The 56,718-nt window shown below is 33.1% G+C and overlaps 3 protein-coding genes across 5 annotated transcripts; 2 read left to right on the top strand and 1 right to left on the bottom strand.

The window, feature by feature from the left end:
• The first annotated feature begins 4,046 nt into the window (after positions 1–4,046).
• Positions 4,047–5,355, top strand: LOC137822766 (myotubularin-like protein). Its single transcript, XM_068627759.2, has one exon. It carries the CDS (start codon positions 4,605–4,607, stop codon positions 5,229–5,231), a length of 627 nt encoding a protein of 208 aa, XP_068483860.2. The 5' UTR covers positions 4,047–4,604; the 3' UTR covers positions 5,232–5,355.
• Positions 5,356–12,324: 6,969 nt separating this feature from the next.
• Positions 12,325–26,278, bottom strand: LOC137820084 (PHD finger family protein). 2 transcript variants are annotated; one of them, XM_068623876.2, is made up of 19 exons: positions 24,635–26,278; positions 20,824–20,909; positions 20,283–20,648; positions 20,084–20,167; positions 19,603–19,986; positions 18,538–18,577; positions 18,222–18,258; positions 17,885–17,967; positions 17,367–17,612; positions 16,975–17,216; positions 16,668–16,898; positions 16,369–16,587; positions 16,217–16,270; positions 16,021–16,086; positions 15,773–15,913; positions 15,635–15,688; positions 13,792–13,851; positions 13,194–13,595; positions 12,325–13,077 (listed from the first exon to the last, which is right to left on the bottom strand). In XM_068623876.2, exons 1-19 carry the CDS (start codon positions 25,923–25,925, stop codon positions 12,910–12,912), a joined length of 4,254 nt encoding a protein of 1,417 aa, XP_068479977.1. In that variant the 5' UTR covers positions 25,926–26,278; the 3' UTR covers positions 12,325–12,909. The 2 variants fall into 2 exon arrangements, with proteins under 2 accessions (XP_068479977.1, XP_068479976.1); XM_068623875.2 differs by having other exon boundaries at positions 17,367–17,615; positions 24,635–26,265.
• Positions 26,279–33,377: 7,099 nt separating this feature from the next.
• LOC137820390 (mitogen-activated protein kinase kinase kinase 1) lies at positions 33,378–41,185 on the top strand. Of its 2 annotated transcripts, none has more exons than XM_068624462.2 (9): positions 33,378–34,697; positions 37,130–37,214; positions 37,421–37,483; positions 37,888–38,045; positions 38,679–38,751; positions 38,891–38,950; positions 39,569–39,679; positions 40,222–40,468; positions 40,710–41,185. In XM_068624462.2, the coding sequence occupies exons 1-8, from the start codon at positions 33,721–33,723 to the stop codon at positions 40,432–40,434; spliced, it is 1,740 nt and encodes a 579-aa protein (XP_068480563.1). In that variant the 5' UTR covers positions 33,378–33,720; the 3' UTR covers positions 40,435–40,468; positions 40,710–41,185. The 2 variants fall into 2 exon arrangements, with proteins under 2 accessions (XP_068480563.1, XP_068480562.1); XM_068624461.2 differs by having other exon boundaries at positions 40,672–41,185.
• The last annotated feature ends 15,533 nt before the right edge of the window (positions 41,186–56,718 follow it).

The following is a 56,718-nucleotide window of genomic DNA, read 5'->3' as shown; positions in this document are numbered from 1 at the left end:
TTTGACTAAATAAATGGATAAATTAGTGAAAACTATAACATCATTTTTTCTCTGTATTTACAATTTTTGCGTCTTTCATTTTCGGTCTTCACTTGTGTATTCTGGGTCTACAGCACTTGTTATTTCTGTGTCAACCGTCACTATTTTTTCACATGCATAAAAAAAACTGATATTTTTATTTTATATTGTTCCGACCCAAATCTGTTTTGAATTAAATTTGTTAAGATAATATTATAAGACTCAATCATTATTATCAGTTTTTGAGATTTTATTTTTAAATTTTTTTAAAAATTAAAGAAAAAAATGTGTACTGAACTTCACTCTTAAACAATATTAAACGTACCAGAACAATGATAAATAAATATGTAAATTTTATTTTTTTTAAACGTAAACATAAGATTATTTATATAAGTTAAATTCTCTATCTACTATTTACACTTTTATTTCCACATCTAACACCTTTTTGTTTTTATTTTTCTATCTAACACCCTTTTATTTTTATTTCCCTATCTAACACCCTTTTATTTTTTATTTCCCTATCTAGCACCATTTCAAAAATAAATAAATAAATAATAAATTGTTTTTTTTTATAATTTTAATTTTGAATGCATTAAAAAATAAATATTTTTAATGTTTAAAATAGTTAAAAATATAATTAATGAATAAAGAAATAAGTTTTTACAAAATAAAAATAAAAAAGTAATAAATTTAAAATGTTTAACTTAAAATTTTTCTTTTTTAAAAATGAAGAAAATAAAAAATTAAACTCTAAAATCATAAATTCATATTTATTTTTATTATTGATGATCTAATCACGTTAATTTCAAGTAAAAAATACATAACATAATTATAAAAAAAACAAGTTGAATAAAGACTGATATGGACATAAGAGAACAACATGACGGAACAAAAAGATGTTCATATTGTCAAACACCAAGACGCACATAAAGAACTTATCCCAACATTACTGGATTATGCACTTTTCGTCATTAATTATGTTTCATTTCGCACAAACTATTTAATGTACCATTGAAGAAAGTATTAAATGAATGATCATCTTTAATTTATTTTCATTTTTATGACCAACATATAAATCACCTTATATCTCTTATATTTATCTTATTTGGATTTTTTTATATCTTTTATCTTTATCTTATTTTGTTTTGTCTTTATTTTATATCTTTTATGTTTTTAGTTATTATTTTTTTTCTGCCATTCTTTATTTATTTTTGTTTTTATTTTATTGTTGTTGTTTTTATTTTCTAAACTTATTTATTTTTTCATTTTTTTCTTCTAATTTTTAAGCATTAAGTGTAGCATTTGCATTAATTTTTTTTTAGGATTTTGTATTTAGGATAGACACTTCAATATTATTTGTGTGTCCACTATTAATTAATACTAATTGACTTTGATTTTTTTATAATTATGTCCTGTAACTTTTTACTTGTAACTTTTTACTTCAAATTAACATGATTACATCATCAATAATAATAAAAATAAATAAATATTGATTTATGTTTATAGATTCAACTTTTATGTTGTTGTAGAGTTTAAGTTTTTATTTTCTTCATTCTTAAAAAAATAATTTTAAACTAAACATTTTAAATTTTTTATTTTTATTTTGTAAAAACTCATTTCTTTATTTATTAATTATATTTCTAACTATTTTAAAAGTTAAAAACATTTTTTAATGCATTTAAAATTAAAATTATAAAAAAAAAATTATTATTTATTTATTTATTTATTTTTGAAATTGTGCTAGATAGGGAAATAAAAACTAAAAGGGTGCTAGATAGATAAATAAAAACAAAATAGTATTAGATAGGGAAAAAAAAACAAAATGATGCTAGTTAGAGAAATAAAAGTATAAATGGTGTTAGATAGGGAAATAAAAATAAAATGATGATAGTTAAGAAAATAAAAGTATAAATGATAATAGATAAAGAATTTACGCGTAAAGTCGTTACGGATTTTGATTCTTCGAGGATGCATGGGAGTTTTAGATTGGTTATAGCAAAAGAGTTGGATTTGTACTGAGACAATAACATACCTGTATGTTTATTTACTGCAAAACAAAAATATTTTCAAACTGGAGAAATAAATAAATTATTAATAAAAAACTAAAGACTAAAAAAAATAATATAGTTTATTATTTTTTTAGAAAAAATAACCATATTTTATGTATATAAAAAACAACGATATGTAAATCATCTTAAAAGTTAACTATATTTTTTTTCTTCTCTAAAATTAATTTCTAATTAATAATATTTTAGTATTGTAAAATAATTCAGATTTATCTTAATTTTAGTTAAAGTAATTTTTTTATATCTCAATTTTTTTTCTAGTTTAGTTCCATAAATACGGCTTTGTAATTATGTGTTATATGAGTTAAATAGATATTTTGTTCGTCTAAAATTGTAATTATATGCTTGATTTGCTAATTAAGTTCATTTGGAAGTTAAGACTTTCTTAACTTTGTCTTATTTTTCATTAATTTTAAAAATAAGCATAGGAACAAAGGTAAGAGGGGTTAATTATTTTTTATATAATAATTTGAATCGATTTAGATATGTTGTTATGTTTTGAGGTTGATCATTAAAACTTTGATGAATTTACTAGATTTTAGTGTTATTGTGATTAATTGGAATTCAAATGTAATTATACTACTCTATCTAAAATGAGCTGAAGTTGTATTAATATCTCACACTCATTAGAACTTCAAGTTCTAATATAAAATCTTCATTTTAACAGTATTACTTTGTCATGACACTACTCCAATACAAGACTGTAAACAAAAATATAAATAACTCAAACTATTTAACTTTAATTAATTAATTAATTGATTAATTGCTGGTTCAATTTCATTTGTTCAGTTAAAAAATACAAATTCAAACTTAAAATTACATTTTTAATTGTTTAAATCGGTTTAATTTAAATTTATAGAAAATTCAATTACATTTTCTTTAGTTTTCCTTTTTAAATTTTTTAATTAAATTTTTTCAAAGAGATCCCACTACTAAAAAATTATTAAATACCAACAAAAAATAATTAATTATTATATTGACTAAATTAAATATTATTTTAGATACTATTAATATTTAAATTAATTTTATTATTAATAAATAGTTTTTAAATTGGTATCTAATTTATTATTAATATTATTTATTCTAAAGTTATTCAGTAAAATCTTATAATTAATTAAATATAAATTTAAAAATTAATTTAAATATTTGTATATTTAAAATAATATTTAATTTAATTAATATAAAAGTTAATTATTTTTAATCTTTAAAATTGATTTCTGTTTTGTGTTTTAGTTCTTACTAGTTAGATAAGACAAATTTCTGAATTATTTTATTTAATCCACTATACATCTGAACTTACATACTAATATATTATTAGAAATGTAAATTTATAAATTGATTATTATTTAATATTTAAATTTTAAATAATAAAAAACTAGTTTTTTTTTAACACCCAAATTAAGTATTCTAGTATTAATTTTTTAGTTGCATGATTTATGATCTCATTTAAGATTTTTCTTACATTAAATTAGTATATTTGAATGATTTTTTTGTTACACAATCTAAATATGGGAAAAGGTAGAAATAAGTAAGAGTGTGATAAGGTGGGACCACCGCGAAAACACGCCAACAAGATTACCACACTTTGACTGCGCCACACAAAGTCAAACCTACACATCTCAAAATTTGAATTCATCTATCACCATATTTAATTTTTTATTCTATTCACTGTTTTCAATTTTTACTACAATTAATTTCCCTTGTATTTTAATGCAAAACACACCAGCTTTTAATTTCTTTAATTTTAAAAAGTTTGAAAATCAATTAAAAAATGTTTTAGTTGTAACTAATAACTATCATATTATATTTAATATTGCTTTGTAAATTTTGATTGTGTTGATTATACATACAAAGTGAAGACTACCATTGAATCAAAATATCAAATTAAGTAGTGAGAAAAATAATAAGATATACTATGCATGCATGTCTTATAAGTAGTGTTTCCTCAGAAAGTAAAAAAAAAAGAAAAAAGGAAGCATTGAGTAATAATAAGTAATTGGGTAGAGTGGAGCATAAAGGAGACAAGGGTTGGTTCCACCTATGAGTAGCTTCTCTACCTCACTCACTCATTCACTCACTCCTATCCCATTTGGTTAGGATTCAGATCTCACAACCACACCAATTACCAATTGCAAGCTGGAATCATTACCTCTTCAACACATAAATCTATGTATTCAAGAGTTTAATCAGAGAGACAAAACCTTATCTTCTGCTAAATTCCAGAAAAAAACCAATATACAATTCCAGAGACTCCTCTTCTTTTGCAATCATCCCTTTCATTCTTTTTTGTCTTCTTCTCCATTCTGCATTTCTTTACTCCCAGTAAAAGCCTCACACAAAACACACAAACTTGTACATATTATTTGACAAGCTCAAACTCTCACACCTCACTGTCTCTTCTCTGATTGCAACGCCCAAAGACCTGGCCAAAACCATTTGCTTTGACATTTTCCAAATTTCCTATTCTATTCTCGCACTCACTTTCATCTCCTCTCTATTTTGTTGTATAAAATTGAAGAAATGAAGATGGGGAACGAAAACCATCAGCAGCATCAGTTTCAGTATCAGAAGAGCACATTCCTTCCAATGCTTTGTTCAAGGCCTGCCATCAAAGAGGTGACCATGCCACGGTTCAGAGACCCTTCTGCTTCCTCTGCCAACGACCCTTTATCCCCAAGAATCAGTTGCATGGGTCAGGTCAAGAGAAACAACAAAATAGCTGGCATCCCTCCCTCCCAAAGACTCACTTTCCCAAACAAAACTAACACTTCCTCCCCAGGACCCAAATACTCCAAACTCAAAAAACTCTTCTCCGGGAAAAACTTCATCATTAGCACCCCCAGAACCACCACTGCCACCGCCACCGCCACCTCAACCTGCAGATCAAGGCAACAAGTTTCAGATGTGCCCAAAAACCAAAAGTGTCTGAAGAGTGAGAATAACCACAATGTTGTTTGCATGATGAGCATTGAAGACATGGATCCTCCTTTGCCTGTGGTGAAAAGAAGAGTTCCCCAGTTGGAGGAAGGAAAAGAATTTGATAGTCTCTGGAAAAGGAGATCGGGTACGGGTAGACCTGCACTCAAAACTTTACAGCTTCAACAGATTCACCATCCAAGGATTTGTCATCAACCTCCAACTGTTTGATACCTCTGGAACACAATCAAATCAACAGATCCAATCCAGATTATATTTTTTTATTTTATTTTATTTTTATTTTCTCAGATTGCTACGTACATCATCATATACAATGTAAAGGGTTTTCTTCTCTCTTTTAATTTTCCCCCCGCTTCCAATTTCCAGTGTTGCTTGCTTTTTTTCTTGAAGCATCTCACATGGCGGCGATGCAGAGTATCATGGCCATGTTTTCGGATACACTAGTAAATTGGTCAAAGTCAAATGGTCAAAAATTTAATGCGTTTTAATTATTTTTCTTGTGTTTGAAATGGGTTAGGGTTTTAAATTAATTAGTATTCATGACAGTTTTTTTTACAATACTTATGGCCGGTTTTACAAAGTTATTATTTTTTATCAATATTTTGGAAAGTTAATCAAAATTCAGGCATATGCTTGTGAATTTACCTGAATAAAATTAATTATTCTTTTTCAATCAATTTGTTTGATTTGAATTTTATATTATAAATAAAAAATAAAACCACTTATAATATTTAAATTTAACGTTGTATTCATAAAGTGAAGAGTGGGTATACTGAATCTCTGAGTTTGCTCCATTTAGTTTGTGAGTTTTACGAATTTTATCCATAGATTAATTGGCTAATCCTTTACCCGTTTAACATAATTTTATTTATTTTTAATATTAAAAAAATAAATAAAAAATTATCCACACACTTTATGAATTTTATTTTTAACATTATTTTCTTTAGGGTTTACTTTCAATTTTTCTTTTTTTATTTGATGACCGTGTTTTAAACTATCTGAAGCTTTTTTATACGTAGGCAAATCTCATTTAGACACGTATTTGAAGAAACATAATGAAACACTAAATCGTGTTATAAAAAACCCTTAACAAAGTTTCTTTTACACTTTAAAATAAAAACAAAAATTTATATTTAATGAGAAAGGAGACATATTTGCAACGCAAATTGATGAATTAAATTTATGAATTTATCAACGATATGTGTTTGCTTCTTCTTATGAATTAACTTTTCATGACAAAAAAAAAGTTATATATACACACACTAAAGTGAAATTAGACATTTCACAATTAAGTCCAATAAATTAAATCAATCATATTAAAATTATTTTTGCTGAATTTCAAAATAAAACACCTCAATGTTTCTTGAAGGAATAGACCTTATTTTTTAAATTTTTAATTAACTTTTAAAGGGGGAACACTTTTATCATGTCTCATTAGAACTTATCCTAAAAAATTACTCAAAAACTTTTAAAAAAAAGTAACATATTGTCTCATATTTGTATATTTTGTTAACAATAATATTTCAATATTAGAATTAATTTTATACGAAAACCATTCTTACATCATTGTTTCTAATTGGACCTGAATCCGTTATCCGATACAAGTTATAGTTGGAAACGGTCCAAGATCAATCTTGTACCTAGAAAAAAAAATATAATAATGAACTTGCATTGTGTACATAAAAATATCAACTCCTTGTAATGCTCAACAAACATTGATAAACCAGGTGTTGTTGGGGTCACTGTTTCCAAACACTGAAATATTTGTGAAAACCCTTTAGGTTTTATTTGGTAAGATAAAAGCATAAAGAAAAAAAAAGAATATAATTGAGAAAAAGTTAAAGAGTTATGATTTAACCTTTTTGTTATTCCATCTTAATAGTAAGAAAAAAGGGAATGGGAAATTGTAAGAGTGATATATACCATTATCCACTCTACCTTTTATGTGAAAGAAAAGAGCATTTTTTTTGTTTGTCCTTGTGAGTAAAAAATTCCACACCAAACGCAATATTTGAATTAAAGGCTTGTGATTGAGAAGTGTGGTTAGGAATAGGAATAGGAATAGGAAGTCAGCATTGTACACTGTGAAAGCGAAATGGGGATAAGTAAATCCTCTAACAAAGGTGGAAATGGTATAATTAACAAATGATTTGTGAAAGGTGAAGAATAGTTGAAGTCAACAACATCACCCTCATCACTATTGTTTAATTAGTCACAAATACCACCAATTTTCAGTTGGTATATTCAATGTATTTCTCTTTAGGAAAAATGTGATGTGCAAATGATGAAATCACTTCTAATCACAAAAATACAAAAGTCAAAACGGCTATAAATAAATTTTTGTTGAAGACTATTATTTCTCAATATGATTGAATAATGTTGAAATTGAAACAACTCAAAACAAGTGTTATTTTAATGTTAGACAAAAAAATAATAATTTTTATTTTTATTTTATGAAATTAAATTAGACTTAATCTTTATATGACATAATTTTGAAATAAATATAAATAATTTTATAATTTAAAAACAATAATATATGAAAGACTTAAAACTTATTAAGTTGTATCAAATATTATAACTTTGAAATACATACACGACTTATTAAGATTAGTTTAAAATGAGGCATGGTTCGAAAAGAGTGTTAAATAAAAATCATGCAAATACCAAAAGATTCATAAAGTGAATTATTAATCGAGTTAAAATCTTTATTTAACTGAATATTTATCTTAATTACTATAGAAAAATCAGGTTTAGGGTTACTCATATTTTTCGAGAAGGAAACGCGTGTGCTGATAAGTTGGTTAATTTAGGATTTATTCATAGAAATTTATTCATTGGTATAATAAGCTTTCATATAGTCTGTTCTTATAATTCTTTATTAATATGTATAGTCTACTTATATATCGTTTTTGTTAACATATGAGTTTTGATTTAGTTTCTCAATATTTTTATTTTTTTTAATATCTTTTTTTTCATGTGATGATAAATGATTATTGTTATTTGAGACGTCAGCTAGCTAAAATTTCAAACAATAATCATGTATAACATGAAATATTTTTATAAAGAAAAACTTTATTTAACTTGAGTGGAGTAAAATTATAGCCATATCAAATCATGGAGTTTTATAATGGATTAAATAAAAAAGGCCGACATAGCTATTAAGTCTAGTAAGGAAATTGCTTGTGCACCTTCACTCTAATCCTTTAAGTGTGAAATGATAAAAATTTCTTTTTTTAATTTTTAAATAGAAGTATTATTTTTTTAAGTTTTTAAATAGAAGTAGAGGACTCACAATATTTATTTCGCTTTTGGATTTCTATAATATATCTCTGGATTTAAAATTTTAAAATATATTTCCATAATATATTTTAGATTTGAGTTTTTAAAATATATTTCCAAAATATATTTTAGATTTGAATTTTTAAAGTATATTTCCGAACTTTTCGAATTTGAAATTCTGGAGTATATTTTTAGATCTGAATTTCTGGAACACTTTTCATATTTTTTTTTTCTAAAATTTATTTTCAAAAATATATTTTTAGAATTTTATTTTCAGAATGCCAAAATTCTATTCCAGATTTCCTTTAAAAAGACACTAAAATTACATGCTTTTAATTGTTGATCCAGGTGTAATTCATAGTTTTGGGTGATTTGAATTGTTCCTGAATTTAAAGTTTTGGGAGATTTTGATTAGTTCCTGAACTTTAAAGAATATTTTTGTTTTTTTTATTAAGGGAGGATGAAGTTTTAAAAAGCTATTTTTTTAATGGGAACTCTATTTAGAGTATGGTTCAATTATGGGTTAAGTTTAAATCATTATCAACATTCACATATATGTAATGATGCAATATTTTGTTTGGTATATGTTAAGCTTTGTGATGCCAAAACTTTATAAAAAAGTTTATAGGTGTTTAAAAAATGCACTAAAAAAATTAAATTCTAAATTTAAGTTCCCCTTTGAAACCAGGTCAAGGTTGAAGGTTAAAATGATGTTATTATGTCACTTTGCTTGTTTTATGTGTTTGACACATTGAGAATCTATATAAAATTGAACACGAATTTGAACCTTGTTGGATACAATTTTCGATGTTTCATAAAAGATGTTTTTACACTGTTATTTAAAAAATAATAATTTTGGTCCTACAAGGTATCAAAATCAATGTCTATTTATTTAATGTTAAGTATAATTTTGATAAATTAGAAAGTACATAACTTTTTAAATTTATTTAAACTATCTCTTAGGCTTAATATTTTCTTAATTTTATCGAGGACGAATAGTATGGTAGTAGTAAATTGACACAAATTAATATATCCTATAAATAAGAGAATGACTTACATAGAGATATTTAGTCACTTCACTTAAATTTCAAATCATAGATGAATAACTAAATCAACTTGAATATCAGAAAGACAAAAAAAAAAAAAATTATACGGATGATTCTATATTTAAAAAAGTACAAATATATTTTAATCTTTAAATTTATGGCAAGTTTGTTTAAGTTTCTGAAATCTAAATTACTTTCCAGTATTCGTAATTTAAAAATAAATTATTTTAATATATTTATCTAAAATATTCTCAAAGGTAGATAATGAACTATAAGTGATTTACTTAAAAAAAACACATATTGATTTTATACTTTTATTATCAAACACTTGTTTTTTAAGTATTAATGTTAAGAAGTGGATTTTAAGCCTAACTCAACCTCACGCCGAGGCTACTAACTCGTGCGTGGAGATATATGTTATGGGTGGTCCGATAACGGCCCAATGACGGATGGCCTGATAAACCCAACAAATACTCGTTAGGATAGGTTCGAAATGGCTCTGATACCATGTTAAGAAGTGGACTTTAAGTCTAACTCAACCTCATAAAACCGACTCAATGAGGTGAGGTTTGCACTCACTTATATACTATGAAAGGTTTTAATCTCTAGTCGATGTGGAATTTCCAACAATTCATTCTAACATTTATGAACAGTTATTCGATTGACAGAAAAGTGTTTTTATTTATTTATTTTACCTTTCTCTCCTGCTTAATTTATGAATAATGTATATAAAAAGTAAAAAATGATTTTCGAATATAAAATGAATCCTAGTTCCTTAAGGTATATGAAATTGTTAAATCCATCAAACTTGGGGCGTCTCAGAGTCAAAAGTCAAATTAATCCATCAGTATTTAGATTTATTTAAAGGATTACTTCTCCCAACAAATGCTTATAGATAAGGATCAAATCCTTAACAATAAAATTATTTGTAAATTATACCATATCAACATGGTAAACTATTACTTATTGTGTGCTTTTGGTCTTATGAGACTCAAAATAGAATATTTTTTTTTATCAAATTACAATTAAACTAAAAAAAATCTAATCATAGAATGTCTGAAAGAAATAATATTTTTTAAGGAATAAAACTATAATACTACTACCTTGAATTTAGCTTGAAGTATACTTACATGGAGGGGATTGCTGCGAGAAATAAAGAAAAAGAAGTGTACAATGGAAACACTAGAGATAATGTATCATGTGTTAGGTTCAAAACATACTTGTTTTTTAAAAAAAAAATTGTTTCTGTTCTTCAAAAAAAAAATTCAGTTAAAGTTTTTGAATTTTAACTAACTATTAACTCGAAAACTCATCCGTAAAGTAAATATACACAAACTGTTTCTGTGGAGCACGAGTATGTGCCCCTTCTCTTATAGCCTAAGGACAGAGAAACGTCCAAAGGTTGATTTAAACAATATACAAATAATTAAAATATACACATAAATTAATAAATCACAAATCACAAATCAATAATATAAAAGCAGATAGTTGGTCTATTGCATTCTCCAGCCCTGTATTTTAAAACTTCACCCCATAAAAATTAAAATTTCAATTTTACCGTTATGAAATTTGTATTATTGTATCCATAAATATGTATTTCAAAATATACAATTTAATTAAGACATTTTGAATTATATAATCTGAAATGTAATTTTAGATTTGAAAATAGATTTAAGAATTCACAATCCAAAATGTATTAATACATTTCGAAATATACATTTCAAAATATATTTTCAAATCGAATCTAAGATATACACAAAACTTCAAAATAATAAGCAGTGAAGAATTAGAAGCAAGTAAATATCTGATTCATTTGCTTCAAATTTGTGATTAATTTTGACATCACATCTCTGCAAATAGCAGCTACCAACATTTTTTTAAGGTTGTTTGTTGATAAATGAGGCACACACATTGTTTATAGTCTGGATTCTGACTTGGAGACAATGTTCAAACATAATCCAACACAAGGTAACTTCGCGTTACTGACTTTACAACTAAGCGCGATGACCAATTGTGCGAATCAACAATTCCTCTCGTACTAGGTTGAATTACTATTGTGACACTGTCATCAATAGGTAAAACTAACCTATTTCATGACGGTTTAAACTCAAACCACGTTCTAAAGTGGTGGGTAAACAATCCAACTGTTGGTGAACTCTGGGCTAATATAGGATCTACTCAAGGACCTACAGGTTAAGGTAAATATCTAATGCATTCCCCGACTGGCGAAGTTATTTTTGGCAAAAAAACTATGTTTTTTTGGGATTTGTGTGTTCCTTGGTTAGAACCTCTAAGGGGTCCTAATAGTTTAGACTTAAAAGAATCAAAAGGTTCGTATTCATATTGAAAATTAAAATCAAAGGAGCTTTTACTCTTTTGTTCTACAAAAGATTTTTGTTCTCGTTGAACTCATCTTAGGACACTTGTGTTATCTTTCAACAAATGTGCCACCCCAGCCAAACTCACCAGTTGATAATGTCTTCCACCTAGATGGACCGGCCAAAACCAGCCTTGGGTCCAAAAAGAGGGACAACACCATGCCTCCAATTCACGGAATAAGTAAAAATAACGTTAAAAGTAGTGGTATTTCACTTATGGTTTTGTTGGATGGTAGACAAGGATAGTGGAAATCTCGTTAATCCATCCATGCGCGATGATGGATTTGAAAAACATAACCCTACGTATGGTTTTCATTTTGTTGAGGAAGGCTACTGAATTAAAGGGGTGCACTGCGGAGAAAGAAATGTGTGGGAGATAGTTTTGACATTTCACTACCCGATGGGGATTCAGCTAATTGTGTGAGCAATAGATCACACAATTCTGAAAATCATGGGTAATGATGAAGCCCAGTTGCCAAACTTTTGTTAAATCACTACGATTGTCATGCAACGTACGAAATGTAATGAAGCACTTTGTTTTTTATTTAGCTAATGCAAGCTGAGGTTCATCGAAGAGATCTAGCAGTTAAAAAAAAATGGTTTATCGACAATAAAAATAGGATAGGATCAATTATCATTAGCTACATTATAATTTATGATATCAGGGATTTCAGTAGTCACAAGAATCATCATGATAGAAATGCAGCTAAAAGGGGGAAGTACAAATTTAGGTGGAAGTTTAATATAATTTATATGCTCGTGGATCTAATGCCGAGCACTACCCCTTTCAGATTACTACGACTGTCATAAAATATGTACATCAACTTTACAGAAAAACAGGTGATTCCCTGATCCTCGCTTGTATGATTACAAGGAATGCTTCCGTTTGATCGTTCCCACGAGTGTCAATAAAACGGAATGCATGCCCCCTTCTAATACAAGTAAATGCAAGAAATGCTCATCCACTGTACAGTTTACTCTCATGAGGAATGTACAACAATGCTAACAAAACTTGCCCCCGCAGAGCAGAAAGCAACATTTTGCAACAATTCAGTGTGATCAAACCTATCTCTACATTTTGCCATTTTCAAATAAAACTCCCCCAGGCTCAAAATCGCATGGCATCAATTATTATGGATGTCAGCCACGAGGGCATAATAAAGAACCAGGCTGGGATCCAACACTCTACCTTTCATGCTCCACAGGCCCACTAGCATATATATCCTCGTTAGAGTTCTTGTCATTTGACAGACAATCAGCAGGAACATATGCATATCCTTTTGGTAGCATCGAATTCTTCATAGATGCTTCATCTGACGTCATAACAAGCTCTTTTCCAAATGTTTCAGCATGCTGCAATTGCAAAGAAGCAAGGCGTAAGAAGTTCTCCCAGTAAATCTACAAGGCACAAACTACATATCTCACTGAAAAAAAATGATAATTGGACATTGAAGTCTGTCATTACTCACCTTTCTAGATTTGGATCTCCATCCACCTTCATCCAAAATATTTCGTGATGCACCAGCTCTATGAGGAATCTTCTTGCCAGAAAATTGTGTTCTTTCTGGAATCTTGTGGTTATATTTGCTTTGGGAGGTTGAGCAGTCATCATCCAATTTTGGGTCTGCATCCATAGATATGGCGACTCTGACACGGTGCTTAGCAGAAACAGAACTGTCAACAGTAACATCATCTGATCTTTGGAGTGGTTCACTGCATGATCTATATCCATCTGTGTTCCCTTTCAGGGACGTTGTAGCTGATTCTGAACTACCATCAGGAAGGATGAAAGGGCTATGAACTAGCACAGACCTCGCAACATTATCTCTTTTAAAGGCCAGTATGTCATGTGAACATAGTACTAATTCCCGCTGTAAATGCCCACAATAGCAGAAGTTAATCAAAATGGCTATGCACGACAGCAAAATAAAGAAAATCCAAACATGAGTTGAAAATGCTACATTATATATCACTCAAAATGGCAATTAAATGTCCTCAGTAATAAGTGCCGAATGAAGGAAACTAAGAACAATTGAGATTCTTACGACAAATTTGACAAATCATTACCTTTATTTTTTCACGTTTGACAATTCTTTCACAAAGGAGACGTAATCTCTCAAGTTCAACCTGTTTCAGAAACATACAGGGACAATAAGTTATTTGATAAACTTCAAATTATGCCTAAAATCACTTGCACTAACAGAGACTTCAAAACAGAAGTGAAATTATGCACAAATAACTATAATGATGATCCCTAAACATACACACACAACCACTATATAAAATACAAGCAAGGATTTTCTTTTTCACATATCATTTTATGGTTTGGTAATGATTGCTAGCAATTTGAAGTTTCTAACAGCTATTGAATTTATTTTGTTAAAATTAAAAAAGTACAAATCAGCATCTCATGCACTCAAGTGAGGATAAAGGCACTACTAATTTTCATAGAATCTGGGGCTTAGAAGTTAGGACCTAACTCATCTCTGCAAAATTAGCCTGGAAGGTGAGGACTACCCAGCACTGTACTCTGGTCAAATCTCTAGTTGATATGGGATCTAAACCCTCTAAGAGTTAATGTCTTCATGGTTCAACGCTATGACCCTTCACTCATACTTTCTGGTTATCCCCCCTTTCGGAGACACTGACCTAGGGATGCTCAACTCAATCAGCTTTCCAAAAAAAATTTCAACCCTGTCAAAAAACAATAACCCTACAGCAACTGCTACAGAATTCAGTGTGCAACAAACACTAGCCACTTCCTCCTGCTATCATTAGCCAGTTAGTTAATCAGATCATTGTCACCCACACCAATTCACAAATCGTTTTAATGGATTTATAGCATAAACTTTGGGAAATTAAGAGACCCAGCATTTATGAGGATATCCAAGATGGAGTTTCTGGTTAGACAAAATTGGCAGAATATTTAAGTATAACAACAAAATTGGAAGAGACAATCGCCATCTTGATTATCTACATAGTCCACAAAGCACTCGTAAATACACGAGTGAGTAATGTTCTCCACATTTTTAATTCCCTTCACTGAGGAGAAACTCAGCAATGTTGGTTTAACTCAGATAAAAAAGATACAGTAAATGACACCACCATCACATCATCACATGACATGTTAACTGACCTGCCAGACCAAAATTAGGACCAAGCCAGAACCTTTATCCAATAGAATTTAGATGGCCAAATATTTTAAGGAGGCTTAGATGTCTACAAATAAAACATCCAAAGTTCAAAGGACCAATGTTGTTAAAATCGCGATCTAGATTGTAAGATCGTACAATCTTGCGATTTTGGAGAAGAAACTGTGTCAGATCGCATGGTGGATCGCAACCTAAATGGATCAGAGCGATCTGGCGAGTCGGTGACCGGATAGGAGGATTGCTGAGTCTCTCCGATCCATGACTAAGCCCATTTAAGAAAACAAACTGAAAACGAGGCCCAAGAGTGTTGCACAGAAATAAACCCTAAAAAACCCTAATATCGCGCTTCCTGCTGTTGTCGCAGCTTCAGCTGCCGTCGCAACTCTTCCCGCCTCTGTCGCAGCTCCCCACAATCTCTTCTCTCTTTTATTTCATTTGCTGTTGTTTGTCTTTGCGGGTGGTGAGGTTGAGATTTTATATGTGCTGCTGCACACTACTATTTCATGAATTTATTGGTTGTTTTATTTTATGCATGACCATTTTATGAATTATGAATCTATTTTTAATTATGTTATGTATAATAGTAACACGAGTAGTAACTCTTTCGAGTCAAATTACGATCCTCGAGTTACGATTTTTCATTCCATTTCCGATCCTCTTCCGATTTTCACAACATTGCAAAGGACAATGCATCCTACTTTCAAGTCCTGTAAATAATAATGAGGAAGCTGGTTAAGAAAAGGGAAAGGAAGTCTCACCCTAATTTGCCTGATACTTTTTAACTCTTCAATTCCATGTTTTTGATTTTCAGCCTGAACAAAATTAGGAGCAGAAACTTAAGATACCTTTACAGCAGACCAAGAAAGGACATTTTATTTCTAAAGGCAAAATCTAACCTTTGCTTTTTGCTCCAAACTATGCTTTTCACAGTAAGCTTTGTGTTGAACCTTGCCACCTGCAGTCCTCGCATTCATGTACAAACCAGCACTTCTAGCACAGGATGGATGGAATGTGGTCTGACAATGCCCATAGCAACACTGCATTCAACATTTAAAACTTTACTTGTCAAATAAAAACATTAATTTCAAAAGCTTAATGATCAAATCAAAGGATAAAGAAAATTCATTTTTTATGTTATCATTACCTTCATGCATACACCATTCTTGCAATGGCAGATACAACAAATGTCAACTCCTTTCGGCACACTTTCCTGGCATTTAACAATGCACACAGATAGATGTTAGAAAAGGTACGTCAATTTTTTTTCCAAGTTAAACAAGCAAGAGCATGGAGGGTGGAATTCAAAACTAAGGAATTAGAAGTTTAGCCAATGCACATACCATTCCTTCAACAGCATCTATTTGTCCTCTTCTGAACGTAGACTCAAAAACCCACTAGTACATATTCCAAATACAAGTTACCACTTAGTCAAACTTAGGAATTAAAGAAAGAAAGAACAATCTCCAAAAGAAATCAAATGGAAATAGTTAACCTCAGCACAGAAAGCATGAATCCATTGACCATCAGAAGACTTCCTAAAAGCCCCAGTAGTACCACCACAGAGAGCACATTCTACACCAATATAAGGTTTCTCCCAAAAGTTGATAGCAGATGCCCCAGAGCTTCTAGATGACATTTCTTCACATAATTCACAGTACCACGGACCTGTTGTTTCTTTCACACTACGATAGCAATCCAAGTGAACTGAAACCTGTAACAGAAAAACAATTACAATGGGACACAGATACGTGAAATAAATAAATGAAAAAGACCAGGGATGAGTCCTAAAACCTTGCAACCAGAGCAGACTAGGATAGGGTTTAAAATAGTCTCTGACCGTCTACAAATATCACATGATTTACATTGCTCCTTAGAAAAATCTGAGGTTGGCATGCAAAAATCTGAATATTTCTCTGATGAAGTTCTAGTCACAGCTACTCTTGAGAGTGTCTCTTTGGCTCGAGGCATTGGTTGAGAACAAGCACCAGTCCTTCCGTTTAAATTGTCCGATTTTAACAAATTCTGAAAAATGATCATATTCTGTTGTCAATACAACTAGCTGATTATTGAGAGAGGGAGAGAATAAAGTATCTACGACCTCCTGTTGCATAGATTCATCTAAGGTGTCTTTCCGGAATGACCTAGAAGATGCTGCCGCAGCAGCAGTTGCAGCAGCCAATACTGCCTGTGCTTCCTTGTGCTTTCTTTCTTTTCTGCCTTGCTTTTTTGCCTCTCTAAGATCACGTAGATATTGATTAACAATAACATCATCCCATCTTTGTTGATGTGCCTTATCAATCTCATGAGGTAAACTCTTGGCAACACTGTAGATTAAATTATCTGCAATTACAAAATCAAGAATGAATTACTATCGCTCTATGTTGAACAAAGAGACAAAACAAATACCTAGTTCCAAACAATATTACCAACTTCAAATTAATTTTAAAAAAAACAAGGAATTGATAAGAATTGGGAAGAAAGAAGACACACCAATATGCCTCCTTTTTGCAACCACATTCTGCAATAACCTATACTGAAAATAAACAAGTTCCCCTTCCAATTCATCTTGTGGAGAAAGTTCCGAAAGTTCCATTTCTTTACTTCTAACCAATTGCTCTTTCTTTACTGCGTCAGACTTTGATATTTCACTGCAAGTTAAATTCTGATTTTGGCTATTTGAGCAGCCACTAGCCCCGAAGGATTCAACCAAACCCGAATTTTTCTTGTCACTTGAACCTGCTGAGAGGAATTTGTTAGACCATTTCAACGGGATATTAAAGAAAACAACCAAGGAGCCCTTTGGAATGAGGACATTCTAATTTTCTAAACACATAGAAACCTATTTATTTTATATTTAGGTATAAATAATACCACATTCCAACATTCGTTTTGACATGCTTTTGAGAATTGAAAATTTTCAACTATCATATTCCCAAATATTATACAAAACAGGAAATTAGAACAGCCATACAAAACACCTATTAAAAGAATATTTAAATTTATCTCACATATAACATCCTCCAAAGGCACCCCAATCTGCAGCAATTTCTTGTTGGTGAATGGATGAATGTAACTAGAGACTGCACCCTTTCTGCATTTCAAATAAATTAAAATTGGCTTTAAAGAAGAATACCAACCTATGTAAGTCATCACATCGAAGGACTTCTACAAACACATAATAAGAGACAAAAAGTAGTACAGGCTGCATAAAACCAAAATATCCACTTTGAAAAGCTCACACGAAACCAGAATCAGATGGTTCTGAAGCAGAATGAACAAGACAGTGTTGATAAGAAAGAATAGAAGGATTTCGCAAACAAATACTACACTTCCTCTAAAACGTACCCAGATAAGCAGGATTTGTTAGGTTTATCAGCATTCCCTGCAAAAATGAATATACATACTTTAAAAAACACAGTACAGCAAGAGCAAAAACATATTCACAGTAACTCAATATAAGAATACTCAGAAGAGACTAAGACACATACAGTTAAAAGCAAACCAAAATCTTTAAAAACAATGTTTTCATCATACAAAATCATCATCTTTCTCTTGAAGAAATAGAATGGAAGGGGGAAGGGATTTTAGAAAGAAATTACCAAATACTAGTAAGAAGAAACTGACGAACTCTGAAGAGGGCAGTTATTAAATGAAGCCATACCTTGAACTTCATGAAAAATATCCTCAGACTTGGGTAAGTTCTGCATTAAAAATAAATAAAGTTAAAACAATGATATTTTTTCCCATTTTTGTTTCTGTGGAGCAGATGGAAAAGGGAAGCCCTAAAATTTTAATGTAAAGATTAATGACAATTTTTTTATGAATTTGCCAAAATGTTTAAACAAGTATATTCTTTACTCTTTCATCAACAAGATTATAGAGGTAAAAACATCCCCATTCATCAAGTTTATCCAAGAAAAACATCAAGAAAGTCTTATTAAGGAGCATATTTTGTCATATTCATACTCATAGTCCAAGATGCTAAAGAAGCCCAAAAATATTGAAAACGTGAAGCTCAAACCCACACAATTCTACTTTACAATGAAATTCTCATACAATGTCACAAATATAGAGTACTTCAATAGTCAGGTAAAACACACTGAGATATCTCAAGGCAGCAGCAGTACCAGCAGAAAAACAACAAAATGAACTCCATAGAATTTAGACTTAGTCTAACTCAACCTCATAAAACTAGCTTGTAAAGTGAGAATTGTTCAAGCCTTGAAGAACCCCCAAAGAGGAAATGACTACAGCAGGCTAGGAGTGACAAAAATTAGGGTGGCAACACTAATCAACTTCCAAACAACTGAGCCATGCCACTAGAGAAGGTGTAAAAAATGAATGAAAGAAAGAAGCAGCTCACTGTGAAATTGTAAAGAACTATACTTTGTATTTAAAGAATCCTTGAAAAAATGTTAACAATTTTCTGGGAGAGGGGGTAACAAAGATCACAAGGGAAGAAAGAAAGGCAACAAAAATGGTCATGTGGTTCAAGATTGACAAAGAAACAAATGGTGAAAAACAAATAACATGGATAATGTTAAGTCATTAAATGAGATTTCAAACTTATGGGACCAGGTAAAACATTAGCTATCTAATACCAAATCCCAAACAAAATTTAAGATGTTACTCTTAAAGTATTGAATTGAATCATTCAGAATAATGTATTGCAATAATATTTAATTAATCAGAAACGAAGCAAAATAAATTCTAAAAGTAAAATTACCATTTCAGTTGCATCGGGGATGGATGCTTCATTAGAAGTTGTTGGATTCTCACAGTTAGACTGACCTACTCTGCACATGTGCACTGGCATCCCATTCTCACTTGTAACCCCCTCAGATGGACATATCACTTTATTATCCTTCAAAATTCTAATGTTATTGGTTGTTCTCCTCCTTGGTGGAACTGACTTAACAGCAACAGGATCCAGCAAACCTGAGTCTGATATTGGTAAAATATCAGAGCCATCTGGGGCTCCACTATCAATTTTGGATGCATTGGCTGGTTTGAATTTGACCTTTAAACCCTTCTGAAATGCACTGGTATATACATGGCCTTTTAGCCAATTCACTATTTTGTGTCGGACATCAGGGGCCATATAAGCTTCCTGCAAGGAAAAGATTGCCACATAAAACTAAGAAACAAATATTATACTAAGAATAATAATTTTCCACAAAGAAAACATGACAAATTTCAAACATTACATTTGTATTTGCAGTTAATGTATCTGGTGAAATGCCAATCTCCAATGCTACGTCTTTTACGTTAACCTTTCCTCGATCAATCAACTACCAAAGAGTGAATGTCAATTTAAAACAAAAAATGGAATAAGATTAATTGTTTCCAAAATTATAGCTTCATCTAAAACAAATACATGTATGGATGTACTTAAATGCAGCATACCTTCTTCAAAACTAGAGCAAAACTGAGAGAATCAGAAGCATCAACATTCTCATTCCCTCTCCCTACCACTTCTACATTTTGTTGGGGCAGAGCACCACATCCCAACATGTGAGCACTTAACGTGCAATCAGGTAATCCTCCATCTGGTGGTTCGCCATTATCGTTCAATTTGTCTGGATTACTGTCAGAGACTAATCCTCCATTCCTGCAATCTCGCAAGTTGTGTTCACCACTCACTGGCAATGTCACTGGAAGGTCATTGGCTTCAGAAAATTCATTTCTAACCTCAATAAAGCCTTCCTGTGGCAAGATGCTTCTACTCTCGGGTAGATCTGAGTGTTTCAAGCAAAAAGCCCGCAACTCAACCTGACAAAGCATGACACATAAGTAGCACTACAGTTTAGACATTTGCCACCAAAAACAGGAACTGTTGGCAACTTAGGAATTGCTCCGAAATTGATATTCAGCATTTTGTTTATTTTTTAATTTCTTATTGGAAAGGGGAACAGGGACATTATACATAAAAATACAGATTACTCACATTATCATTACCATACTTTGCCCAAACTTCCATCCTATGCCTAGCTTCCCTTGCACATAAAGGGTGGAAAGAAGTTCTGCAGCTTCCTGAAAATACCACAAAGAATAAATGACTCGCAAGTTGCAAGAATTTCAGGAGAATAAGATAGCTAAGAATACAACTTACAAACAACTCAAAAGATCAAAAGAAGAACGTCAATTGAAATATTTACTATTTAGAAACGGTAGCTGCAATGTGTCAAATAAACGGTACCAGAAAACCATAAGCAAGCATGACACTTAAAAACAACAAAAAAAAACTTTATCCCACTAAAAGGGGGTTTGTTTAACGTTATCTTCTTTCATTCCCAGGAACATATAGGATTAGAATAAATGTTCTCACGTTTGTTAGGAGTTTATGAAAATATATCCCAGAAAACTATTTATTCCTACAAAAGTTACACTCCCACATTTTAACTGGTTTCCGCTCCCGTGACAAGGGAGTGAGTATCTCATATTCCCATGGGAATGGAAGTTATTTTCTATAATAATAACCCACCCCCACAACATTCTTCTACCTTTTTCATTTTATTTTTTATTTTTTTTAATTAATAAAAATTATTTTCTCTCTAAAATTATTAACTCCAACCAAACATGTCTATAAAAATAATAATCTTGGTATAATAGTCGTAGGAATATGATTCCTGAGAATAAAAAGTTTTACCATAAAAAAACACCCCCTAAGTAATAGCATGATACAATTAGGCTGATGGAATTATAGGCCACATGCTCAAAGATATTACTTACCATGGGATTAGGGATGGAAATAGGGCTTATATATTGCCCTATGTAGGCTCAAGCTAGTCTAGACTCTTTTACAAAAGAGATCAGGCCTAGGCTTTTATAAAAGCTATGTACTTGGTTAAAAAGGTCAAGCATTAGGCTATTAAAAAAGCCTTTTACACCTAACAAGCTATGTATATATATAAAAAAAAAACCTTTTGTTAGCATTATAATTATTATATTAAAATTTATATAAATAAAATATTTATTTACCTTTCTTAATTACTAAGCATATAGACCCACATAAAATATCAAACTTGAAAGATTATTAATAGATAAATTTTATTTTGTTTAAGGTCAAAATAGGTTTTTAATAAGTAAATTAAAGTTATAATATATATACATACACATAATTATATATATTATATATACCTCATATATATACACACACAATACATCTATTGCATAATAATAACTAATGCAGCTGTTTAGGACAAATAATACAACTCTAGCCTTTTAAAGACTTTATAACAAAACTAACTTATAAAAAAGCACGCAAGTCAGGTCAAACATTCACAAAGATCAGACTAGAGCTTTTAAAAAAGCCTTAAATACAGATAAATAGGTTAGGGGCTCAAACTTTTTTTTGTAATGAAGATCAAGCCTGATCTGGTCTGCCTTATTTCCACTCCTGGCATGAGATACCACTTAATAATTCCATTCAGTGCTCTTCTTAGTCTCCCAGTATCCCTACACTCAACTAAAAATTATGCAATCTACTTTTCACACCTATGATCCTGTAGCTGGTGTCAGACCTAGGTAAAGGAGGTCAGTTGCGTTTGGAGAAGCCCCAATTACCATTAGCAAACATATTAACGATGAGGAACGCATTTTTGTACTATACTTGTAATACTTTACTCACTCCACTATTCCAAACCTTGTTGGGGATGGTAAAAAAAATGGGGATTAAAAGATTAGGACATGCCGAATTTGTTTAATAAAACAGAAAACAGTGAAGTCATTCCATTTCTACAAGTTACTCACAAGTTCCATTGTTTTGGGTCTACTAGCCCAATCATGACATTTTCATACCCCCAGATTGAAAATCCTTCCACTTTTATGGGCAGTTTTAGCAACCACTATAAAACTTGTCCAAATCCCAGACAGGTATCATTCATAACAACAAAAAATAATCATTAAAAGGGACAACAAATCAAGTGAAAAGCTGCATAATCCTGTTCCATGTTCAGAGAATACTGTGTTAACAATATTGAGTCCAAAATCATATATTCAAATTGCAATGATAATATAAATAAACTTATGAAACACCTATCTGCAGTAGTTGATATAATCATTTTAAAGGCCTAATTACCCAGCTTTCAAGAGCAACACTAAATGGTTTATATCGTTTAGCTTATTTTATATGATGGGTTTCCTGTCATAAAATCATTGAGACTAGTACCTAGACAAGATCAGAACTGAAAAGTCATTAAACTATTTCTCACCAAAAAATACCAAGATGATCAATGTTCCGTCTAGTCATAGAATGACAAACTGAAGAATAAACAGGATGATAAAAAATTTGACCATGATAAAGATTTATCTTTCAAACAGGAAAAATCCAATTATCTTATTGACTATTTGTAGAGCAGATGCACTACAATGGTGGCATCATTGCAGCCAAGGCAGAGTGGGGTGACATATTTTTCACCAACCACCATAGGCAATTTGTGAAGGGAGGCCCGCTACGGCGGCACCATAGACTGCAACGGATTGTTTATATGGCCAAATTTTGCCCTTGCCCTATTGGGAACACTGCCTCAAATTCAGTAATGCCAACCTCCAACCTTCCTAAAAGAGGAAAGATGATTGTCTGACCCAAGGTCCATTACCAACAAGAATATGGAAAGAGGAAACAGATACTTAAATGATATGGCAAAAGAGTTCTTGTATCTCAGACAGAAAAGTCAATGGAATATCAACAGCAGCAAAGTTTAACACACACATGCCCCAAATTTGAATTCAAGTTAAGCATCCTGGGGAGTTAAAAAGAGAAACACCAGAAGATGTTTATAATCTGAAGGTTACCATTATACATTGGTAACATGTTCACATTTCAGTGTCTTCATTTTCTCCCAAAATTATATTGAAGGGGAAAAGAGACAGAAAATTGTGCAAAATATAAATGAAGAGGAGAAAGGTCCTATTTCAATGAAACTCACATTAATCACTAACAGTTTCTAGAGCAATGAAAAAATTAACCAACACAAGTAATTTCAAAATCTAGCTTAGCATATTTCAATCACAGAATAGGCATTATTAACAAGTCAATTGTCCAAGACACTATGCAATATTCAAAAAACAAAGATTAGGTTAAATTGAATTGTATACTATGGAAAGAAGATCACCTTGCAACCTAAATCCACAATTCTCCAGGGACATTTTATAACAAAATACCATGACAAGATGCACTAGAATTAGAAACATAAAAGTCTGTTTTCAGAGAAGACAAAGAACATAGTAAATTGCCAAAACACTTGTGCACTTGAAGAAGGCATGTCATATAATACAACTCTAGTGTTGAACGTAAGCACCAAAACTATTTTAAAAATAACCACTCAAATCATACACAATCATTAATGCCCATCAATTTTAATCATCATTTTGCAACCGAAAAATTAGAGCTCTTTAATCAATATGATGTTTTGAGAATATATTTGCGGATGCAGGTACTCAATGAACAGCACAATTTGTGTTGTGATCTGAACCACGATAATTAAGTTAAGAAATTTTCACATTGAGAAGAAGAGTAAATTGAGCTCAACTTTACTACACCTAATTTAATATACAAATCATCTTAGCAGAAAGTAACCCAGACATCCGGCACACAGACCAAAAGGCAATAGACATACAAAATTTATGACCTTAAGAAGCACTGCTATGTGAAGCCAAATCAGAAGGTCTAACAGACATGCTTTTAGCCATAGTTTGAAAACAATGCAAAACTGGCCTAAAAATTGAAAATTGCGTGATACAACAAGGAAACATACCATGGCTGCACCGAACACATGCACCACATTTTGCTTTGCAAACACTACACACTAATTTCTTCCGGGTTTCCTTGATTTCCCCCACATTCATAACAGGTTCCATCTTCATCAAATCATCTACATAAACCTCAGGCATCCACAGAGAGCAAAATAAGTGCACAAATGGGGCAGAACCAGCACCTTCCACACTGCTATTAACTGGTTTTAATGCACCACCCTTCTTTGGACAAAGAACACAAGGATTCACTGATTCATCAACATCACCCATTTGCTTGCACCAGGAGCACAGCCAAGTCTCATCTACATCATCAAGCACACCATAGCACTTACAGTGAACTGCCATTTTACAAGAAGTGCAGACAATTAACCTATTGGAGTCCCTGCCACTGTCTCCCCTTCCACAATAATGGCAAAACAGTCGACCCTCATCACAAGGACAAGTCATTATAACTTTCTCTAAACCAGCTTCAACACCCAAAAGCCTCCTTTTCTTAGAGGGGCGCTCAGAAGTCAAAGAAAGTTTATTCCTACAACCTAAAAACCACTCTAAACTAATAGCAGAATCAGAAATGTCTTGATTCTTGTCATCCTGAGGATAAGCTTGTTCATCAGCAGCTTCGTCAATTGCCCCAATTACCAACAATTCATCTTCATTTTCCACAGCTTCATCAACCTTCTTTGCATCCTCACTACCCACTAAGTCACCCTTCTTTTCATCCTCACTACTGACTCCTCCATTGAATCTTGGAACAGGTTCCATTTCATTCTTTATATAACTAGTAACTGCATTGTAACTTGGAGCATTTCCCAATTCCTGAGAAGCTAAACTAGTTGCCCGAGAGAACTCAAACAAGGTGTCAATATCAGCCAAGGTTAAGTCCCTAAAGTACTCCTCAGTCTCAATCCAAATGTTAGAATCATCAGGCTTCTTCTGGTTAGCCCTAGCAGAAGATTTTCTCTTATGTCCACCAGAATGGGACTTCTTAGGACGTCTCCTGTTATCAGTCTGTCGGTTCAGCAGGCCAGCCAACCCACTGGGCAGAGTAAGCACAGCAGAAGTCGAAGTTTCTTCAGCAACATCAAATGGGGAACGCTCAGCGAGCGCTTTCCTAGCCTGGGACAAGTAATCAATTGTACGTACAGCAGAGTCAGGAGTAATTTCCGTCACAAAGTCAGACCCATAGGGCCTCCCCATGGCGGCGGCATCCCCTCCCTCCGCCATGTCCTTCAACGGTTGACATCGGTCTCCGGTCATCGCCGGCAACAACAAGGTACACAGGAAGCAGAGCATTCCATCATATAAATCCAAACCCTAGCTTAACAAATTGCAGATATAATCCTATCGCTTAGACTAGAGAAGATTCAGTGACAAACCCTATCGTACCTGGTTCGATTTCGGAGCGAATGAACGAACACACAAAGGAATAAGAGGATAAGCCCGGTTTCTAGGGTTAGGGTTCAGTTTTTTTTTATTGGGATCCGTTTTTTTAGACTTCGTTTCGTGCAGTTCTCTCCCGGGCAGGGCAAGAGTGAGGTGAGAGAATAAAAAAATTGTAAAAAAAAAATAAAAGGAAAAATTAGCGTTTTAGGTTCTGGTATTGTAGGGTATTGTAGGTCACAAATTTACTCACACTTGCCACACATGATTCCCAAAAGATATACACATCTCACCCCTTACCTACTGCATCAGATACATAACAATGCCTCATGAATAACAATGAATAATATTCCCATTATAAAACCTGCAAATTTTTTAATACTTTATTTATTGTAGCAATAATTTTTTTATTCACTCCTAATAAATAAATATATTTTTGAATAATATTTTAGATTTTACATATCTATAATATTAAAAGTAATTAAGGAAATGTAACGGCAATTCCTTTTTTTTTGTCTTTTTAAAGAATAGACAGTCATTATCATTCTCTTTGTTAATACACATATATAATGTGTTTTTTTTATTACATCTCTTATTTGTTTTCCTCTCAAATATCTTTTTTTTGTCTCATGTTTTATTCTTACTTTTATTTTTTATTTTCTTTGATAATCTTGTTTAATTGAACAAAATTTAAATACTAAGACCAATTTTGATGGCTTGTATTATACAAAAAAAAATCTTTGTTTCAAGCAGTATTCAAAACAAATAAGTTCTTCTTCCCAAGCCAAATTTTATGAAGTATTTTATTTCTAATTTTTTACCTTTACATTGAAGTTATTGGTAGAAGATAGATGAATAATGTTAAAATAATGACCATGTAACAAAGTAGTAGATTAACATATGAAATTACTACTTTTCATTGTTATATGTGTTTATTCCTTTTTTTGTTATTGAGAATAATGTTGTCAAATTATTTTACTTATTCATTAAAATTTGTAGTTTTTTCTATATATTGTTTTAAATTTTGAATACAAATCTATGATTTTCTAGTCAAATTAAAGAGATAAATGACATTTATAATATATATTGAATTTAACTGGCAACACAAAGATTAGAAGAATTTATATCTCAATTAGTAATAATTAAAAAAATACATATTTATATTTTCTTTAATTTTATTATTATCATTGTCGTGATATATATATATATATATAAAGTATAACTAGTACACCTTAGTGAAACATTGTTATATTTGAATTTATTTGAGTTTGTTTTAGTTAAAAAAAATTGTACAACCTTGTGCATACTAAATCCATTTTTTATAATTTTTAGTATTAGAATAAATCCATTGATTTCAAAAACCTTAGACTGAAATTAGGAATCACTTTAAAACAGATTTATTTTATTATAAAACAAAATCAAACCCATTGTGTGTTTTGGCTGAACATTTGAACATGATCTCTAGATTTTGTGCATGTGAACTATTTTTTCATTGTTTTTAATACTAAAAATAATATGTTAACTATAATCTATTGGTTGATCATGAATTTTCAATTTGACATAACTTCATTAAACATATTATATATATTTAATAGAGTAATGTCATTATTTGATTATGTAGTGCCAAGAAAAATGCATGTTAATTCCATAAGTTTTGTCATGTTGCTAATTTGAGAGTGATTGTTAGGTTAACGCCAAAAATTGATTTTGATAGACAATTTTTTCATTCCCTATGCATATAGTCAAATGATCTAACCTAATTGGAAAGCCACAAGTTTATGTCATTTATATTAGTCGATTAATGTCTTTGTTGTTGAATATTGTAGGTACTCAATGCAACACTTTATAATCATTCACACTTTCATCAGATGAGTCACAAACTAATATACAAGCAACAACAATGCATTTTTGCAGGGTGTTAAACATTTTATTTGCATTGCATTTAACTTCAATGTGAAGTAATTAAGTAATTACTATGGTGGATATGAACCTTTATAATTATGATAAAGACGTTCATTCGCATAACATTCCACAAATATGTACAAAAAGTTTAAAAAATATAGTCATCAGGCAATCAATTATGATCTTGCTCATGATTTTGATGTACCTTTCTTATTTGTTGTCATTGTTAGTGTTTTTAATTTCATGTTGATGTTCAAGTATTAACTTGATGACTTAAGTCAAGGTTTTCAAAATCTACTGCATTGATAAAGTTATAAGAAAATGTCAAAATGAAATAATATTACAAATAATTGGGAGGGAGATATGTAAAATGGTTGATGATTGATTGTGTGTCATATTCGTCAATTGCAGTGAGTATGTTTAGGTTAGAAGATTATGAGTATGCACCTGAAGAAGAAACCTTAGTTTTTTTTTTTAAGAATTACCCACAAATATTGAATGTCATTTTGGTTCATCTCTTGACAACAAGCAAACAACTATAACATTTAAATTGAATCAAATGACACAATTGTAACATTTATTTGCTAAACGGCACTTTTTCTCAAGGTTTTATTTGTTTTGTTTGTGCACAATAATATTTTTTCACATCCAATGTTCACTTTCTTTTCTAGAAGCTTCAACATTTACCTTCATTCTCATCTTGATGTCTCATTTGTCACTAACTTATCTTTCTCACTTAATGTTCAAACTATATATTTTTCTTATTTTTTATACTATTTATTAATTGAATGTGTAGTCAATTTTGCGTGAGTATTTTCTTAAGTGGATACTACCTTCATTTTTCAAATAAAATTTTGGAACTTTACAAGAAATACAATATAAAACTTATTTAATGCATGATATTGTAGAAGTTTGTTAAGATAAACATTTGGTGCATGTAGTTGACACAAGAGACAAAGGAAGTTTAGATAGCATATACTAAGCCACATGCTTATAAGGGTAATGCACTTACGAATGCTGACATACACAAACATATTATCTTGACAAATTCTTATCCACCTTCAACCAAACTCACCAATGAAACAATTAAAATTATTAAAAATTTGCATCAATCTTATTGTGACATGCTTCACTTGTGACTATAGATCATATGTGCATATTCCTTTAACCTACAACACTTTTTCTTTAGACTATACATCGTCAAGTAAACAAAACACCATGGTTATTAATTTGATTACGATTAAAAGTATCACAAATTTGTTATGCTTATCATGATGTTTTTGAAAAGTTCGGTGTGTCAAACACCACACTTATTGTGCACGAAACTAGTTATATAAGAAAAAACAACGTTCACTCTTACAACATGTGAGGTGAGGAAAGAGACACTAAAAATGTTAGACCAAAGTTTGATTTATTTATTAAAATGTCCAATAAATTTCTTTTAAGTAAGAGGAGTTCAAAACAACTTTGACATCCAAATTAGCAACCGGTATGTATATTATTCTACTTAAGTTTGACTTTACTCTATTAAATGCAATCTAATTTGTTAGTTTTAATGTTTCTTTTGTTTAAATTTATATAAATAAGATATTGTATCTTAATTTAATTTATTTTTTGTAAGATAACATTTCTTTTTCAATTCCATATTTATAAAAAATTATTGCAGTAAATTTTATTTAAGAAAATAAATGACTTTATTTAAGAAAATAATTCAATTTAAATTTGTTTATAAATAATGTAAGATAAAACGTGACCAAACAAATTTTACTTGTTAGTTTGCCATATCTTATGCTTTTTAAGATAATTTTTAAATAACATTTATTATCTCTTGAAAAGTGATAAAACTATCGATTTTACTTTAAAAAAAACATTTTTTTAATATGTTTTAATGAGATATTAAAAAAACTTTATATATATATATCAAACACATTTTTTACATAGTAGGTTAAACCTAGGTTTGTATAAATGCTTATTAGGTTAACAAGGTCATGTCTTAGAAAACATGAATAGTCTTTTGAGCACTTCTTAATTATGTAAATATAAATAATAAATTTTACTAGTATTATTATCATGTTAAATTTGTTATAATATATTAAAATTATGTATTTATTTTGTTTTTCTTAATTACTAAATATATTGACTTATATTTAAGGTTAAACATATAAGTTTATTAAAAAGCAAATTTATACCCTCTAAAGGACTTGATAGAAAAATAAAAAAATAAAATAGTTTAGACCTAAATTATATTTCATTAAAGAAATATTAAACTCTAAGTATACTAAAATCTGATTGGAGTGGCCTATTTCACCTTGATGATAATTTAATTTGACATTTTCGGCAAGTTGATGAATTTACAAAATTTTGAAGTAAGACTATTCATTTTGGATTTTGGATATTAGAGTAATTAATAAGAGTAAATGATGATGTTTATAATTTTTTTAATAAACTTGAATTTGTAAAGTTTTTATGGAAGAGAGTGTACTCAAAATTCGTTCTTATTTTGTTTTGTTTTGTTTTTTTTTTATCTGTCAACTTCTTCTTTCAGTCATTCGTGTTTCTTAAATTACCTTCCGGTCTCTCCATTTGAAGTGGGATACTTGCAAGAATTCTCCAAAACTTAAGTCAATATTTGTATTAATCACTTATCAGAAAAACTAAACTACTGAACTAAATACGTTATCTATTTATACTACTTGTTAATTGGTATTTGACTCTGTCACATCATATTAATCATTCTGCTTATATTTTATTAATTGATTTTTAACACTTAATTAACTTTATTTATTTTTCATACGGATCTCTTATTAAAAACTACTGACCATATATGATATTTTTACTAATATTTTTCTTGTTTTTTATTTCTCTGGACACGTGACTAGTTAAATTTTTTTAAAGACAACCCCTTTTATATACTTCTTTGAGTTAGTGTATTTGAAATATTTATTTTTAACAACTATGAATTTTATATGTTTAATTTTTATAACTCTTCTTACTTTATGTGTGTTATTGAGTTTGACAGTTTTCTAGAAAGACTTGGATGATGAATTATTGGAAAAGAAGATTGTATTATAGTCTCAAAAAACTACTAGTTTATTGTATTGCATGTTTTATATGCCAAAAAACAATAATTATAAAAACGTTCCACCAATCAGTTAGGGAGAGCAATTTCATAATTATTGTTTTGAATGTTAACACTTCTTATGGTAAAAACACATCAAACTTTTAAGTGAGAAAATGTTAAATAATCGGTTTTTTCCCCACAGTGTGCTTTTCTTTTTTTACCAAAATAGAATTCGTTTCAAAAAAATTACAAAAATGGGGCAAGTCGTGCCAACTTGGCACGACTTCATATGCAGAAGTCGTGTCAAATTGACACGATTTTGATACGTCAACCTGAATCTACCACATCAACCTGAAGTCGTGCCAATTTGGCACGACTTTGTCCACGTCATTTTTTTTAATATTGAGTAGTGAGTTATGTAATATTAAAAATTAATTTGATACATAATTTTTCAAGGGTGTTAGTTTTAAGCAATCAAAAAATTAGATAATCGTATATGGATCATGATTGACGGTAATGTAATATATTTATTTGAGAAGTGTTATTGTATTTGAAAAATAAATAGATAATTATTTTTGTGGATGACTTAATTCCAAATAAGCTAAAAAGATGTTAACATTATAGAACTGAATGTCACAATAAAAGCAATGGTCTGCACAAACAAGTTCAATAATAAAATTCAATTCCAAGTTTGATTATTAATTTTTTAATTTTCTTTACCTATGTATTTATTCCTTCGTAAAAAATTTATTTATCAATTTAATTTCAAATATTACATAACTTATAATTCTAATTATAATTAAATAATTATAATATATATTTATTTTAAAAAAGATTTAAAAAAATATGATGTGGACAAAACACGACTTCAGGTTGACGTGTCAATTTGGCACAACTTCCACATATAAAGTCGTGTCAAGTTGACACGAATTATCCCATTTTTATAATTTTTTTGAAACAAGATCCCATTTTGGTAAAAAAATAAAAAATAACCCCAATGAAAAAAGAACCTAAATATTCACGCCAAAAATATTGGCTAGATTAACTGTTTAGACGTAAAAGTTCATTGAAATAAGTTAACCTCGATAAAGATATTTTGAAAATATTATTTAAAAAATTCAAAACTTATTACATTGACACAGTAAAAATTAAAACATTCATTAAACAACTAAATAAATTAATATTTTAATTATATATCTTTTTAATTTATTATATTATTACAAATAGTTGTCAAATAAAAACGTTTTACTGTTTGCTTTTTAAAAAAAATCTTTATTGTTCTCATAAATGATGTCATCTCTCTATCAATAACATATATTTATAAAAAAATGTGACAAAAATTTTAAAAAATATATTTTGACTCATTTTAATATACTCGCTTAACAAAATATAAAAGAGAGAAACAATAAGCAGTTCTATTACTTGGACATTGGCTATTGGTGGAGGTAGTTGGAAAAAATCAAACCCTTCTTCTAGTTCACTATTTCATTTAAAATACCTTTTTCTTCTATGGCTTATTTTTCGATTGTTTTAGTAAAGGGTAAAATGGTCGAGAGGGGATATGTAAAGTGAGAGTAGTAACACTTATCTTTTGTTTTATGGAGTGATTTAAAATATTTGAAAGGGAGATTAGAAGAAAATGAGATTGTTTGAATTAAAATAAATATAATAAAAAATTAGAATTTTTTTTAAAATAATGTAATGAGTGTGATTAAAATTGTATTATTTTTAATTAATAAAAATGTAAATTTATAAATTTGATCTTATATTTTAAAATTGTTGAAAAACTGATTTGATTTGATTTATTTGTGGGTTATAATTATTTAATTCAAAAATATTTTTGTTGAAAAAAAAAGTCAAACATCAATTATATTTAGAAAATCATCAATTTTGAAAAAAAATAGTTCAAAATTGATTACTTATGTTAAAACAATTATCAATAAAAAATAATTTAAAATCGATACTTAAAACATCATTCCCCAAGTAAAAATGATACAACATCAAATTTGTCACTCAAAACATCAATTATCAACTGAAAATAAGACAAAAAAACAATTATGATAAATGCTTTTACGGTATACTGGATAGAAACAGGTATTATCTTGGCAAGTTAATTTTTTCTACGGTGAAACGATAAAACCAAACATAAGCGTGGAAAAGAGAGAAAACGAAAACTTCTGCCACAAGATTTAACTAATGTAATTCAGAAGTGAAAATCGTTATTTTGACAAATGAGAAAAATAACATAAAAAAAAATAATAGTAAGATTTTAATAAAAAAGGGTGTTGAAATCTTCAGAAAATAGTGGTGGTAATATTTTTAATAAAAAAATTAGTTATATCTACCGAGTCGTTGTGGTAATAATATTTGAAAATAAAATGTTATGGGCCGAAAAGGAAGTTAAAGAATGAAAAATAGAATTAGAAGATTAAAGTGGAAACTTAATTTCCATGTCATGGCAGGGTGGTTGATGTGGCACCGCGTTTTGTTTCCAGTTCAACGACGTTTACTGGTCTTGTGGGTGCAGTCTTTCTTCACTTTCTCTTTCTCTTCCTTCTTGATCAATTCCCCACTCCTCTCTGGTCAGCTCCGTTTACTTTCTCCATCATCTCATGCTTTTCATTTCTAACCTCACACCGATCCATAAAAAACTACGAATCTCCCTCTTCAATTTCACCCTTCACTTTCACACCTGCTTCAACGAATTCATCAAGCCATTCGCGACGTCGTTTTAGATGGATTCAGATGCATCACCTATCTCGGATTTTTGAGCACCGCAACCGCACCAAGGCCATGGATCGCAAGAACCCGCGGAGGAAGCCCAAGCTCGAGCGCCGCAACGCCCTCAGGTACTCCGAATACGACGCTGGATCGTCTACCTCCGACGAAACACTCTACACGCGCTCCATGGAGTTCTACGACCGCACCAGCTTCCGAATCGAGGGAGTCGAGGGCGAGTTCGATCGAATTTGCAGGAGTTTGGGCCTCTCCGGCCCGGAAGACTTCGCTATTCCCGCTGCGGCCTGGGAAGCCATGAAGTTTCGTTCCTCTTCGGATATTCTCCCGAGACTGCAGCTCGAGAACCTCGATATTCTCGAGGAAGAGGAAGAGGAAGAGGATGAGGAAGAAGAAGTGCCGAAGGTAAACAAGGAGAGAATAGTAAAACCACCAGAGGATGGTGAATTGAGTGAAAAATTCGAAGATGGGGTTAGGGTTTTGGAGGCAGATGAGTCGAGCACTGGTATTAAGGGGGTTCGTCCGCCGATGCTGAATCCGCCGCCGGGGATTAGGGTTAAAATGGTGGATGATGGCTCGTGTTCCACGTGGGACCTTTTGAGGGATTTGGCTCCGATGGGTGAAGGGTTACCGTTGAATCTCTCCGAGCATGTGAGGGAAGTAGAGAATGTTGCTCCGCTTGGGGAAGTAGAGAGGAAGGTAGCGGAGAAGGAAGAAGGGGAAGTGGGTAGAGTGAGCCCAAAGAGGAAAGAGGAAGAGAATGCGGATAATGCAGCGAGGATTGCGGAGATCGTGGCTGGGCTTTCGGAATCGTGTTCGTTTTCCACGTCGAACGAAGATGATTCTTCTAGTAGTACCACGGATCATACCTCCAACAATATTTCTCCGCAAGGAAGAATCAAGCGAATAATTACCGCCGGAAGCTGGCAGAAGGGTGAGTTTCTTGGGGGTGGCTCGTTTGGCACCGTTTATGAAGGAATTTCTTAGTAAGTGCATTCTGTTCACCCTTCACTTTTCATTCTCCCTTCCGATTCATCATCTATTCTCTTCCTTTTTTTATTATTCATAAATTTAAAATACTATTATTATTATATGGGATTTGGACTTGGGAGTTTATGCACAATTACATACTTGCATTATATATATATATGAATATATTCAACAATCCACATGGATATACAATTAATTTCTTTTTCTCTCCTTCAGCCATTATATTCTATCGGGCATTAGAAAAATTGGTCTACTTTAGCACGTGGGGTGTTGTTGCTTCCCCCTCCCTCCCTTTCCTATTCTGGCTGTGAATCTTTGTTGTGATGTTTTCCTTTAGTGGCGGTTGGTAGAAAAGGTTTTTAAAACTATTAAAATTCTATTACGTTAGATACAATTTTGGAGAATTCCAATTTAAATTTTTGAATGAGAGGTGGATAGGATTCGGGACGGGGTTAATGCTTTGGTCATTTTGTAGTTTATGATTGGGATGGAAAGTTAGTTCTAGAATGTTGCTGTGTGGGTTTGAATGCGAAAATAAAATAGGTAAGACTGTGCTGTTGACCTATTGGCTGAATATTTTCTGTCAAATTAAAAGCGGATGAAAGTAATATACTTGCTTCTACATTCCTCACATTACTTTCTCAAATGTTTGAAAAATAAAGAGTAGGTAATGGTTATCTTGAGTTGAATTAGAAAGAGCAAAACTTAGCTGTTCTATGGATACTGATACTTTTTTATGGTGTTCCAATGATAACATACACGAGTAATGATTATTACACAAATTATTTTTATTGATAAACACTTGTGTCTATTAAGTTTCGGACCAGCTCATTGAATCTGGCAGGTTGATGTACATTGAACTAACTGATGCAGAAATTGCCAGTTTGTGTCCTGGAGCGAAACTTTCTTTTTGGATGGGGAGGTGGAAAATATTTTGCAGTATATCTGATAATATTATCAAATATTTAATTTCTTCTCCTCTTTGAACAGAATAGGAGCACAAGGGCATCTCTCCAAATTCAATTGCTTCTCTTTATTTAGAAGACGAGCTAAAATATTTTTTTCCCCATCTCATCCAATGTGTCTGCCATGTTTACTAAATTTCCTAAATTCTTCTATAGCCTGTTTGGATCAAGGCGTGGAAGGAAAGTTGGAAAAACTGAAAGCATAATATTTAAAAGCGCAAAAAAACAATGTTTGTTTATCCGTTAAAAACATTATTGGGGTGAAGAGATTTGCGAAAAGAAAGTTTAATCATATATTATTTTTTATAAAAATTATATTTTAATATATTAATATATATTTACCATTTATAATTTCTTATTAATTATTAATATTTATTTTTATATTATAATAAAATAAATAATGAAAATAATAAATAAAAATTAATTTATTTTTAATTACTAACATGTATTTTTATTAATATTTAATATTAATTTTTAATTTAAATTTAGTTTAATTCTAATTTATATTTCTAAATTCTTTTATATTAAATCATTTCATTTTTTTTTAAATTTATTATATCTATCAAATCACTCACAAACTTTTATAAAAAAAAATTTCTTTTTTTTTTTATTTACCTTAATCCAAACAACTTCACTTTCTTCACACTTTTTCTTCAAATCATCTCAAATCTATTCTCTAATCCAAACTAATCATTAGTGGTTTTGTTAACCATAGACCTTGAATTAGGCAAATTCTACATTTGATGTCTTAACCATTACCTGAAAGACATACTTAACAAAACTGTGCTTTTTAAACATTTAATAGTTCCTTGCTGTGTAGGTGCCCCGCAAGTGGGTTTTCTTAATATACTTTGTTGTTAGCCTTTTCCTGATAAGTGATAATGAGAATTTCTGAAATTAAATTCTGCAAGCTTTCTGTTGTTCATCCCGATTAGGAAATGACTTTGAGCTTCTTAGCCTGTTCATTTCGACACTATGTGAAATTGATGCTGTGATACAGATGGCTTCTAGTTCAATAAACAATTTAAACATATTTAAAATCTTAGTTAAAGAGAACTGTTGGAGATCCCACATCGACTAGAGATTAGAGCCTTTTATTGTATATAAGTGGGTGCAAACCTCAACCTTATGAGCCGGTTTTATGAGGTTGAGTTAGGCTTAAAGTCCACTTATTAATAAGAGCTGTGAAAAAAATAAAAATTAATGAGGTAAGTGAGCTAGATTTTGCAGGGGCAAGGATATTTGAATTGCTGTTTAATGCCAGATTTTTGTCAAATCTAAAAACATCTCAAAAGATAATTTCTAATTTAGCATATTCCTATCAAATTGCTGCTTCTTTTTTATTTTATTTTATTTTTCTGTATAAACTTGGAAGCCAAGCTTTACAATGATTTAAAAATTTATTTTATGTTATGCAAGGGATATCTACTAACATGTTATGTATACTTTCTGAATCACTGTAGTGACGGCTTCTTTTTTGCTGTAAAAGAAGTTTCATTGCTTGATCAGGGGACTCAGGGGAAGCAAAGTGTATATCAACTGGAGCAGGTGACGGGCTCACAGTTTTTTGCTTTATAAATTATTTTTTACATACTTTTCCAATGATGAAATACTTCAATGAAAAATAAAAAAGAAGTTTTATCAAATTATACTATATTGTGCAATATCCCATTAGATAATTTGAGATGTTACTGTTCTTCATGCTTTTCCCACTATGTTTATTTTCTCAGATTTGTCTTTTTCTTCTGTCTCAGGAAATAGCACTTTTGAGTCAATTTGAGCATGACAATATTGTTCAATACTATGGCACAGAAATGGTACTTTCTTCTTCTGATTTCCTTTTCTTTTTTACGTTCATTTGACATTTTCTTGTTGTTTATGGTTGAGTGTATGCTGTCTTGTCTCGTTTTCTTCTTTTATGTTCAATTTCATATCTTCTTGTTTACTGTTAATATTAAATCTGTTTGGAAGTTGCCATTATTACAGATTTTGTCAATGAAAACTGGTCCCATCGCATTTCAAAGAGTCAAACTTCTTACAATATTTCCAATATAAGCGGAATGTTTAGTTAAGAGTTTGGGCATGATGTCATGATAAGCCATGAAATGTAGTTTAATGTCTGTGATAAAGGATTCACAACACTGCAATTACTAATAACGTAAAAAGTGCAGACATAATTCAAAAAGATTTGTATGTTACACTTTGCTCAATGTTTGTGCAGGATGAATCAAAGCTGTATATCTTTCTTGAGCTTGTAACCAAAGGTTCCCTTAGAAGCCTCTATCAAAAGTATACTCTTCGAGATTCCCAAGTATCTGCCTATACAAGACAGATTCTGCATGGTATGAAGTATCTTCATGATCGAAATGTGGTTCACAGGTGACTCCAGATTTTTTTATAATCCTGTTTCACTTTCCTTTTTAGGTATATATGACTTATACTTTTCCATGGTAATCATTGTTTTGAATCATATGGTATGGTTCATTTCTCTAGAAGGATGCTGGCAAGAGTTCTATGGTTCTTGCTTTCCTTTCTTCAAAGGAACTTTCACTTTTACGTCCTGTCTTATTTTCTTCTTGTTATTTGCCGGCATTGTTTTTACTTTTTGGTCAAATTTTGCTCTATTTCATTGTTTGAAATGCGTTTTACTTATTTGTCCAAAGAAGAGATTTGAGGAGTGTTCGTACCCCACCCAAGCTACTACCTTTTGATGCTAATAGTCCTATATTTGTGGATGGCCGATTAGTTTCTTCCAGTTGTTAGTTATTTCGAGCTTCAAATTCAAATGATTAAAATGGAAAATCAAGTTCTTCAGTATCAGACTAAGATCAGGTTGAATGGTTACATGCATGTGGGAAATTTCGGTTTTGGAATTTTAATGAGCAGATTTTGTCTTTGGGTTATAGCTTGGGATTCATTTGACATCCTATTTTCTGCATTCCTGTACCAGTTATGTATTGCGATGAAACGATCATTGTAAATATTTTCTAAATTATATTTCCTCGATTTAAGGGATATCAAATGTGCAAATATATTGGTGGATGCAAGTGGATCTGTCAAGCTTGCAGATTTTGGATTGGCCAAGGTATTCATTCTCTTCCATTTATGTTTCCTGGGTTTCTTTTATGTCTAGAATATTTTGATATCAGTTATTGATGTCTGAATAATGTTAAGTTTCTTATCATTTCAATTTTTCTGACTTCACTTTATGAATTGTTTTTCAGGCAACCAAATTGAATGACGTTAAATCAATGAAGGGTACAGCATTCTGGATGGCCCCTGAGGTTTGCCTTCAATCTTTACTTCATACCAGAAATACTTTATAATGGATCTTCTGCCAAATCTATTAATAGAGCGTGTACATGGCTACAAACTTCAAATTCATTTCCTTAGGAGTAACTGGTTATGTTAATAGCTAGATGCATGACTCTTACATTAGTCTCCGCTGACTCTCGTTTAGCTGTGAACTGTACACTTATTAAATGAAATTATAGTCACAGTTAAAATTGTTCGCATTCAGTGTGCCACTGGTCTAAAACCCTGAATCCAAGGAATTATTTGAACTCTATCAAAATAAATTCCATAGCAACATTAGATCATGTCACATTTTGTCAATGAGATTATTAGAGAATATGAAAAGTTGAATTTTTACGTTTTTCTTTTGCTTTGTCCCATTTTTTTACATATGGTTTGTTCAATGTAATAAACCTGGATGTAATTTTTGATAGTGGTAGTGATTATACATGTCTTGTTTCAAGAATTCATTGCCTTCTTATATATAGAAAGAAGCATCCCTTTTCTTTTTGAAACCTTAATACTTTCTTAAATTTTCTCATTTTGGGTGTTTTGTCTTTCGATTTACTGATAACGTAGCTGTCTATTTCTTAATCTGAAATATGCAGGTTGTGAAAGGAAAGAACAAGGGTTATGGGCTTCCAGCTGATATGTGGAGTCTGGGATGCACTGTACTGGAGATGTTAACAGGCCAACTTCCGTACTGTGATTTGGAATGGGTACCTGTCATATTATTGCTATTTAACTCCCGTTACTATTGATAGCTCACACTAAGGATGATCATGTCACACATTATTTTGCTTTTTCTGTCTCAAGGGAGGGTTCTTCATTTCTCACAATTTACAAATATTTTTGTTTTCTGTTTCATGTGTTCGCCTTCACATTGTTTTGACTTTTCTGTTTGGTAATTATTAAACTATTCAGGCTACCACTTTTGATCCAAAGTATCAAGGTTCCTACCCTTTATTTTGTAAATAAAGTACTGATACATATACACTTAAGTAGTAAAAGAACACCCAAAAGGGACCTAATGATGTGATTTATAATATATTATTTTACTATTTAATGTTTAATAAAAGGAGAACTGGGCAAGAAAAATAGTTTTTAATGGATAATTGTGTATCTTTTCCATTAATTTATGAATTTTGTCTATGTTTGGTGTCTGGCGTTTTATGTTAGGTAATATGTTGGTTTGGGTCATTATTAATATATCTCAAATTGCATTATTGCTGGGTTTTTAATTAATCTCTTAAAACAACAGATGCAGGCATTATTTAAAATTGGAAAAGGTATTCCACCATCTATTCCTGACTCCCTTTCGAGAGATGCAACCGATTTTATCCTGAAGTGCCTTCAAGTTAATCCAAATGATCGTCCCACCGCTGCTCAACTTTTAAACCATTCATTTGTCCAAAGGCCACTTTCACAGACCTCTGGTTCTTCATTTCCTCATATTCTTGGCCGGAAGGGTTAAACCATGCCATCTTCAACTATGAAGCATTATGGAGGTAAATGCGTACTATCTCATTTTGCCACGAATTTTCTAATATGGCACCTGAATTTATGCATAAAAAAAGCTGTTTTCATACTGGTCTATCCTTATAAGAGTTCCATTCACAACTCAAAGAACATTGAATCCATTTGTGCAAATCATTGTAGTATAGGTTGAATTTATCTCACTGGCCTATTTGATTTTTCTCTTTGATGACAGTTCTGTCCTTCATTGCATGTAACATTTTCAATGTTCAGTGTGGAAGTTGCTGGGGTTCATCTAGGGTCCATGACTGCAGAAATCGTCCATTGGCTCGTGTTGTAGCATTCAGAGTTTGCTTGATTGTAACTTGTATCAATTTTTCAGCACGGCTTTGGATCTAACGCGTGACATGGCACACCAGAGAACCAAGTTATTGACTAGGCAATATCGTATCGGATAATTATGCTCAATGTGTTATCTAATTACTCTGATGATTTGTCCCTTGTAGCAAGGTGGAGGATCAACTTCCAGCTGAAGAAGCTAACCATGCCTTCCCCTCATATTACATGACAGGCGAAAAAAAACTATAGGGCTCGCTTAACTCAGGAGCAAGAATTGGAGATTCTATTTGTACATATTATTTATTTATTATTAGCATGCCATTGTGTGTGTACATCTATATTTTGTACCCTTTTTTTTGTCCAAAATTGTGGACATCTATATCACCATTTCTTTTTGCGTGGCCTCTAAATTTTTGGTTCTGTATTGGACAAACAGATGATTTACGGCATTTTCAATTCAAGACTTACTTAAGGTTAAAAGTTTCAAACATGAGACTTATAAAAAAAATCTTCATTAGAACATGTTGATGTGCCATAACATCAAGTCAAAAGAACACAAATTTATTTCTCTATCTTGAAAATAAAACTTCATAGAAAATGCATATGACAAATTATAATGAGACAATTTGAGAGGACAAAATATGCTTAGTAAGCAAATCCACCAACCTCTAGGGGTCTAATCAGAGCTTCAAAATTTTTGGTCAATCTCAGTGAACCAAGTTCACTTGACTATTTTTAGGTTAACTCAATTTTGTGTTTTCATGTAACAACAATTGGACATCAATTAAAAATATTTTGTATTTTTTTTTAATTTGAACTATAAAATTAAAAAAAATAATCCAACAAATACAAAAAAATAATACAATAATCAATTGTCTCTTCAAGATTTAAGAATAGAGTTTAATTTTAATACACTAATACTCGTTCTTTACATTAATTGTTATCTAACCGAATATTAGTATGAAAGATAGCTTACTGAGTTTTACTAAGTATCAGACAAGTCCTGTCAAATTTTTGATGGGTTGATTGTAGGAACTTTCATTATTACTGTAAGACTGTTTCTTCCTGCACCTCCATAGGTTCTTCTGGCACCTCCATACACAACATGAAAATATCTTTTTAACCTTCTTGTGCCACCCCCATAAAATAGCTTCCGGATTATGTAATCCATACATGCATTTAAAAGAGACTTCCGGATTATGTAATCTGGAAGCTAAAAAAGACTTCCGGATTATGTAATCCGGAAGCTAAAAAAGACTTCCAGATTATATAATTCGGAAACGCATCATGCATCTGAAAAAATACTTTCGGATTATGTAATCCGGAAGTTAATTATGAATTTTAAAAAAAAACTTCCGGATTACGTAATCCGAAATATTACATATGGGTATTTTTGGAAATATGAAAATGTATGGAGGTGGGAGAATAATATATGGAGGTGCAGGAAGAAACAGCCTTACTGTAACTATCACACCAGAACTGAAAAACAAACAGTTGTTTCTTAATGTAGTTGATGCGAAAACAACAGCACTGGTGATAGTACAAATAGTGAACAAAGGCTTTTGAGGAAAGGTTAATGGGACCAGATAAAATGGGCAAAATGTCAAAGAAGATTTCATCTTTGCAGCCCATATTTTTCTTCTGCACCTTTTAAATACGAATCCCACTTTATCACTGATTTTCGAACTATGTAATTTTAGAAGTTATTTTTAATATAAAAAATATCTTTTAGAGTGTATAATTTAGAATTTATTTTTAACTTTTAGATAAGGTAATCAAAATTTTTTTTTCTTTAAAATTGTATAATTCGAAAGTTTTATTGACTTTCATATTGTAAAATTAAAAAATTAATTTTTATCTAATAAAAACTTTCTGATTACATAATTATGTAAGTTTAGGAGTGTATTTCCAAATTGTATAAACAAAATGTTTTTTTTTATAAAAAAAATTAATCTCAAATTATACAATAAAAAAGTAAAAATAATACAATTCAAAACACTTTCTTTCTTGAGTTAGGAATGGAAATGTGGGACAGGCCATTCGGGCAATCTGATACCAAAAAGTGCTCACTATTTAATCTGTTGATCCATTTAAGTCTGTCCCGCATGATCCACAGCCCGCGCAGGTCAACAGCAGGGTTTGAGTTGACCCGCTGACCTGCATAAATAAAAAAATTATTTTTTCTTGCAAAAAGAAAATCATATTTCACTCACTCATTATTCCAGTGTGATCTTTATTTTATTTTAAACTTTTTGAATTTAATGTACTAAAAAATGTTATATTTTATTTTAATCATCTACAAGAGTTAATCTATACCTATATATACCTATATATATATATATATATATATATATATATATATATATATATATAAAGGAGATTCCCTTTTAACTACCATCTTATTTTATTTTAATTTTAATTTTATCTTTACCTTTATATCGTATTTTATTTGTCATTTTGTGAGCAGTTGAAATTTTATATCTCAAAGAGATACTAACATTACAAAGTAAGGTTTGTTCAGGAGCATTATACAATTGCATTTTTCTCTCCCATTCATCTTCACTTTTATCCCATCAAACTTTCTATTCCGTAAGTGTTGTTTTTCAATTATAAAGTAGAAGATGAAAATGCAATGTCTGATTTTACTTTTATTTCTTATTCATTTATGCATGTCTTTGGCATTGTATGATGATAATATTGTAATTATTGTGCTCGCACAAAACACAAACAAATAAAACTATTAAAGAAAAATAAACAAATAAGAATCTTAGGGTTTTGTTCATTGAATAAAAAATTGAAAGAGAAAAACGTACCCGATAAAACTGCGTCGGTGGAAGTGAAAGGGGTTAGTATATGAGAAAGGAGGGATTAGGAATAAAAAGGGGAATTAGGAAGTTTCGAGGGAGGGATATACTGAATAGTAAAAAAAATCCATTGTTATTCTTCTGAGTTGAATACAAAATTTTAGTTTTCGTTTCTCCCTTTCCATTTTCTCACTTTCTCTTGAAAGAAATATATTTTATTTATTTTTATTTACGCTATGATTTTTCATCTATACTAAAATTTAAAATTTAAAATTTAAAATATAAATTTAAAATTCAGAATTTAAGGTTTAAAATTTAAAATTTATCATAATAAAATGAAATACTATTAATATAAATAAAAAATAAAAAAGTAATTGTATAAAAAAAAGTTATAAAATAAATCCCGATTCAAAAAAACTGTTTTATCTCTCATCTCCTCTATCAACTATTCTTAATTATTTTATTTAAATTTTAAAAAATGTTTAATAATTATTTATTAACTGTTTTTTTAATTATTTTATTTAAATTCAAAAAAATTGATCTGAAACTACTCTATCAATTAATTTATTTGAATTCAAAAAAATTGTTATGGAACTACTCTATCAATTATTTTTTATAAATATTTTATTAAAATCTAAAAAAACTAATAACTACTTTATTAACTAAAAAAAAATAACCAAAACAACTTATAATATTTGATTTTATTTCATAATTATGGTATTGCATCATTTTTTATTTATTTAAAAAATTTAAACTTTTTAATTTTATATTTTTTAAATTTTTAATTTTTAAAATTTAAAATTTTAAAATTCTCAAACCCTAAAACTTTTTCGAAACACTTCAAAATTTTCATATTTTTAAATTTTCAAAATTTTAAAATGTTAAAATTTTCAAAATTTCAAACCCAATTTCAAAATTTTAAATTTTCAAAATTTTAAATTTTTTAAATTTTTAAATTTTCAAATTTCAAAATTTTCAAATATTTTCCTCTTTAACTTCCTTCAATTTTAATTTATTTTATCCTTATATCAATATTTGATTTTGTTTCATTATTATGGGCATTGCGTCATTTCCTATTTTTTCAAAAAGTTTAAATTTTCAAAATTTAAATTTTTAAATCTTAAATTTTCATACCCTAAAGCTTTTTTGAAACACTTTAAAATTTTCAAAATTTTTAAATTTTTAAATTTTCAAATTTTCAAACCCTAAACCCTTTCCAAAACACTTCAAAAATTCGAAATTTTAAATTTTCAAAAAATTTAAATTTTTAAATTTCAAAATTTTGAATTTTTAAAGTTTTAAATTTTCAAAGTGAAGGTTTTGTAAACCCATCAAACCTCTTTTTCATTTTCTATTTTTCATATTTCCATTTGATATACCACAATTTTCATATGTGCAAGTTTTGGTATTGTATCTTGTTTTAATGGTCAAGTGTTGATTTGTGTTGTTACCTTGGGTATACATATTTGAGTTATTTACAAATTAAAATATTTGTATATACAATATATGTACCATAAACTAGAATCAATGATCATGTTGTGTTCTAGATATTACTTGAAGATTGTAACTTTAACAACTATTTTTCTTTTTATTCTCACTATTATAATGTTTTGAAAAAAAAAATTATAAATCTTGGCTCCGACAAGGAATGGATGGAATAATAATTGGTGAGGATGATAGTAGGGACAAAGAATAATTTTTGACGCTACGACATAAGTTGAGTTCATGATATTCACCTACCAAATTGGTGGGAGTATTAAAGAAATAAATAATTATCAAATCATACATAATTATTGTATGCAATATTGTACGATATTGTACCAATTATATGCAAAATAATGATAGAATCACATGATTACCATAAGAGAATAAAAACTTCTTCTTTCTTCTTATCATCTTCATACATACAATTTTCTTATAAAAAATGTTTTATTAACCTCTCATGCATGGTGATTGGGCTATGCAGGTGAGTCTCCACCAGCAATTTTTTTTTTTAAAAAGACTACATATAAATGTGTTGCAACAATAATTTTATTTTAATATTTTATATTTATATCATGATTCTATTATTAATAATAAAATTTAAATAAGTTAAAAAAATATAAAATTAATATTTACATAAAATAAATAATATTATTGTCTAAACTACTAAAAACCCTATAATAATTAACTATTATCATCGTGTATTGATTTAAACATTAAAATATAATAAAAAAATTGTTGTGAATTGCACGGGTTAGAATACTTAACCGACCCCACAATTTTTTAAGTTAGTCCCCGTCCACAATGTCACATTACCTCTAAAGACCACACACTTAAATAATTTGTATAACTTAAATGTAGATTTTATTATTACATTTTTAAAATGTCTTATAATTGTTGTTACAGTTTAGTAATTTTATCATTCTCTACTCTTATTCTGTAATATTTTAACTTAGACCAAGTGAACATGAAAGCTTGAAAAGGCTACTGTAAAAAAATATTAGTTATTTTTTAGAAAAATAAGTAAAAAAATACCTTCATTAGATTAGAAGTGAATTTCAAAAGGATACTTGTACCGGTAGGCACCGGATGAACGCACGTGGCCGACCGACCGAATGCATAATAAATGTAAGGGCATTTATATGACAAGCTAAGGTGGTTAAGATACACCTCCGAAGAATAAGGAATATGCGTTTAGAGAAGATATGTTCCCCGGGTATTCCGGAGCACGACTGGCAAGACATATCCATAACCACCCTGAGCCCAAGGGATAGAAAGCCCATTAGGCAATCCTATAAATACTGTGCTCAAGCCATAGAAAGGTACGTTTTCATTCACTTATTAAACCACACTTAGAATCTCATACTTACTTGAGCGTCGGAGTGCCTTCGCAGGTACCCTTCCCCGCCCGACCGAAGGAGACACCAAGAAGGAACGACCGACCGAAGGAGAAGAAGATCGACACGTCAGCGGTTATCCTACATCAACCGACCGTGCCTGGGCCCCATCTCTCCATTCAGGTACAATTGGCGCCCACCGTGGGGCCGATGCAAGATTTCAATTTTCAAAGCTATAATGGTTGCAACAAGGAACAACAACGACGCTATGGCAGAACATATGACTATGATTCAAACCCTCCAAACTCAGATGGAGGAACTGCGGCAAAAGGGAATTGAAGAACGTCGTCAACACGAAGAGGATATGCGCCGTCAAGAGGAAGAAATCGCCTTATTGAGAGAGCAGAATGCACAACTCCAACGACAGGTTGATAATCCCGAACGAGAAGGCCAATCCCATATGGCTGACCGAACTGCCTTTCACATACCTACACCGGCCGACACCAATCCTGCTTCCAGAACTGAAATAGTCGAACGAAAGTTGAGTAAAAGGGGTCATCCTTTTACAGACGAAATCATCACCACACCACTTCCTGACAAGTGGAAAGGCCTCGCCATCAAACTCTATGACGGCTCGACCGACCCATGTAAGTCAAAACATGAATGAACGTAAATTGAACACATACAATAATGTGTTCACATATAGATCTTATCATATCATGATTCTCACACAAAACATAAAAGTGAAGAAGAAATAGGCACTTACCTTGATCCATGAGTGATCCTAATTGAGCAGTTACTTTATCTCCTTTATCCCAATCTATCTCTTGCAATTCCGTTCTTGTCTCACACTTTCGTGATGGTTAACAGTGAGACAAATATTATTTGCAGAGACAGAACCCTATAGCCTTTAGTACCCAATGTCCATCATATGTCGGTTTTCATTAGGTATATCATCAGATATATATATTTCTCACATTAACCAATGGGCCTTTATTCTATTATTATTACTAAATCATATTTGGGCCCAAAGCCCAAACTCTAAGTCATGTGAGTCACTTTATAGAAATTAATTTACATAATTTCTTACAACCCAGACGAGCATTTAAATGTTTACAAGACGCAAATGACTTTGTATACCACAGATAACAATGTGTGGTGTAAAGTATTCCCCACGTCGCTCCAGGGAGAACCTCTTACTTGGTTTACAGAGCTACCTCCGAATTCCATTGACGACTTCGACGTCTTAGCCGCAAAATTCTCTACTCAATATGCCACCAGCCGACCGCATCACATGTCCTCCATGTCTCTACTAGCGGTACAACAAGAGAAAGGTGAATCTCTCAGAACCTTTTTAGATAGATTCAACAAGGCATGCATGAATATCTGAGGGCTCAAACAGGAAGTCGCGTTACACCATTTGGTTTCGGCCATCCGGCCGAGCCGTTTTACCGAAAGTCTCATCAAAAAGCCGCCTCAAGACATGGAAGATCTTCGAACTCGGGCAACCAAATTCATGCAAATTGAGGAACACATTGACTATCACCAACGGTTCAAAGCCGTCGGATCCGGAGTCCTCAAAGATCAAATCCCGAGCAAAGAAAGGGAATTCGAGACCGAACGGACCGTTTGAACCACCCCAAGGTCCGACCGGAACAGAGGAGGCCGAATCCCCAGGTTTAACAGTTACACCCCTTTAACTGTTCCGAGGGGACGAGTCCTAGATGAAGCACTGCAAACGGATTTAATTCCGACACTAAAAGAGTATCAAACACCACCGAATGCAGATACTGCTAAGCGTTGTCAGTACCATCGAAATTTCGATCACACGACCGAAGGATGTCAAGCGTTGAAGGACAAAATCGAAGAGCTCATCCAGGCTGGCCATTTGCGGCAGTTCGTCAAGAGGACAAGGAATTCAAGATCCCCACCACGGAGTACCGACCGTCCATCCCGTGGTGTCGACCGGTCATACCGTAACGATTACAAATGCCGAACTGACCATAGCCAGGCTTCGCGGAAACGCAGTGAAAGCCCCGTTCGGCGTACACGCGCCCGCAACACAAGTCCCGACCGAAACGTCCGCCCTCGCCAACGAGTCCGCGAAGTCATCAACATGATCGCTGGACCCGTTACCTTGGGCGAACCGAACCACGAAGCAAATTATATAGCCGGAGGCTTTGCTGGTGGCGGGTGCTCAAATTCCGCCCGAAAGAAACATCTCCGGGACATCCGGTCCGCTCATGCTACTACGAGGAGGCGTCCACACATACCTCCGATCACTTTCACTGACGACGACTTCACAGCCATAGATCCAGCCCAGGACGACCCTATGGTAATCACCGTGGAAATTGACAAGTTCGCAATTGCCAAGACTTTGGTAGACCAAGGTAACTCGGTCGATATATTATACTGGGAAATCTTCAAGAAAATGCGCATCCCAGAAGCAGATATTCAACCCTATAACGAACAAATTGTAGGGTTCTCAGGTGAACGGGTCGACACTAAGGGGTATATAGACTTGTATACAACATTTGGTGAGGAAGACGTTCTCCACAAAACAATAAACGTACGATATCTTCTTGTTAACGCCCAAACTTCCTACAACATCCTGCTCTGTCGTCCGTCCATCAACAGATTAAAAACCATTGTCTCCACCCCACACTTAGCCATGAAATTCCCTTCGGCAAATAACGACATTGCAACAATCCATGTCGATCAAAAAACCGCTAGAGAATGTTATGTCGCAAGTCTGAAAAGTGAGCCAACTCGACGGCTCTACACGACCAATCCGGACGACCGACTCCCGCAAAAAAGGGGACGATCCCCGACCCGACATTCCGGACGGCGCATGTCCCGTCGACAGATGATAGCCCTTGTTGATCTTGACCCTCGTATGGACAATCCCCGTATGGAAGCAGAAGAAGACTTGCATCCGCTCCCACTTCGCGATGATCGTCATGCTACACATATTGGCACCTCACTGAAGCCGGACGACCGAATGGCCATCGGCACGACACTTGTTAAAAATGCCGATCTGTTCGCATGGACGGCCGCTGACATGCCCGGCGTAGACCCACGGGTCATCACTCACCGATTATCACTGTATAAAGAAGCTAGGCCAATAGCTCAAAAGAAAAGACATCTAGGCGAGGAACGACGCCAAGCCGCACGTGACGAAGCCGATAAATTGTTACAAGCTGGATTCATTCGGAAAGCCCATTACACTACATGGCTAGCCAATGTAGTTATGGTTAAGAAAGCAAATGGAAAATGGCGAATGTGTGTTGATTACACGGACCTCAATAAGGCATGCCCAAAAGACTCTTACCCTCTGCCTACCATTGATCGTCTCGTTGATGGGGCGGCCGGACATCACATCCTCAGCTTCCTTGATGCCTATTCAGGTTATAATCAAATCCAAATGCACCCGGCCGACCGAAAGAAGACAGCCTTCATGACTGATTCCGATAATTTCTACTATGAAGTTATGCCCTTCGGACTCAAAAACGCCGGGGCCACTTATCAAAGACTAATGGACCATGTATTCCACGACATGATTGGCAGGAATGTTGAAGTCTATGTCGATGACATTGTTGTCAAGTCCGACTCATGTAAGCAACATATTGCTGACCTAAAAGAAGTTTTTCAGGCCCTCCGCCAGCACCAGATGCGACTCAATCCTGACAAGTGTGCGTTTGGCGTCGAGGGGGGAAAGTTCTTAGGTTTTATGCTTACTCATAGAGGCATAGAAGCTAACCTTGAGAAATGTAAAGCTATTTCCGAAATGAGAAGCCCCAACTCCATTCAGGAAATTCAGAGACTCATCGGCCGGCTCACCGCCTTATCCAAATTTGTTCCTAAACTTGCAGAACGAATGAGACCCATCGTCCGATTATTGAAAAAAGCATCTCGCTTTGAGTGGTCGGCCGAATGCGAGGAAATTTTCCTCCAATTGAAAACTTTTCTATCCTCCCCACCGGTCATCCAGAAACCGGACGCCCGAGAGCCCATTATAGTCTACCTCGCCGTTTCAAACGAAGCCGTTAGTTCAGTCTTAGTGCAAGAAATTAATTTTGAGGAACAGCCAGTTTATTTTGTTAGCCGCGCCCTCGATGGCGCCGAAATTCGATACCAAACGATCGAAAAGGTGACTATGGCTCTCATCATTACCGCCCGACGAATGCGTATGTATTTTCAAAATCATCGTATTATTGTTCGGAAAAATTACCCCATTGTAAAGATTCTCACTAAACCAGATTTAGCCGGACGAATGATCGGATGGACGATAGAACTATCCGAATTCCATATTTAGTACCAACCACGAGGAGCCATCAAGTCGCAAGCTCTTGCTGATTTCGCAGCCGAACTCACTCCTTCCTCAGCCGAGACTGAACACTCATTGTGGATCTTATACGTGGACGACTCCTCCAACGAAAGGTCGTGCGGCGCTGGAGTCGTTTTGGAAGGCCCCGACGAGATTGTCATCGAGCAAGCCCTAAAATTCGACTTCAAAACTTCAAACAATCAGGCGGAATATGAAGCCATTTTAGCCGGTCTACGCCTCGCTCAAGAATTGGAAATCACAAAGTTAATTTGTAAAAGTGATTCCAGGCTAGTCATTGGTCAGCTTAATGACGAATATGAAGTCTGAGAAAGCTTTCTACAACGATACTATCACTTAGTCAAACAGTTGATGAGCACCTTTTCTGAAATTTCCATGCAACACGTTCGACGCGATCACAATACTCGCGCGGACGCCTTGTCCCGGTTGGCAACCACGAAGTGTAAGGGAATGCATAGGTCGGTCATCCATGTTACGCTTGCACGCCCAAGCATCGACCTACAGGAATGCCTAACGACCGACGCGGAATCTACTTGGATTACCCCAATTAAGCAATATTTACTCGACGGCACATGTAGTCCTCTCGGCGAAAAAACCATGAAGCTGCAGGTCGCCCGTTTCGTCTTAATTGGCGACGACCTTTACCGCCGAGGTTATACTCGACCACTCCTTAAATGTTTGACACCTGACCAAGCTTCCTATGTCGTCCGAGAGTTGCACGAAGGAATTTGCGGAACTCACTCCGGCGCGCGAACAATGGCTGCCAAAGTATTCCGGGTCGGATACTACTGGCCGACCGTCCAAGGCGACTACACCAATTTCGTCCAAAAATGCCTTAAATGCCAAGAGTTTGGCACTTTGTCCCATAAAAAACCTGAGGAACTTCATTTTATGTTATCACCTTGGCCATTTGTCCAATGGGGTATGGACATCATTGGCCCTTTCGCCCCCGGTAAAGGCCAGTGTAAATTCTTACTGGTCGGCATTGATTACTTCACCAAGTGGATTGAAGCCGAGCCTCTGACTGCGATCACCGCCCGCAATGTCCAAAATTTCGTATGGAAAAATATTGTTTGCCGCTTCGGGCTTCCACAGATCATCATCACCGATAACGGTCGGCAATTCACCGACCGGACGTTAGCTGAATTTTACGAGAAACTCCACATCAAACACATCGCCAGTTCAGTCGAACATCCGCAAACAAACGGACAAGCAGAAGCTGCAAACAAGGTCATCCTGAACGAACTGAAGAAACGTCTCGGTCCAGCAAAGGGTAACTAGACTGAAGAACTCTTAGAGGTCTTATGGGCATATCGCTGTACTCCTCAGACGACTACACAAGAAACGCCGTACAGCCTAATATGGCACTGAAGCTATGATCCCCGTCGAGATTGGAGAACCTTCTCTCCGCCGACAAACCCTTGATCTTGATCTAAACAAGGAAAGCCTCTCGGTCGGCCTCGATCTCATCAACGAACTTCGGGACAAGTGTAGAATTAGAGAAGAAGCATGCAAAATTCGGGCGGTCAGACGATACAACTCCAAGGTTAAACCGAGACTGTTCCACAAAGGCAACTTAGTATGGCGAATGCGGAGTAGCGCCCGGAAGGAATGAGGCAAGTTCTCTAGCAATTGGGAAGGACCATTCCGCATAGCAGATACGGCAGCTGGTGGAGCCTATTACTTAGAACATTTATCTGGGAAGGACATACCGAGAACGTGGAATGCCACGCATCTCAAATTTTATTACATTTGAACTTAATAAAAGTGTACTCTTTCCTCGCTCGGTCGGTTTTTCCCTAAGGAGGGTTTACGACCGAGAAGGTTTTAACGAGGCACTATAAACTAAAATCCAAGTCTCCTATTCCTTTTATTACTCTCAATCTATGCCTCATTCGGCATTCGCATTATTACTAACGTAATCAGAATTATTTATGCCTCGTTCGACATCCGAATTAACTTATTACTTTAACGTAATCGGAATTATTTATGCCTCGTTCGACATCAGAATTATCATTACTTTAACGTAATCGGAATTATTTATGCCTCGTTCGACATCAGAATTATCATTAGTTTAACGTAATCGGAATTATTTATGCCTCGTTCGGCATAAGAATTATCTTAATCAGAATTATTTATGCCTCGTTCGGCATCAGAATTATCATTACTTTAACGTAATCAGAATTATTTATGCCTCGTTCGACATCAGAATTATTCAGAATTATTTATGCCTTGTTCGGCATCAGAACTAACTTATTACTTTAACGTAATCACAATTATTTATGCCTTGTTCGGCATCAGAATTAACTTATTACTTTAACGTAATCACAATTATTTATGCCTCGTTCGGCATCAGAATTAACTTATTACTTTAACGTAATCGAAATTATTTCTGCCTCGTTCAGCATCCGAATTAACATTCACGTAATCCGAATCATCTATGCCTCGTTCGGCATCCGAATTACCTTATTCCTTCGAAAACCAAAATTACCTATGCCTCGTTTGGCACCCGAATTCATAAATCATTACTTATATAAACCAAACCACGTGTAGAAATTATAAATAATTGTTCGGCCTACGCACTATACATTCTAGCTGAAATTATAAATATTCAAAATGCAAGTGTGTATTGCCCACATGCCGGGCCCAACAATTTTTATGGCACATTGTTCATTAACTCTTCAAAAGAGGCGTCCGGCTGTGGGCCGGGGGTCTCCGCCTCGGCCTCCTCATCTAAATTATCATCGGGGTTGGCCGGCATCAACTTTCCATCAACTACTATTTTCTCTATATCGTACCGGTCGTCCTCCAGGGGTGCTCCATGCAGGCAGGCCGCTTGACCGATGCCTAACCGAAAATATTCTTCGCTAATGCGAAGCATGAAGTCTTGGCACTTAGCCACTTCTGCTTTCAAAGCCTCCTCCCGGTCGGCACCCTCCTTTAGTTGCGCCTCGAGGTTCTTTGTCAGTCCCTCTTGCGCTTTCACGGCCGCCTGCTTCTCCTCCACTTGGGCCTTTAACTTTTCGACCATCTCGGCCGACGCCTTTGCAGCTTGATTGGCCTCAGTTACTTCCTTCTTCAAACGAGGAACGGTGACGGTCGTAACTCTCTCGAGCTCTTCAATCACCGTTCGGCTCGCCACGAGCGCCCGACTTTGCAATTCTAATGTCTCCACCATCAACTTTGTCGTAGGGATGGTGGAGAGCACTTCGTTCTCCTCGGCCGTCAGCTCTGTTTGTAAATGGGCCGCTATTTCCAGGCCGGCCGTTAACAGAGACGGTTCAGCAACCGTTCGAGAGGGCCCCGGTCGGCCTTCTTGATTTCCCTTAGGGGGTCGACCCCTTTTCTTCGCTGCGACCGCAGCCGTGGCCCCCGCAGCAGGCACCACTGAAGTCGGTCGTGCATCTAACACCCCACTCGTCTCAAGGGAACCCGCCTGTCGGTTCCTCTGTTGACGCAAGTTGTTCATATATTCATTCAGCGAGGCGTCCGTCCGTGTCATGATCTCTGCAAAACACACAAGAATTAAACACTATTAATGAAGTTATTCAATCACAACACAATTACAATCACATACCAATAAAATCAGCCCAGGGATCGGACGACGCATATAGTGCAATTATTTCCCTTGTCGGCAACTTATGAGGGAGTTGGTCAAACACCACCATAACGGCCTTATCCCAACCCGACAGGGCCGTACGGGAACTAGCATTAAGTACAGTCAGATTCTGGGTCCAATGGAACGAAAACTTGGTAACATAAACATTATAAAAATACTCTCGGCCGTCCGGCTCCACAAATATCTTGAAGTATCGTTCCTTGAAGTTCTTGTAAGATGTGCTAAAGGCTGCAAAGCGCACACTCCCCGGACGACTCGTCAATGACACCCAACTTACCGGGGTGACCGAATTTGTGTTATAATAAAATAAAAACACTTCCGCTCTGGGCGTCAAATTAAAAAGTGGACACACCATTCGGAAGGCCTGCATGCACGCCCATGAGTTCGGATGAAGTTGGATTGGAGCTAAGTTAAGAAACTGTAGCATGTCCATCGTGAACTCATCGAACGGCAAGGTCACTTTCAAATCAGCGAACAACGTACTATAAACGTAAAAGAAATCAACCGGAGCGTTCTCCCTTCCATGACAGACATGGTCGGTATACCCACATATTTCAGCAATTACAATATCCGAAGGTAATCCCGACCGCACGACATTAGCCCTTGCCAGCACTTTATCCAGGTCGTCCGGTTTCCTAAAGACAGTAGGTATATTCCTAACACTAATATCTACCCACTCATAGTTCGGACCCATTGACCCACTCGTACTCTCGCCACTTCCGGACGATGACTCCCCACTCTCACTCGACTCTCTACTACCTACTCTATTTGAAGAAAGTTGAGACGACATAACTAACCTTTCGTTCACGAATCAACACCTCGGTCGGCAACTACAGATCGTACAGCAACAATTCGCAATGTGGACTCGGCAATCGGAGCGACTCGGATTCCGAACTCAAGGAAACGTGATATCTCTGCAACTGGAAGCGCTATTTATAGCACTCCCCTCTCACCCTCATCCGTTAGATTCCCGCTCATCCTACGACCTATATCAGTCGGAAGTCGAAGCGTCACTTAATCTACACCGCCGGATCCATCTCCGCCGCCTTTGACAAAAAGCGAACGTCCCGTCATTCCGTTAAATTTAATGTATGACACCTCGAAAGGCACAACAATCATTACGACTCTTCAGCTTTTATTCACCTCGAGCCTGGAGGGCAAGTGTACCGGTAGGCACCGGACGAACGCACGTGGTCGACCGACCGAATGCATAATAAATGTAAGGGCATTTATGTGACAAGCTAAGGTGGTTAAGATACACCTTCGAAGAATAAGGAATATGCGTTTAGAGAAGATATGTTCCCCGGGTATTCCGGAGCACGACTGACAAGACATATCCATAACCACCCTGAGCCCAAGGGATAAAAAGCCCATTAGGCAATCCTATAAATACTGTGCTCAAGCCATAGAAAGGTACGTTTTCATTCACTTACTAAACCACACTTAGAATCTCATACTTACTTGAGCGTCGGAGTGCCTTCGCAGGTACCCTCCCCCGCCCGACCGAAGGAGACACCAAAAAGGAACGACCGACCGAAGGAGAAGAAGATCGACACGCCAGCGATTATCCTACATCAACCGACCGTGCCTGGGCCCCATCTCTCCATTCAGGTACAATACTTATGCTCATTTCAAAGTAATAGTAAATTTGATATATTTATAAAAAAAATAAATATAATCAGACTAACAAATAAAAAAATACTTTTATAAATAGTTTTAAAACTTGCTTTTCCAATAAATATTTTTGAAAATATTATATTTTTTTTCAAATACAATTCAATCCGGAGTCCACTTGAAAAAAAGAGAGTGTTGAGGCAGTTAAATTTAAGCGTGACAATTCAGGTCACTTAAGTTTATACTGTGTAACCCAGAACCTACACCTGCTAAAGTGGGGTTTGACCTACCCTATGATATATTTTAATTTTATTTTAATATTTTATCATTATATATAATTGTTTTTGTAACGAATATAAGTAAATATTTTATTTATTACTCTATTAAAATTCTATATTTATAAGAGAGAATTTATATTTTTTATACTTCACTTTAATATTTTTTATAACATGTGTAAGGATCTAGAAAATTACTTTGAAGTAGAAGAGGTATATTTTAAATGACTCCTGAATATTTTTTTATCTAAAATGAAAATGACATATAAATAGAAATTCATTTATTCAGGTTTCATTATTTTAAAAAGAACCACAATCTCTCTAGAAAGTTCTTTTTCCTTCCCTCTCCCTTCTCTCTAAGATTCTGACTTCCTCGCTCATCAGTTCGACGATCGGGGAGTCCACCATCACACCCCTGACAATGAATACTACAAGACTACCTGATCAGAATATCTGATAGAGTGAGT

This window comes from Phaseolus vulgaris, chromosome 9 (genome assembly GCF_051622355.1).
Source record: "Phaseolus vulgaris cultivar YP4 chromosome 9, ASM5162235v1, whole genome shotgun sequence".
Taxonomy (NCBI): domain Eukaryota; kingdom Viridiplantae; phylum Streptophyta; class Magnoliopsida; order Fabales; family Fabaceae; genus Phaseolus; species Phaseolus vulgaris.
Note: the sequence above shows the minus strand (reverse complement) of the source record. Positions and strands in the feature narration are given on the sequence as shown.

Excerpts from the sequence above, each read along its gene's own strand:
- LOC137822766 (XM_068627759.2), top strand. The coding sequence starts at position 4,605 with ATGAAGATGGGGAACGAAAACCATCAGCAGCATCAGTTTCAGTATCAG.
- LOC137820084 (XM_068623875.2), bottom strand. The coding sequence starts at position 25,925 with ATGCTCTGCTTCCTGTGTACCTTGTTGTTGCCGGCGATGACCGGAGAC. Across the intron at positions 20,649-20,823 it reads CAAAGTATGGTAATGATAAT|GTTGAGTTGCGGGCTTTTTG; the intron begins GTGAGTAATCTG and ends ATGCTTTGTCAG. Across the intron at positions 20,168-20,282 it reads TTGCTCTAGTTTTGAAGAAG|TTGATTGATCGAGGAAAGGT; the intron begins GTATGCTGCATT and ends ACTCTTTGGTAG.
- LOC137820390 (XM_068624462.2), top strand. The coding sequence starts at position 33,721 with ATGCATCACCTATCTCGGATTTTTGAGCACCGCAACCGCACCAAGGCC. Across the intron at positions 37,484-37,887 it reads AATACTATGGCACAGAAATG|GATGAATCAAAGCTGTATAT; the intron begins GTACTTTCTTCT and ends ATGTTTGTGCAG. Across the intron at positions 38,046-38,678 it reads GATCGAAATGTGGTTCACAG|GGATATCAAATGTGCAAATA; the intron begins GTGACTCCAGAT and ends CCTCGATTTAAG.